Below are 72,089 nucleotides of genomic sequence, written 5' to 3'. Positions count from 1 at the left end.
AAACTCATCAACAATCCTACCTCCCATTTATCTTTTATCTTCACTCTGAAATGGTTAGCACCAGAGGCTTCACACACACAGCCTGTTAATTCAGAGCAATTACTAACCAGAAATAACAGAGTAGCCTGCAATTTTATTTCAACCTAGCAAGCTGGAGATCCTGAAGAAAAGACATCTCTGAAGCAAGCTTTCCAGCAGAATACAAACATTTAGCAGAAAATTCACAAAATCTGGCTTTTTACACAAAAAAAGAATAGCCGCTTACCATGTCAGTTTATCATCGATTTATTAGATCTCCTCTTAAATTCTTTTCTGAAGAATTCCTCTATTTCACTATCTTTGTGAGAGGAACAGTGGGCTTGAGGGAAAAGGAGGAATGCCACCAAAAAGCATATGAACTTCAGTCAGCCATCAGACCACACGGATTCACATATGCCTTTCCACCAGTGCAAGAACTCACCCATGAAAGGAAGCCCTTCCATAGCAGTCGGCAACCAAGGCCTCAGTTGTATCTACATAAAACCAGCACAGTCACTGCTGAATCACACCCTGGAAGAGAGAGGAGGTTTCTGTGGGATCACCAAAAAAGCCAGGTAGCAAAGGAAACACAATAAAAAAGCGCACCTCATGGGAATACTTGATCGTACAGATTGCCTTTATATGTTAAATGCAGAGATTTATTTGTGCAAAAATCTGGGCCAAACCTTTGTTTATACTTAAACTCCTACAAGTTCTCCTGTGACACAACCGCACTATAAAATTGATTTAAATCATCAGCCACTTACTTGGCAGAAGGAAGACTTCAGCTGATTAGAAGACTACATGATCTACTCTAGTCTGCCCCTTCTCAGCTCTCCAGGCTCGGAGTACACTGCAGGGACAGGGTGAAGAATAGCTCAAGTCTGCTCAACTCTTGTGAACCTCACTGCCTGGGTATCAAAGAAGCCATTTTTGCACTCCCGAAGCAGAAATTCACACAAAACAGCAATCCTAAGCCACAAGGCCAAAGCTAACCTGCGCTCCAAGAGACACAGAAAAACCTGTCAGCATTACACTGATGTAACTACAGTGGATATGATATTAGCAGGATCTCAATTTACCTCACAGGAAAATACAAATACATGCTGTGACTAATCTCTGAGACTTTCAGGAAACTATGAAAATGGCTTGGAGACACTTTTATACAGTTCATCTGCCCGAACTGAAAAAATTACTGAACATTCCAAATGCCTCAGTAAGCACACCTCACTTAGCCAATTGAGGAAGAACATTTGAGCAACACACAAGGGTTAGAAATAAATAAATAGACAAAAGTTACCAGAGAGAGACAGAGACTTTCTCCTACCTTGGTTCACTCATTCTGTTATGGTCACACTGGTGTTATTCCATGATTTTTCTAGTACACATGACAGGAGCATCAGGCCTTCATATGCCAGGAATCAAACACAAAGCAGAGCATAAGGATTACGATCTTTCTTGCATTTATGATAGCAACGATAAAGAAGGGGCATCTTTCTAAAGGCAGGTTTATTTTTTCAAGTTGTCAATTCACTTTAGGTGATTTGAGATTAATCCGATCTGGTGATGTGGCCAAGCTAAGTATTCGGAAACTGCCCATAATAAAGCCACCCGGTGGCAAATTTCTTCAGTCCTGGCAACTATGTTTTTTAAAAGCTTATATCAAAGATAAAATTAATGCAATGCATTACAAATATTTTCTCACACATGATTTATTTACAAATGCCACTAAATAATAAAGAATCAAACTAAACTGTGCCCCACACGGCGCTCTGAAAAGTCCTTTTACAAGGGCTCAGAGTAAACAGTACAGGATGAAACAAATTTATCTGAATGTGCCACAACCTGTTTATCCATGACGTAAGAGCATTTCGGGAGGGAGGAAAGAGAACAACCACCCACTGCCTTCAGTGAGCTTTTCCCACTCAAAACACCACCACGGCTGTCACAAACCTTTGAAGATAATGCTTCAAAAAGGTGGCAGCACAGGAGCTGTGCGCGGCTGGGTAGAAGGAGGTTGTGTCCTTCCCAGTGCCTAACCCAAAACTCACCGAGCTCCAGGAGTGTCCTTCTGAGAAATATTGAGAAATACAACAGAGAGAGGACCCCTTCCCCAGGTGGCCTTCAGATACACCATCTTAAACCTACAGGGCTACCACAGGACGTGGAGCACCAGCAGTGGGAAACACCTTGCTCCTGGGTAGCTGGCAGCTGAGCAGCTAAGGTGGCCAGCCTGAGGCATGCCATGCTCCCTAGCTGTCATTGAGGCTGGGTAAAGCCCCCAGGGATGATGTTTGCCTGAATGCGAGGTGTCGCCTGCTTCCCAGAGAAAGTGCAGCCCTTCATGGGGGCTGTTGGGCATAATTTACCTCAGCGCAGCCCCCTGGACAGAGGGGTGACTGGCACCACCCAGGCAGTGCCCTGTACCACACACACAAGGCACCTGCAGCTCCAGGGATGGCAATTCACCATCATCACCACTTCTTCAGGAGAAACACAGCACAGTACATACGTGCAGTGTGGTACTCCTACCTCTTCAGGAAACCTATTCTGAGAGGACTCGGCAATTTTGCTGCATTTCTCCTCCTGGGACAGCAACCAAAACTGTGCTTGAAAGGCCTGGGACTTTTTTTCCCCTTTCCACCCCGAAACAACTTAGTGAGCACAAGCTAATCTGCCTCAGCAAGGTAACCTATTAACTCATACCCAAGATTACATGTAAATAATGTAATTATTTATTACATTATTTATGTAATATGGAATATTACATGGAATATTTATGTAATATGGAAAAGCGTTGGTGGCAAACTGTCTCCAACATCCCCCAGGCCCCTGTAGGGCTGCCTTGGCCTCTGCACACACCATGCAGTATTTATACACAGGTGAACAAAGCAAGCTACCCCACCATTCTCTATAAAGTCCAGTTTCTAACGTCACTGGGATTTGGTACGGTTTTAGCTTCTTTAAAGGTTAAAAGAGAAGAGAGAAAAATGTCTCCAGCTGGGTTTTGAAACTATGTCATTTTTCCAACCTCTTTGTTTTTATCAGCAAGTTTTGCTGGTTGATCCTGGTTGCCTGGCACAGCAAAGTTGCATAGGTACTGCATTTTACAGCCATCAGTGTGCCTTAGCAGATGCTCCCCTGTCTCTGCCTGGTGCACATTTCTGCTCTGTTCACAGGGCCTTCAGGCAAGGCTGAGGATTCTGTTAGTTTAGACAATGGGCTGAATCAGGACAATATAGGAAAGGCTGTGTTAGGCAATCTGCATTGATACATATATATGAACTCTCACGTTAAGAGTACTTTCTGTGGTTAGTGCACAAGGATCGCAAAGGGAAAAGGATCTACAGGGAAAGTGCAGATTTGTTGTCTATTGTTGTTTGCTATTTCAACCACATTTTTTCCTCTTATTTTCTGTAATTCGTCTGGAGCTACTTGTACCATTACTTCTCTGAAGTCTATCCAGCCTTCTCTCTCTCAAATGAAGGTCATAGGTAATATAAGGTCTGTAGGTAGAGATAATGTTTTATTGGCTCAGCTGGCATAATTGGAAAAATTAGGCAAGCTTTTTGGCATAGAAGCCCTCCAGTCAGCTTCAAAAAAAGGTGACTAAATATTTTGCCATCAGAGAGTTATTTCTTAGATAAGTCTACCTAAGGAAGTGGTGAAATCCAGCCAAATCCTACTCTCCTAGCCCATTGAGCTGAAGCCAGGAGGACTGGATTTGCACAGTCAGGACAGAATTTGGCCCACAGTCAGCTTCAGGAAAACAGTTGCATCATTGACACTTGAAGAAAAATCCTAAATTATTTTAGCAATATGTTTAAAGGCTTACTTTCTCCATGTACGTCTATTCCACCACAGACACTCTAAACAATTAGTACTATTACTGTAATATATATATGTTGATAGATGTAAAAGGGACTTGTAGGACTCACTCCCACTAGCTGTACTGGTGCAACATTGTTTTTTTTACTTCAAGTAGAGCATACTGTAATGTTACATTTACATGTCTCTACACTGCATATAAGACACATACATATGCAACAACCATGTAGACAAATTCTAAACAAGTCGTCAATATTTTACCTGTAAACACATCCCAGCAAGGCTCCCGAGTCTTGAGGGATTGATTGTTCCCAGCAGGAAAGATTGGTCCCTCTGGTATTAACATTGGTGTGTTTGGGGCAGTGGTGGTTGCTTGTTTTACTGAATCTGGTTTCCTGGTAGTTTGTTTCAGGGTCCTCCACTTCTATCCATGCATGTGACATCATTAGTTGCTGGTAGTGGACAAAGTCCTCCTTCTAACTGGAAAAACTGCTTTGCCCTTGAGTTCTGCAAAGGTTGAGAGTAGTTGTGATTTTATCCCTGATAATAAATCTCCTATTCATTTTGACAAAGGCTTAGATATTTAACAGGCGTCACACAAACTGAATCCATGCAGAGCAAACAGTCAGACAGAGACTGCCATTGTGGATGAGTTGTATTACCTTCAGCCTTGTGCCTAAAAATGTCCTTGAGGCATGGTCTTGGCTCTTCCCCAACACAATACACATGCTGACAGATCAGAGCCTTGTAAAATAATTGCTGGTAGATAAAGTAAATCCTCATCAAAAACGTACTCTCTGATGAAAAGATCAATATCAGTAATGAAGACACTGTTTGGAAGCCATGTGAAGGCTACAGAAACACAGAAGAAGGACTGGGAGTTTTGGTTGAAATATTTCTGTGAAAATCATGCAACAGCATGAGTAACATTCCTTTATAGGAGGGAATGAGTAGCAAGGAAAGGGCGAACCTACTCTGTCTACTCTCTCTCCCTCTGTTTTTTCTTTTTTTTCCCCTCCATGGTCCGTTGTTTTTTTCTAGTTTTCTGATTGCATTTCATTAAGAAAGTTTCAATTTTGGGGCTGTGGGGTACTGGTTCTTAGCTGTCAACTCAGCAACATTCTTGAGAATTTATGAAAGTCTAAACTCATGAATAGCTGTATTGGAGCAACTGGGATTACTTGTGTCTGTGAAGTCAGATTCCACTTAATACCCAGTTGCATTCCACACACTTATTCAGAAAGGTAGCTTGAGAACATATGTATTTCAGAATAAACTAAATGCTTAGTTTGGCATTAGTATTACCCTAACAGCTAAGAACCCTATTCACATGGACCAGGATTTTCCTGTGCTAGGCACTGTAATATACTATGATCTGAATCAATTCTTTGAAATATGCACATACATGCTTTGCCAAACTAGATTAGAGTTTCATTTTGTTTACGTCTCTCGGTATAGTCCTATTATTATTTACCTAGATTATTTATTAAGCCATGGTGGTGCTTGTAGTAGAATGGCATAGAATTACTCTCTGCCGTGCTGTACAAACATGAAACGTGAGAATTCTTAGAGATAAAAGGTAATATAAAGACACGGAAGAGATGAGAGAGAGAACAGTAATAGGCATCTAAGGTTACCTATGCTATTTATGAAGCTTAAAGGAAACAGACAACTGCTTGAAACTGGGATTTTGCTAGTTATTTCTGTAGTAGTGTGGCCCCTGCTCTGCTAGTTTTAGGACAGTAGTCACAGTGTTCATGGAATGAACAGTAGTTATCAAACAGAGGGGAGGGATCAAAGCTGACTAGGGCAGAAACTTTTCTTAAACTCCAGCAAGCAATGTCATTTAAAGGAGACTGAGATACAAGGATGTCCGCGCACCACCTCCAAGACAAATAGAATTCAGAAGCATGACGTCTTTTCCATGGCTTGCCCAGAACAGTATGGAAAGGAATTCTTTATACCAAGTTGTTTAACTCTTTCAGTCACAAAGGCCAGCCAGTATCTTTAGCTGTGTTTAATTTAGTTTGTCTCCAGGATCTGGAGGTACAAATAGTTGTATTATCCCATTCATTTTTTCACTTGCTACGTCACACACATTCTCAGCTTCCTCACTCATCCATACATACCCACTTCTCCCTGACACCTCTCTGCATTCTGTCTCCTCACTCATTCTTTCTAGCTATTCTCCCTTTATGATCCCCAAGTCCCACTTTCTTCCTCTTCCCTCTCTCCCAGTCAATGCTCCATTTTCCATCTCCCTTTGGCTTCTGTAAGAGGAAGCTATCAATCACACTCGTAGTCCAACAGCAGCAACAGCAAAGGGCAGAAAGAAAAGGGGCAGTGAAGAGGAAGCTCATCTGCTGGCAACAACTGAGCTGCAACAGAAAGTCATGAAGAGAATGAAATTGGTCAGTCTTCAAGGTCTTTTAACTTCTATTTTAAGTTTGCTTCTTCTCCATACTGACTGCAACCATGATCCATATGCCCTTTTAACTTAATAAAAACAACGACAACAACAACAACAACAACGCCATAGAGGTAGTGAACCCAAAAGCATCACATGAGGATCCCCTGAGCCACATATTTGTGGAGAATAGGAGGGTATTCTTTAGAATTATCACTTTGTGCTTGCTCAGCTCTTTCCTTGACATGCTATGTTGGCCACTGCCACAAATAGGGTATTGGGTTGGATGCACATTTCCTCTCATCTACTGTGGTCATTCTTATACTAAATGAACAGAGTGGAGGTAGTTCTCATCTGGGTAAAACCAACACCAACTTACCTACTGTTCTTGTTTTACGTTAGCATTGGGGGGAAAAAAAACCTCCAACATATTAGCAAAGCAAAGCAAACATGTATTTATCAGAAAGGTTTGATTCTGCTTCCCAGTATCTAGTTTACTTTTCTACTGAATTACAGAAAGGTTAAGAGTTTGATTTGGCATCCATTAAATGCTTTACCACACAATAGAAATACCAGGATCTCTCTGAGCTAAACGTAACACCCTAGGATGGCATCAATAGTTGTATGAACAACTTTAATTCCGGTAAATTCTAATGAACAGTGTTTTGCTTTTCAAGTGTAGTTGTCAAGTCATGCTTTTTAAACAGAAGCACAGAAGCAAGGTCCCCTCAAATTCCATTATGCTGCAATACATTGATTTGTTAAATGATATATCAAGCAATTTATTCTCTTGCCACATTCTGAATGGCTGGATAATTCTGACTGAAATATTTCCACCTCCTCCTTCCAAAAATACCTGGCACAAGTAGATCAAGAGTCTGTAAAATGTCAATTAAATGATTAAAAACTTTACCAAGTCATAGCAATTGGAAAGAGGGTCTTAGCATGGAAAATGCTGTATAATCACATCTGGCAGTGCTATAAGGTAAAGATATAAGAAAGATTCAGGAACAAATCAAAACTAGAGTTGGTCATGTTCTAGCTAATGTATAACTGATGGTTCAAGAAAATAGTTCATGTCAGTAGATATGCAGTCATTCAGCTTCCACGATTCTGCATTATACATTGCCTTGGGATAGGAAGCATTTTGCCCGCTTAGTAAGCCAGCATGTGAAAGGATACAATCATTATCAAAGTATACATTATTAAAGGATTAATAAAATTTGTATGAGCTTCCATAGAGGTCTCTTTATTGATTTCAGTGGGAGGTGAATAATGTTCTATGTATATTAAATTCTTATCTAGCTGTGAAGAATAGAGGATATCTAAGGTTAATCACTAAAATATAAGTGCAAATTCTTACTGTATTGCATTTGCGTGGCAAGGTTTTGGTAGCGCAGGGGCTACAGGGTGGCTTCTGTGAGAAGCTGCTAGAAGCTTCCCCTATATGCAATAAAGTCAATGCCAGCCAGCTCCAAGACAGACCTGCTGCTGCCCAAGGCCGAGCCAATCAGCGACAGTGGTAGAGCCTCTGTGATAACATATTTAAGAAAGGGAAAAGAAGTTACAGGGCTGTAGTAACTGCAGCCAGAGAGAGGAGTGAGCATATGTGAGAGAAACAACGCTGCAGACACCAAGGTCAGGGAAGAAGGAAGGGGAGGAGGTGCTCCAGGCGCCCCAGCAGAGATTCCCCTGCAGCCCGTGGTGAAGACCATGGTGAGGCAGGCTGTCGCCCTGCAGCCCATGGAGGTTAACGGTGGAGCAGATATCCACCTGCAGCCCATAGAGGACCCCATGCCAGAGCAGGTGGATGCCCAAAGGAGGCTGTGACCCCATGGGAAGCGCGCACTGGAGCAGGCTCCTGGTGGGACCTGTAGACCCATGGAGAGAGGAGCCCACGCTGAAGCAGGTGTGCTGGCAGCACTTGTGACCCCGTGGGGAACCCACTCTGGAGCAGTCTGTTCCTGAAAGACTTCATCTCATGGAAGGGACCCACACTGGCGCAGTTTGTGAAGAACTGTAGCCCATGGGGAGGACTCACGTTGGAGAATTTCATGGAGGACTGTCTCCTGTGGGAGGGACCCCATGCTGGAGCAGGGGAAGAGTGGGAGGAGCCCTCTCCCTGAGGAGGAAGGAGGGGCAGAAATAACGTGTGATGAACTGACTGCAACCCCCATTCCCTGTGCCACTGAGGAGAGGAGGTAGAAAATTCAGAGTAAATTTAAGCCTGGGAAGAAGGGAGGGGTGGGGGGAAGGTGTTTTTAAAATTTGGTTTTATTTCTCATTATCCTACTCTGATTTGACTAGTAATAAATTAAATTAATTTTTTTCCCCAAGTTGAGTCTGTTTTGCCTGTGACAGTAATTACCGAGTGATCTCCCTGTCCTTATCTCAACCCATGAGCCTTTCATTATATTTTCCCTCCCCTGTCCAGTTGAGGAGGGGAGTGATAGAGCAGCTTTGGTGGGCACCTGGCATCCAGCCAGGGTCAACCCACCACACTTACGTTTTAGCAAATTAACATAATTTAAGAAAAATACAAATTTGCATAGATCTTTGTCAGCACTTTCAGTATCTGGATCTCTGGACCACAGAAAAAAATATCCAAAGACAGTTCTTTTCCCAAGGTCTTCTTCACTAAATCAATTCAGATAATCTTCCTGCCTCTAAGCCCACAGGAACAACTTTCCCACATTAACATTCAAGGGCCACTGAATAAAAAAGGTCTGAGGAAAATGATTTTTTTAAATAAGTTTTGGTGTAGAACTGACTAAATTACATGCATAAATATACTTACATTCCTTTCTTTTTATGAGCAAATATTAGCTAGAACAATGACTAATTAACAGGTACACCCAGAAGAACAACCATGAGAGTTTCCTGACATTCTATTCTATTCTCCTTGGTTTCAAAATATAACATACCAAAGGTTTTGCTCCATTCAGAACTTTTTTATGGTTTTGATCCACAAATATCCTAGCAAATAATTCTAGAGCCAAATGTCTTCTTGGGTACAGCTAATGTCTCTGATGTACAGAATGAGCTCATTCAGTTCTTTCATGAGTGGTCAAACTGGAAATTCTTTCCCGAAGTCCTACTTGTCTTTGATCTTGATATATCCAGGATGTTGCTTCTGTTAGGAGCAAAGTAGCACAAAATGGAAAAAGCCACTGCATTGTCCAGGGTGTATATACAGTGTGCTCTGTGGTTGAGACCACCTTAGCCTTCACAATTAAGGTGTGTCTGATGTTAATCCAACAATACATTTTATTACATACAAGGGTCCCAAAAGGTTCCCTCACAGTTGACATGATTATGTTTAAACTGAATACAATGGAAAAACTCCTTATCAACTTGAAAGGGAGCAGAAAAGAAGTCAATTTATCTCTCAAATGTGTAAAATGTGCCTAGAAGGTCCTTGAGTCGGCCAAGTTTGTAGCTTGAAACTTTAAACATTACTTTGAAATTATCGTTTGAAATGTCACGGAACAACTGTACCAAACTCAGGGCTGCTGTGATACTGACCTGTGAACCACGAAGGATAGACGTAAGGCATTGCATATGCCTCCATGTATGGAAGGACATAGCAGAGCAGATGTTTGGCTTCATCTGGGCATTACTCAATACAGTCAAAGCAGGAGGTGAAACACTGCTTCCACGAGTGGAACAAGAGAGGACTAGTTCCTTTGCTCAGATTAGGATAACCTGAAAGATACTTCAATTTTCTCCTAGTGCCAAGATATAACAAAGTCATTGCAGGTGGAAGAGCTCATTTCTACCCTCTGCACACCAAAATCTGGGAAAAAGGGTTAGCGTTTTTAATTAGCATTTTTCAATAATTAGGGCTTTTTACTGCAGTAGCAGCCAGTATCAGGTTCCTATCATACTAGTATGTAAATGTAGAATTTGTTAGTTCCTTCTTGAGACATTTATAATAAAATTATTTTAGCCAGGCAAAAGATAGACAGGAAATCATACACATAGAAGAATTTTGCACATTGGCATTCTGCAAGGAAATCATAAAGTTGAAAGTAAATCCAAGGACTCCTGACTCTCAGCAGACTGCCATAGCCACTTCTGTAAGAGATCATAGTCCCACCAGATTCCTGTTAACGATCACACCACTACTTTGATTCTGAATTAGAGCCAATTTATTTTGATATCTTTTCTAATAACATTTCTTGCAATATACATCAAGATTCTTACTGTGAATTGTGTCCTATCCATGTTAATACTCAGACATAAGCAGAAATACCCAGCTTTTTTTTCCTAAGTACTTTGAATGAGTTGCAAGTGGTTTGAAACAGTTGAAACCTACCCCATCAACAGATGGGTTGGGAGAGGTTGACAAGTTGTTTAAAATGCTTCATCTTTGTCCTAAGAACTGGGTATATGAATTTAAATATTATGCTCTACATAGAAAATGAGCTACACTATCTCAGGATAGTATGGGTACGGGATACCCTAAGAAACATGTAATGAAAAGATCTGTATCCTCCCTTTTTCATTATGATGGGAAATTTCAAGCATTTCTATATGCAGTGCTATTTAATAAGCTACTTCGACATTTACTCATGACTTAGATGCTATCAAAAGAATAGAGTTAACAGGTTTGAGTAGTTACTTGAGCTACAATAAGCTGCAACTGGGAATTGTTGTTATCAGAGCTGGAAGACATGTCTTTATGGAACACAACTGTACTTCTGCTTCTCTAACTCCTTTCCTGGTATTTCCTCTTCTTTTATACCCATATCATACCCCTCTCCACTTCCCCTTTTCAGAAGGGCAAGACATGCTTCTGCAGCCAGAAACAGTGATTGAGAAGAGAGGCTGCTTCAGGAGTACACGGCAAGCATGTGTCCAAGGATCTTACTTCCATGAAGGGTCAGAAAGCATGAGATGCTCTTGTGTGGAGGGGTTTGCAAAACAATAGACAGGGTGAATACCAGAGTACAAGTAGTGGTGTTGCAGGCAGGACAGGTTGAATTTAAAAGGAAGTTGGAAGGCCATTTGCTAGAACATTTAGGTGAGTACAAACAGCTTGGAGTTGCAGAGGAGGCTGTTTGCTGTCGTGAGTAACAGAAGGATTGAAGAGTTAGGCACAGGAGTGAGGGCTGCTGTAGAGTATGCAGCTGAGGTGCATGGAAACACATCAATGAAGAAAAAAAATAGAGTGGTGGACAAGATTCACAGCATTGTGTAGCCCTTTACATCATTGCCTGCTGTTTCCTGACAGAGAACCAACAAGCTCAGCAACGAGATGGCAGCAAGATTTTTATTCCCAGGGATTGGTTTTCATATTAAAGTCTACCCTTCCTACATAGGATCCAAATAGTTCATATCTTAACCCACAAATTTGAAGAGATCCTATGTGTAGTGACATGAGTTTCATAAAGAGCCTGTGATGGGCAGGTATTTGATGATGACCTTCAGGATCTCAGACCACCTCTTCCGCATTGTATAACCTCCTGTCTTCACTAAGCCACTTTAATACCACATTATCTGCATTTAATCTGAATCTGATTCTGAAGCTTCTTATCTGTAAGCAGGGTACCTGCTATGACATACAAGACTGTAAATGAGATCAGAATCTTGCTTATTCTGTTCAGAAAGCTGCAAGAATAGTTTTTACTGTTCTTTGAAATGTTTCTACAGATCAGTCACCACCATTATTGAATGTGGTCCTAAAATACAGTTGAGTTCGGGTGAAATAAAATTGCTAAGTTGTGGAGACTCCCTTTTTTACAGATGTATGCCACAGAAATGAGAAGAAATGAAGCCTCGTTCATTTCAAATTCTCTTTGGGAATTTGACTAGAAGTGAAGAAACAAACCCCTTTACAGGTATCAGGATCATCTCCTTCAGCAGTTGCAATATATTAATTATGGTAAACTAGCAGAGCAGCACGCATATACGTGCATATACCAAAAGGTTATGATGTGCAAATAATAAATAGAATCAGTGACTTGCAGCCTCTCCCAGAGCAAAGCCTGACTGCATGGGATCCATCAACATTCTGCTTTGACTGGCCCTTAAATACCATATGCAGAATGGCAATTAATTTAAACCAAGTGCGAGTTGCTTTGCATGTTCTTTCTGTTTGTAAGGAACAATACTTAAAATTAAAACTCACCTCAGCAGTAAAAGAGTAACAGTAATTAATACAGCTCTATTACTCTGAAACCTTTTGCTGCAACTAGAAGCAGTCAAATAGGGCAGTTGGAGAAACATCAAGATTCTTACTGTGAATTGTGTCCTATCCACTTTTGTACTCAGACATAAGCAGAAATACCCAGCTTTTGTTTCCTAAGTACTTTGAATGAGTTGCAAGTGGTTTGAAACTCAGTTCAACTGCTTTACCTACCCCAGCAGTGGCAGGCAGCACTTCGCTGTCCCATAATTCTTGCCTGGTCTTAAAGGATGATGCCGGAGTCTGTGGAAAGCAGAAGCTTGCTTATGCCTACTCCCGCCTAGCTTCTTTGTCTGATTAGACTGGGGCAAGAGAAATAACACCAAATTCACATCCATTCTTTAGCTCTCTTATTCTGTTTGCTGGCTGCAGGACATACTCAGAGAGCAGGTGCTGTACTCCCCACCAGGCTGGACTGTGTTTTGAATGTCTAGTCCTTACTAGTGTTTTGACAGATAACATACAGAGAGCATTATAAAAGGGTAATATAGCCACAGCTACATGGCTCACAGCCCCTCTCCTCCACGGATATGGCAGCCCTTGTGATGTCTTATGTACAGGACAATGCCTAGGGATTCAGCAAATCCTACTTTTAGGAAGCATTTGATGAAAGATGACTATATATATAAAAAGGAATTAAACTAGAACACTGATTCCCTGTCCCTGAGCAGACAGAAGCACATTTAACAATCTCATGGTGATTTTTAAACATTAAGGAGGAGCTCTGAAATTGAAATAGGAATGAGTAAGGAAAAGAAAGACTGAAACAGAAGTGGTAGGAAGGGGAAAAGGCTTACAGGTGCTACTGCAGCATCTAGATGTGCTACGAGAAGACAAGGAGGGCTTGTATCATGTCCTAGAAGCTCCCTCCAAAAAATTTCAAGCTGCAAATATGCTATCTATAAAAGGTGTGTTTTCAGTTCATATACCCAAGAATTCGGAGAAACAGTAGATCATAAACCACAAAAAATGATTGATTCCTCTAATTGTCAAAAGTGTAGAAAATAATTAAACTCATGATGGATAATCTTACACAAAAGGGCAATGAAATTTTGGAGCCAGGTCATTCACTGACCTGCTTCACTGTGGGGGTCATAAGAGTGCCAAGGCCGGAGGAAGGGAGGGAGTGGGCATGTGTAGCCTGTGCAGGGGAAAAGGAGATAGCAGCAGCTCTGCTGTAGGTGGGTTTGAACTTCTTGGGAACGGCATCTTAACTAATGGGGTAGAACAGGATGTCACAGAGGAGAGCAGCAGGAGGAACTGCTGTGGGCGTCTGCATTGATCATTAGCATCAGCCATCCCAAAACAGATGGACTCTGCTGCACACTTGGTAGCCCACAACAAAACTATCTATGTTGAGCTTTTATTTGCAAATTGGGCTATTCCAGGAGTTAGCCTGCGTAAGACTTTTCTCAACTTGTTGATTTGTCTTATACTCTCTATTGATGATTGATAGAGAGTGAAAGAGGGAGCAGAAGAGCCATGAACTGAAAACTGAATTGTTGCGTTGTTGTTTGTCTGCACAGGATGAATACCAGGTAACTTCTGTTAATCTGAAGAATAGGGCAGACAAGGAGATAAGAGATGATAAGCTTGACTCCTTAGGCAGAAGTTCAGCTGAGCCTCTAAACTCAGTCAGCACTGCAGACAGGAGTTAGACTTAGAGCCTGGTCCCCGCATACACTCTTCAGACTGAACTTAAAGTTACCTACCAACGTGGGCAAAAACTTAGTCTGTCAAGCGTTGAGGATATGTGCAGCACTAATGAGCATACTCAAATCTGAACAGTTTTTCGTGGAACAGATGCAGAAATGACTCATCAAGTATCACTGAGAAAGCCTCACAATACAAGGAAAAATATACCAAAATGTTTTCAACAGCAGATTCTGAAGTAAGCAAAGAAAAGCAAATGAAAACTTGAGAGTGCTTTGGAAAAAAAGAATCATTAAAATGAGGGGCTACATGCAATTACTGGGGCAGGAGAAATAATTATGCCAAGCTTGTGGGGAAGACAAACAAAGGAAAAAATGAACTATATCTGAGTCTCCCACCAAGGATTAAAAAGGCCAGATTTGGCTTATGTATGTTATTAGTATCCCACAGAATAAGCAATTTATGAAATGAAGAAAAGATGCACAGGCAAGGCAAAAGCACAATAACATATAGGACAGTGAATGCCAAACAGATAACAAAGCATCAGTGGTGATATTAGTCCAGAAAGGCATACTCAGCACTATGCAGAAGAGGAGAACAAAACTGAAATCCAGCCAGACAAAGCAAATGAGAGCTACAAACACCATCCTAACACTGTGAGAACCAAGCAAATAAGGTAAAAAAATCTACCAGCTGAGTTTTCAGATAGCATGTACAATGGAAAAGTTATGCTTTCAGCTGAATTAAGTGCACGATGAACCTAAGGACATTGAACCTGGTAAAAATGATTCACCACATACACATCTTCCCAACTTAAAAAAATAGCACCCAACAATCAAAAATACTGAGATAAGACAAGGCATGGCAGCTTTCTGGCAGCAAAGCTATTAAAAGTTTTTCCAGATATTTTTAAAGGATGGCAATTAGATTTAAAAAGTGATTCAGCCAGTACAGCTGAGTACTCACACAGTTAAAGCCCAGGAGCAAGAATCGCAATGAGAAAGATGTTGAGCTCACTTGGGTTATATACTGATCACATGGAAGTCAAGCAAGCTGTGTGCTTAAGAAGAGCTATTACATTTTAAAACCACAACACAAATGACCACATTTCATTAATTCAATTTGAAATGCGCAGAAGCCATTGTTGCCAAGGTATTAGACATGAGTTTCATTTATTTTTCTTGCCTCTTTCATTCCCCTTAGTTAAGGTGAGCAGAGCAAGAGCTCTGCTCTTCCTTGCCTGCCAACAGTTCAAGATACCAGTTACAAGCTCCTCTTCCAAATCCTTTAAAACAGAATCAAGAAAAGGGAAGACAGCACAACTGTGCACTTAAGGTGTCACACTGTAATTAAGGAACTATGACTAATGCCACTGTCAAATGAGGCAAGTTACTTTATTTCATCTAACCTTCACTACTCTTAGCTCTCACTTGTTTTCCATTTAGACGATCTAATCTCCACAGCCGGAGTTTTCTTCCACATTCCATAGTACCTTGCATAACCAGTTCTAAAGTTACTGTAACAAACTAAAAAGTGATAACAACCATATACAACACAGAGCTCATCTGCCATTCACTGTGAGAGTTCTGCCACTCTTACAAGCAAAGGAGAGCAACTAAACCTCTACAGAGGTAGGTGGAAAGGGTGTGCCAAATCCTCTGCTTAAATTAATGCCAACTTGGTTTACGTTAATTGCAGACTGTCATTACTTTACATTACTTTCCACACCACAATAAATATTCTCTTCTCTGACCAATCCAACTATTCGTTCATTTTCCCAGTTCACATGGCAAGCGAGGACTTCACAGATCTGAGGCACACTGCAGCTTTACCCAGGTCCCAACTATCTCTGGTTTATCACGCTTGTGAGGAGGTAGAAGTTCTCAACACTAGTGGAGTCGTAAGTTGAACACAGAAGGCAGATGAATTTTGGTTTCATTAATAGCCTTAATACTACCACTTCTGAACTTCTGAATGCTTGCCTTTGCCACCTTCATATTATATGATCTACTTTCAGGATGTAATTATAGTATTTATAGTATATATGATATCCGCATTTTATCCGGCATTTGAAATTTTACATTAAATTGGTATAATCAGTGTCTCAAATTTTGTCCCTACTTCTATGCAAGAAACCAAGAAGAAAAGGTAAAATTGGAGAGATTATATCCATTGTAAGAATTACGGGTCAAATAACACATATATTGGATTTATTGTTACAAGAGGTACTTTTAGTGACCAATACATTGGTATAGATTTTTGATACAAGATCAAAATAAGAGTCAGAAGAATATTTGTCAGCCAGATCCTTGGCTGTTGTAATTAATTTCCAATAACCTACTATAAAATGAGCTGGTCTATATCAACTCTACAGATCTATCCTAAATTAATTCCCATGTTATTTGATGCTGAGATGTCAAGGTAAGCTTCTGGGTTTCACACAGCATTAAAACTGAGAAAAACAGACAAAAATGCAGGAAAGAAATAAAAATGCTTTCAACATCTCCCTGAACATTCCCTCCTGCAAACAAAAGTGCTTTGTTTTAGTGCCCAGCAATACCAAAACTCTGGTCCCTTAGTGGATTCCTGGTGCACGTTAACAATAAAGACAGCTGCTTAAGTTTCTGTTATTAAAATACTTCAAAACTTGCTTCCAAGGTTTCTTTCCTCTCATACAACTGAAGAGGAGAGTTTGCTCCTCCCTACCTACGTAGGTAGGCTCTTTTCACTGTGCCATCTGGGAAACTCAAAAGTCCTCCAACTACTGTTTTTTTAATCTACAAGAACCACTTGGAGCAACAACCCATGTGACCAACGAACATGTTTACTTAAACCCTTCTGGCTTTCGTGATACTGTCATCTACAGATATGATTCCCCCAGCAATTAGTAAAATCTCATTGCCTGATAACTTTCAAAATTTCATAGGCCACCTAACAAAGCGACCTGAATTTCTTCTGTACCTGTTTTGTTATTACCAGTTTCACCTGCTCTTTGTGGTGGAGAGGGAGGAAGAGAAAGAGGCTGTATGTTTGGATAAGCTGAACACTGGAACATCATTTGAATGTCACTACTCCCTAGAGATCAAAAATTTCAGTCTGAGCAGTAGCAATAATAACAAGTCCAGAACATGTAAAGTTTTGAGAAAAATATCTGAGCAACATCTTTTGAAGAACACCTTCAAATACAACTGGGACAACCTTCACAACAGCTATATAACACTGTATACTGGTAAATGCTTAGTGAAGTAGCATATTCAAGTTTGACATGCATTGTTCTAGTCACTAAAAGTTATGAGTGAAAACTAAAAACTGTCTTAGAAGAAGAAAGAAGTGTTTGATATTAGCACTCTGCTTAGCAACAGCTCCAGTAAAAGAAACAGGGCAAAGGAAAAAACAGCCTTGACCCCAACACACCTAGTCATCCTAGGTACAGACACCCTCCTCACCTTCACCAGATGAGTATCAAAAGCACTAATTGCCCCCTCAGAAAACTCCTCCCTTTATCAGCAGTCCTTGCTCTAGTATACCCAATGGGAAACAAGAAACTCTCTCCAAATGTTTTAAAGTAACACAAGAAGATCCTGATATTCTGTTCTCCTCATGCAGAGGTGGGTGTAACTGAGAAGGGAAGCAAGCTCTGCTACTTCTGACTATCACATGTAGCTCATTGCTGAAGGTATATGCACATTAGTTGCTGAAAGCCTAGTTTGTTGGTTGGCTTGTTTAATTGCTTAAGTGAGACTAGTGTATATTTACTTAATACAGCTAACTGGTCACGTAAACAAGATATCATTTGCCTTCTCTATGTACAGATGAATTTATATTCATTATGAGTACTGGCACAGAATAAAACAATGTTCTATGGGCAGGAAATCCAGTCTTTTCTCCTGGTCTGCTGAAGCATGAAGATACAGATCTAGGGTGTGTAAACAGCTTACTACTGATTATGAAGATGTAACTTCATTAAACATCCTGGATATTTTGACAGGGAACATATTTTATGCTATAGCAGGTCAATATGTTGCCTTAAGTACCCCAACCTTGCCATAGTAAGCTACCACTGATTTCAGTCCAAAAATCAAATCCAGATAACACTTCACAAAGGAACTCTTTTCTGTTTATTTTATAATACTAGATGAGTGAGGATCTAATATATTTAGTGCTAAACAAAAGTGGAAATAAGGGCTGAACTGAAATAAATTGGAAAAAAAATGACACTATTCAGTTCAGTAACACTTGAATGGAATACTGTATTATACTCTCCTTTTATGGAAATATTTTTAAATTTATAATTGCATGGTAGGATTTTGATAAGAACCCAAGGGAATTAGGCATCCAGATGTGATCACTTTTGACAATTAGGACACCTTCCCGACTTTGTCTCTTTACCCTGCTTCAGCAGAAATTACAAACATCAGTAGAGACTGCTGAACTGAATCTTACCAGACATGCAGAAGATAATACTGTCCCGTTTTACGCAAAGAAAGGCCTTTCTGCATCTCTACACATCCTAGTATACACCTTTTTTTTTTTTTTCTCCTTCTCCTGTGGCTCCCCCACCCCAATTATATCTCCCAGGTGTCTCTTGCTAAATCTGCCAGTGAGCAGCAGCTCTCATTCCATTTCTTATGATGAAGATTTTTGGATCCATCACCTACCTTCATTCTTGTAAACCCGCAGGAGGCTAAAGATGAACTGAGGGCAAAGGTAATGTGTATACCAAGTGCTGGACTGTGCATCGTTTTTGCCAAACCTAGCAGTTTTAAAATAATGGTTTCACTAACTTTGAACATTTTTGTCCATCTTTTACCATATTAAAGTAAGGTCTATTGACCTTGGAAAGAGACAGAAATCTACCCAGATCAACTCATCCTACCTATCTCCGATGCCAAGCTAAAAAAGAAGGATAAAGTGACATGAATTAGCAATACTGTCTGTGTTTATTGAAGTATACATTCATTCCTGCTTTTGAAATGATAATCCAGTACAACTGCAAAAAGCCAATGTTCAGAAAAAAGTACGTGAAACATTTACTGGCAAACCTTATAGGCCTGATTCATTGCCTGTTTCTCTAATTTGTAGTCCTCATAACTCCATGGATGTGAACAGAATGACACACGAATGATACTGAAACAATGTGATCATGGTCGCTGGCCATAATCAATCTAACATTTTTTTTCTCCTACAAAGCTGGTGTAAGGATGTCTGACTGAAATTACTCCTGATATTTTCTACGAGAAGGCAAAATCAGATTATGCAGAGAATTCAGAAGTAGATTTCAAGGTTTAAGCCCATCTCTAATAAATGTAGGATACAGTCGAGGTGAAGCTGGCTTAATGTTCCCCGGATAGGTGCCTAATGCTCGTCAGTGCCACACAGAAGGGTTTCCATGGCATACACTCGGTGTGACTGTGTGATAGTACAGGACCCTTCAAGGTTATTAGTCTGTTCTCTTTACAAGAAGATTAGCTGCCCCAACAGGCATGGAGTGACTTCCTAATGCTGAGTCCCCACATATTAAATACTCCACACCTCCTCAGACTTCAGAAATGAGCTGGGTTTTTTGCCAAGGAGCTGCCTGCCGTCAGTTACAGTATTGAAAAACTCAGAATAGTTACTTGCATGCCATCTGCATAACTGTAAAGCAACACCAAATTAAATTTGTGCCAGGACCTGTTATTTGTGGAGGAGGAGTTGTGTTTTATTTGCAGTCATGTTATGTTTCTTTATTAGACTGAACTTTAACAAAATATACATATGTATATGTATATACTCCTCCCCAAATGCAAATACCATTGGCCAGTTTCTGAGGAAGGAAGAGCATCCTCTGTTTACCTGTTCATTTGCTAAAATCCCCCAAACCCCACCTTTCTGGACTCTCTGAATCAGTCTGGGACTGAAGCCAAAGTCATCTACTATATAAGACTGCCAGAGCACAGGTGAACTACTCCTCCTGACCAGCTCTAGACCCAATATCCTTGTGCCAGACTCCACTCAAGATGGGGTTTGGCAGGGGGATATGGGTACCAGAATGGGCTTTCCTGTTAGCAGTTTGCTGTATCCATCAGATAGGTAAGAAGTTCTCTTTTTTATTGGGAAAAGAAAAAATACTCTGTTTAGATCTAGTAATATATTTTAAACAACTATACTCATTTTATTGTTTCTACTTAACAGATGGTTGCATTTAAACAAGATTTCTTTATATTTTTTTTTAAATTTTCATTAAATACTTAATGTCTGTCTATTAACTGGACTGACATAATTTAATATTGCCTTAAACTACCACATATAACTACATTTGGAAGGTAGCCTTGAAGATCAAATCAAAAAGAACCATTATTCATGTCTTAAAATGTCAGTTTTTCAGTATCGCTTATGCCTTACAAAAGTATTTTTTTCCTGTTGCATTTTGAATTAGGATTGATTATGAATGTTATGTTTCTTATGAAATTTAAAACACTACATTTTCCAGTTGCTAGATCAGACCACTGGTCAATCTTTTCCAGGATCTTGTCACCTACCAGGAGCTAATACCAAATTCCTCAAGATTTCTTGCAACTTCTTTTGCAAAAGAGACTAGAAGGAAATATTCATGTGGCAATGATTTTCAGTAACTAATTGTGCATTGATAATACCCTGTGCAAAATATTTATATAAATCACTGATGTCAAGTGTGAGCAGGACTGGGAGATTTATCTGACACATGCAATTCATCATTTTGTATGGGTTTTTTTCTCCTATCAATATTATATCTATCAGGGCTGGTCTTGGTAGTTTTTATTAATATGAGTAGCCCTATTAAGTCAATGGGTCCACTCAAACTGAAATTACTTGCATGAGTACAAGCTTGTTAAGTCAGTCCCATTCATGTACAGTAATTACTGCCCTGTCAGCTAACGTTTTTAAATCTTCAGATTGCCTACGTAAATTTATCTTGCATATCATTTTCAAAATATTGACAAGTGCAAATATAATTTTAGGCTACTTTATAGTTTGTGAAATAAACACTAAAATACTGGCAAGTTGATTTAAGCACAAAATACAACAGTCACAGAGTATAAGCTTACGTTTAGAGTTACACAATGTCAGTCAAAAGCATCTTCAGCTATTCATTGAACAAGAAAGTTATTTGTACTGTGCAATGCTAATGTGATGAATTGCTTTAAAAAACGAGTAGTGGTTAGACAGTGTCCAGCAAACTCCTCTTTATTCGAGTCACACTCTGTGGAAAATATTTTCAGATGTCCTGAGTGACTAAAGAATATTGGCCCAATCCCATGACATCTTCACAAACATTCTGTGCCTGGCTTTGTATTTTGGGTCAAATACAAACTTTTATAAATTGATTGTAACAATAATTGCATATGTGGATTGGCAGCTGGATATAGACTTAGCAAGGTGCATCCAGAAATATTCTTAATAATTAGGTCAGTTCCCAAATTATCGAATAGTAAATTATCTTGACTATTCTTACAACTGAGAGACACTTACTTTTATAATGGTCAACAAAGTGGCATTGTGCAATTGTTAAATAAACCAATGCAGCTAGAATTTCCTTGGGAATGATGTATTTGCTAAGTAAACAAAAGCCCCTGCTGTTTCCTTGAGAAAAATTAACAGACCAAAATACATGTATATACTATTTTGCTCTGTTACAAGGGTTCTCATGCTAGAATAAGCAAACATTCTATGATTCTATGCCTGCTGAGATTCCTATAGATATGTTGCTTGAGAGCAAATTCTGGCCTATTATTAAGACTTACAGAGGCATTTGTCTCACCTGATCAGTATCAATTTTTCTCACCTGATCAGTATCAATTATAATGATATGAATGCATTTACCTAATGATATTATCTGTGATACTGAAAGACTAACAGGAAATGGAAAACGGTTAAACTCTGTCCTAAGTTACTTCTTTGTACATGACTAGTGGTCACGCATAAAGTTAAATGAGAAAAGAACTAAAACCTTAGGTCTGAAAGAAACTGCAGACACTGCAGCAACTTCTAGATATGGTGAGGCTGCCCAGAACCCTCTCCTACAAAGCCAGCAGTCTCTTGGGGACCTCTTTGGGGGTGGGGGCTTGAATCCCTTCAGACAGGCATCCTTCGGCTCTGGAATCAAGTACTCAGTCTGGGTACTTGGTGGGCACAGCCAGAAGTTACATTAGAAAAATAATAATAATAAAAAAAAAAGGTGCTCCTGATCTGGTTATTTTTAAGGCAAAGGTAGTTGTCCGGCTTTCATAGAGGTATCTGGGCTGAGGTTCTTAAGTGGAGGAAATGCTCAGCAAGGAATGTAAGCACCAAAGGGGACTGGGGTTTATGGCACACTCCTGACTTCAGCATTTCCCACTTTTCTACCAATGTGGCTCCCTGTTCAGTGAGATGGGTGTTATGGATCCAGTTCTGAGTCAGTGAATTCTTCCCACCTATTGTATAAGGAAAAAGGGGGCTTAATTTAAGACTAAATTACGTAGGCTGTTCCTCTTTGACTGAGAAATTCTCTAGACACCTAGAGTGCTCATTCACATAATCCTGATCAGGATTCAGATATTAGTGATTTCATCACCTAAATCCTTTGAGGATTTAGACTTGGCAGGTTATAGGTACATGTTAGTCAACATGTTCCAAGCACGGTTATCACATGCTGACAGGATTCAGTCCTTCACAAAGTAAAGTTGTAGCCATTTTTCTTTTACAGGAAATGCCTGCCATATTTACTTATAAAAGACAAGAGCTTAGAGCACCAACCTAGGAGCTCAGGGACAGTCTTTTTCTAGGCATGAAAGTGTTCTGGTCAGTATTTGTCATCTCTCAAAAGTCTTTGCCAATACCTCCTCTGGTATAGTATTGCTGGGCCATGCATCGAAAGGAATTAAAAACTTATGGAGTCATGATAGAGAGAAGGAGAACTCATCTGGAAGACAGTTCATGTAGTTGATCCAGTAACCATTTAACTGGAGGTACAAAAATAATCCTTGAAGCAAGGCACAAGAATAGGACAGTTTTGATGTAGCTGAGTGCCCTAATCATGTGGTCACATGATCATGGCCTATTTCTTCCACCTTTGTCACTGTCCCACTGTTTTCGGCACCATGTCTCAGCTTCAGGTGGGGTAGCAAGAACCCTTGGTCAAATAGTCTTACAGTATGATGCTTAAGATTTTCTGCAGAGATGTGAGTTTGAACCATCTCAGAGTGAGAAGAGGGGTAGAAGAGGAAACCTGGTTCTTTTGGTTACTTCTCCTGGGTTACTGCTCAGGCTATGGGCCCTTGTATTGTCACTCAGAGGTACCTTCTTGCATCCAGCTGTAAAGCAAATAGAGATCCCTGACTGAGGCTTTAGATTTGCTCCAGAAGAAAAGGCCTTATGCTTAGGCACTAAAGAAACTGGCACATAAACATCTGCAGCTGTTATTGGATCAAGCCCTAAGTCCCTTGTTTCTTTTAACCAGTTCTGTGCCTTTTCTTACTATTACCTAGCTACTACACAGCAATTTTAATAAATGACTCTCTTACATTTTGTAAATTCTTCCTGTAATTTTTTCACATATTAGTGAGATTTAGTGCAGCAGTGAAATAAGGGCTGTAATCCAGTCATTAGAATCCCTTGTAGCGAGCTTTAAGGGAAACAAAGAAAGCAGATATACATGAAATGTTATTTGGATTTCAAGCTCTGTGTATTTGTAATAGCAAGTCTCTTTCTATAATTACAGTTTACCTTTTTTGGGAGCCTGTTTCATTTTTTCTGATGTGATAAAGGACTCTACCCTTTGTCTTACAGAGATGTATCTGGGTCCTTTGATCCTATCTAAAAGCTTTGCTTTAAAAGGTCAGATACAGGACATTGTACTTAATATGCTTTTTACAATTTCTTCACAGGAGCCCAGATTGAAATGCAACAGGAAACAGGAAGCAAATACACTGAGGTTGTTCAGCAGAAACAAAACAGTACGTTCATTTATACTGTGTATTTGCATTTATTTGCTACATCTCTTACTAAATAATAAAAATGCCTAAAAAACCTCCTTAGCATATTGCCGGTAATGTCAAATAAAGATACATGTGTATTAACAAGCCTCTCTCTATATAAGAATAGTAATATCTTTATTAGATACCGATTACTAAACACACACAGTATGGTTATATTTGTATAATAATAGGTAACTAAGAAAACAGATGTGTGTTTGTAGAGGCTGTATGCATATGTGCATGAATATGTGTATATAAAATCAAACTGGAATATACGTGCAGGATGTTTGGTTCCTTATAAACAAGGAAATGAGACCACTTTGGCAAGCTGTAAAGTCAGCGACTGATGTTGGGAAATCAAGATGGCAACCCAACTTCATTGATTTTTACCATGTAATGATTTGTGATCATCCTGTACAATGGATTTGTGGTCATTTCTAAGGGTTTTCAGCCTCTTAACAGAAAAATATTAAACTGAGAGCAAAGGGGGTAATTAAAGTTTTTATTCCCTCCTTAGAAAGAGGAGGTGTAATGAGAAGACAACTATGCTTTTGTACCCGTAACAGGCTAATTTAGTACAGCTTAACCCTTTGTATTGTTCAGTGTGTCTGAAGCACTCCAATATGCAGAGCTGTGAATTTCTACCTCTCCTGAAACAATACAGAGTGTCATAAAAGGGTCAAAATTAAAAGGTAGAAAATGCAGATCATTACAGTTGAAAGCAATTTCTTATGGTTTAACTATCCTGATGTTGAATTTTAGTACGCACTTTTAACCTGAACAATAGCCTGTGTAAAATAAAACAAGCTTAACATTGTTTCATTGGATCTGGCATATTAACTTTCTAGTCCTTTCTAGGTCAATTTTAGGTGCAAATTTTGGTATAGTTATACTAGTTTTTGTTTTCTTTCTTACTTTTTTCCTAGCTTCTGCTACAGTTTCATCTAAGGTGAACATCATCCAGCCAATGCTGACAAATCCAATAATAACACGTAAGTAAAGGAAATTAAAGGTATTCAATAAGTTTTCAATTTTAGGGGATGTAGACAGAGGAATCTAATACAAACAGGGAAAGGCACTGGTAAAGAAAGTCATGGATTATTAAGAGGAGAAAGAGGGTGATTAAGAAACATAATATTGAACTGTTAGCTGAAATGTGGACAACTAACAAAGCTCTAGCTGAACATAACTATAACCATTTATAGGGGTATGTAAGATGAGTAACAGATATAAGATGCGTGAAAAATGAATACACAGTTTTATAATGGATAGATGGGCAGAAAATAACAAATGGAGGTAGGCAGGTGAAAACTATTCATTGACAAAATGAAGCCTTGGACAAGTTGATTTTCACCATGTTAAGGCTGGGAATTTTAAGTCATTTTTTTACAGCTGTTTTTAATTCGCAGCTTCCAATCCTGCTCACAATGGCCACGTGTGCAGCACATGGGGCAACTTCCACTTCAAGACCTTTGATGGAGACATATTTTCCTTCCCTGGGCTCTGTAATTATGTTTTTGCATCCCATTGCAACGCTCCTTATGAGGATTTCAACATCCAGATTAGGCGCATAGTGGTGGAAAATGCTCCAACAATCAACCGTATCACCATGAAACTTGAAGGTGTAGCTGCTGAACTAACAAAGGATGTTGTCATGATCAACAGCAACAGGTAAGTTTATTCATAACACTTGTTTGGTAACCACAGACTTTTTTTTTTTCAAACTTGCCAAGTACTTTGGTGTATTTGGGGGAAAAAAATTATGTGTTCTTCAATAAATCTAACAATTTTACCAACATAAAAAATGAATAAGTTGCTATTAATTCCTTTCACAGTAAATCAATCCTTCCCTTAAAGATTACCTCAAAAATAAAATTTGGATGAAAAATCCTGAGAGGTTGGATACAAATTCAGATCCATATTTGATGATGTTGGACCATCTTATTTTTTAACCACTTTTCTTTCCACACAACAGCATTATTTTAGAATCCCTACAGATGCTGGATACCACAAGCTATTTTTTTTCTCTTTATCAACCATCTGGATAAGAAAATACCTAGCATTCTTTCTGCCTTTTCCCAGTGTTCAACTACCATACAGCCAATCTGGAATTATGATAGAGAAAAGCAGCATTTATGTGAAAGTTGCCAGCAAAATGGGTATTGTGTTGATGTGGAATGAAGATGACAGTATCCTGGTAAGAACTGCTCCTGGACCTGTCTACACCTTCAGAGACCACAGCTAATCTTTGATTAGGCCAGTCCCTATCTGTTTAGGGGATTACTATTGCCTTCTCATCTCATACTGTTGAGCAATTCTTTCTTAGTAAAGATAGATTTGCATCCAGGTAGTCCTAAAGAAAATTACATGGATTTATGTCTAGTGGATAGCAAAGGTCTGCTTAAAATAGGGTGAAAAATCACTTTCATTATATCATTAACATATTGGCATTGTTACAGGGCCTACTTACCCCTTCAAATATCATTTTCTAGCAGAATTTCACTCTCTTAGGACTTCATTTTTGCTGTGGATTTGATTTTCTTTCTGAAGAATGAATAGAGAGAAAGAGGCTGAGAGCAATATAGATATTAGAGTGAAAACTGAAGTCTGCATCAATAGCATCAATAGCTTGGACTCGACATTGTAAATCAAATCCAAGCCAGCTCTTCATTCTATTCCCCAGGTTTGAATTAGATTGCTAAATAAGATTACACGGATCTGACGAAAAATACTTAGAGGCAGCAGGTGCAGGTGCTTTCAGTGGTCTTGAATATATTTTAGAATGTTTATACTAACTTCTATCAACTTACTGTCCATCATTTTAGCTGGAATTGAATGAGAAATATGCCAATCAGACCTGTGGACTTTGTGGGGACTTCAATGGCTTTCCAGCTTACAATGAGTTCTATTCAAACAGTAAGTTTTTTAAATTATAAAAATTGGTTTCTGGAGTCTCCAACATGCTTTTTTTTTTTATTCTTTTAACTCTAACATCATCAGCATTCCTTTTTCCTATCCTGCTAAATGGTTTGCCCAGAAGATATGATTCAAACTCTGTTGAAAAATATGTAGTACAGAGATCAGATAATGTGATTTAATACTTTATGTATAAATATAGTACTGGTGCTAACAACTGATTGCATATTTCTTGTATGCTATGGTTTTATTTAACTAATCAGCTAACCCCATAAAAATGAGCCAGATTTTCACTAATAACATAAATAAATATAGAAATACATTCAATAAAACAAAAGGCAATTGTATTGTCTAGTCAGTACATTTATTGTTTCAGTTCTGTCTTGAAATTGGTATATCCACATTTGCCTGCTGAATTGCATAATCTTTGTAAGATCTTATTTTCATCATTCTATCTATTCCCGGCTTAAGCTTTTTCCTAAGCCTTGTCTCACAGCAGTCTCCATTGTCCAAATACCTTTTTAGATGCTTTTCTCTCTTCCCCGCTTGGGCTCGATATAATCTGAAAACAATTTGTTATTTTTCTGGCAAAAATCTTAGTTTGCATCTAAATGTAATAGGCTGAGAACTGTTTTCTAATGTTTACTTTTTCCAGGGTGCTATGCAAGCTAAATTGAGACAGTGATGTAGCGCTTCCTTTGGAAGGGGTGATGATCAAATCTAAAGACTTAAGGGAACTAGCTGTCTTGGCCAGTCTTGAGCAGAATTCTTGAGAGGAGAAAAAGATAACAGGCAGTTGCATTGAACAAAAACCCCCAACCTTCATCATTAAACTTCTTTTGTACAGATATTAAGATGACAGCCTTGCAGTTTGGGAATATGCAGAAAATGGATGGGCCAACAGAACACTGTGAAGACTCCACTTCTATCCTGCCAGATAATTGCACTGATAATTTTGTAAGGATCTTTTGACTATTCTTTCATTTTTCTTTCAAATTTATCTGTATCCTTCTACAGCTTCAGACGGGTCAACAGGAAAAGCCCTTGAGTGACAGCAACTTAAAGAGGGATATAAGATTCTATTAGAGAATAATTATACAAAGTAACAATAGCAAAAAATTGCTCCTTTCTTTTTTCTGGAAGTTGTTTAATTTTTTTTTCTCCCAAGGATGACATATGCCAGAAAACATTGACCAGCTCTGCATTTGCAGAGTGTAATGACCTAGTTGATGTTAGAGAGTACATTATGGCTTGCCAAGATGACTTGTGCCGCTCTGAAGAGTCTAAAAATGCCTCATGTATCTGTGACACCTTTGCTGAATACTCCCGGCAGTGTGCTCATGCTGGTGGGCATCCTCTGAACTGGAGAAGCTCAAAACTGTGCCGTAAGTATCACTGGAGATAGCCTTACTTTATGCTCAGTAACTAACAAAAAACAAGCTCTCAGATGATGCTGAGGATGCATAAGAAATTACAGGCCATTCAAGATAATTTTCCAGAGGGTTCTGATGTACAAGTTCCAGCACGAAGACTTCAGCAAAAGAGCTAAGTGTTTTAATGCAAACTGGATTAAACACTACCAAACACTTACATGGATACTCTAATTGAGAGTCAAAGTGTTATTTAATTAACTGGGACAGTAAAGGAAGCAAATAAAGGAGAAAGAAGGACAAAGAATGACGTTTACTTGCTTGCTTGTATTCCTATTTCTCTCCTTTTCTCATGGTGGCTACAGCATTTTTTATTCTCAATTATTAACTGATTGGATCTTCACAGGTGTTTGGCTGGTTACGCACTTATTTATGTCCTCTTGCTTGGTAGTGAGGAGTTTGCACCCCTGTAATCTTCATAGAGATTTGCACTGAATTAAACACATACTAGATTATGGGGTGTAGCTGTTGATAGTCACCAGCATTTCCTCCAAAACAAAAGCCCATGAGGTACTATTTGCCCTTCCAGTGGTATCTGAAAAATGCAAATATACTAAAGCTTTAGGAATTTAAGACTTACATTTCACTAGCAATACAGGTGTTCATGAGAAGGGTGCCTTCAGTAGAAACACAGGTATTGCTGACTTTGTGGGGCCATTACTTTGCTGTCCCCAGAAATCCAGTCATTGAGCCAGTTCAGCACCAGTCATGGATAGCACATCTCAACTGTAAAATATGGATCTAGGTGACTAAATTTGCAAATTTTGAGAGCTGGTGGTCGATCTGCAGTTTACTGTGGTTTTATATCTAGCTGATGAAATACTTAAATGAATATAAATATTTTCATATACAGTGAACTAGAAATACTTTCGACTGAAAAAAAAAATCTCTCCTCCGTTAAAATTTCAGCCAAGAAGTGTCCTTACAACATGCAGTACCAGGAGTGCAGCTCCCCCTGTGCTGACACATGCACCAATCCTGAGCGATCTCAGTTTTGTGAAGAACACTGTATGGATGGTTGTTTCTGCCCCCCAGGCAAGTTCTTATGTACTCACATCTCTGATCTCAAAGAACAACAACAGCTTACCTGTAGGATTTGGGCAGGTTCCATGGGGTTTAAGCCTCCTGTATTTGCATTTTTCACAGCTGCAAGTGACAAGCATTTGTCGTGTGTCAGCTGAGAAAAGATATCTGAATTAATTGCCAATACATGTGCAATATTCAGAAAGCAGGAAAGCAGAACAGCAAACAGATCAAGACCAGTCTCTCAACAAGCCACCTGTACTATGATAAGTCCCTCTTTCAAAGCAGGTGGAATTTAAGAATACAAAGATTGAATCCTTCACTATGCAAATTGGCATAGTCTTACTGTCCTCAGCATAGGTATGGCCATTCACGACAGCTGCAGATCTGTCTCTAAGGCGGTATTTAGGATTTGTGACAAACAAAAATGGTGTATAGGAAATGCCTCTTCAATTGGTCAAGGTTTTGTCTTTTTTTTAATCTAGGGACTGTATTTGATGACATCACCAATTCTGGCTGCATTCCCCATCAGCAGTGCTCCTGTGTTTATAATGGCAACACCTACGCTACAGGAACTTCTTTTTCAGAGCAGTGCCATTCCTGGTAATCTTTTTTACTTCTCTAACTTACTATTTCCTCTCATATATTTAATGACTTTAATGGTTTATTATATGCAATTGCATCAGTGGTAATTGATATGTGTATTTAACTGACCGCTACAGTTCCAAAATATCCCTAAAGAACATTCTTTGTTTTATTTAGCAACAGCCTTAACTAGCTTTGCACTCTAACTCAGGGTGATCAAAGCAAGGATTTACAATGTTTAGATTTCTCACCAGTCAATTAAAATGCTTCCTCTTTGTTTATTTTGTTCAAACACTTGGACTTCTCTAAGGGGAATGAAGTTGCAGTCATTTATGTATTTGCAAATATTTATTTTCTCTGGAGAAAGCAAGGGATGACACAATACAACCTCAATTTCACAATTATTAATCCTGTATCTGAGAACTAGCACATCACCTTAGAAAACAGATATGCTCTGCATCAGGAGTAGATGTGGGGTTACATTTCTGTTAGTTTCTGATACATTTGTATAACAAAACAGAAGAGATTTTAATTGTCATTTAATTGCCATTGTGCTTTATGTTAGCTGCAAAAAACAAGCAATTACTCATCCAATACCTGTTGCTGGAGAGTTCACCTGTCCAAAGAAGGAAAACAATTAAATAAGCAAAGTGAATGTATACCAAAGTCATTCCTTTTAATGTGTTGCATCACATGTTCGCAATGTTTTGGAAGGTCTTAAACCTAGATTTACTGTGTGTCAAACCACAGCTTGAAGGGAAAAACAGTACCAGGATAGCTGAACCTAACATCACTGTAATTCCTTTCACTCTGGACCACTGTTACTAATTTCAACTAACTTTATTCTCTCTCTTCCAGTACCTGTAATGGAGGCCAGTGGAGTTGCCAAGACATGTCATGCCCAGGAATATGTTCAGTAGAGGGAGGTTCACACATTTCCACATATGATAAAAAACATTACGATCACCATGGAGACTGCACTTACGTCCTTTCTAAGGTGGGAATCAGATATTACTAGGTCATAAAGCCTTTCTTTTATACAAAGAAAAGGTGACCTCAATCAACACTTTTGAAACTTAACTCTTTTGACATACAGGCGTTAAATTGCCTCTCACTTAGCCAGAAGTTTACTAGAACATATGCTGCTATTCAAATGACAATCATCAGTTAACTATTAGGATGTCATGCAACAGTATGTGGTGTTTACTGGGGAATTTCCAGTTCTGTGATGTAGTAATTGCTGAAGAGCATTGCCTTTTTTAAGAACTTGCTTAGTCTACATTCTTCAGTGTGATTAATCCAGCTTTCTTACTGAGTTGCATAATTTTTGCCATGTTACTATATTATATGGTATTGGGCCAAATGGTACAAGTCTGAAAAATTACACTAACGGTTCTGAAAAAAAAAAAATATTGAATTTATAAAATGAATATTTTTATTTCATTTCTGGGAAGTTCAAATACAGAAAATCAGTTCAAGTCAACTGATACATTTCATTTAGGTTTTGAACATTTTAAAACAGATTTAAAAATAAGTCAAAAGAAATAGAAAAATTAAATGTTAATTATAATCAAAATATTTCATTACAGCAATGTGCAAGTGAAATGTTTTCATCTTTTAGGGTTTTTTTCTGTTTGTTCTTTGCTTTCCTTTTTCCCCTTCTGCACAACTCAGTAAAAAAAAAAAAAAGCTGTATGTTACTGTTCTCCTGAAAAATGTTTTATCTGAAATTTTGGTCTAGCATTGATACCAGCTACAGAAAGATGAGAGATGCAGTAGAATTGAATCAAACATTAGAAGTGGGCATGAATAAAAACTCCAAATATGGATATCATCAATAAAATGCAAAATCAGATTCTAATTCTCTCATTTTTCCTAATCATTACAAAAAGCAAAACTGAATCTTAGGCCAAAGAAGGCCTGGGACTTGGGAAAGTCTGGATCTTCTCCAGAAACAGAAATATTTTTTCAGAGTTGCGAGAAAATTTTACAGGGAAAGCTTCTGTAATTAGCCTTTCATGAAATAACTGTTGGCATTTTTTTTCAGCACTGTAAAGATGAAACATTCACCATCCTGGTAGAACTACGCAAATGTGGCCTAACAGACACTGAGACATGCTTAAAGACAGTGACCCTCAACATGAATAAAGGACAAACTGTAAGAACGCAAAATAAGCATGGGAAACAACTATTAAAAATATGGGGAGCAAAGAAGCTAGACCTTAATCAGTCAGAGAACTTAATTTCTCTCTCAGATGGTCAGCATATGCAATAAGTACATGTTATTTTTAATTAAGTGAAAAGAAATTGATTTTGTTATGAAAATCAAATCAGCCATAAGTTTGGCTTTGTGGAAGTTCATTAAGAAAAACATTGTACTCACAAAGCAGAAAAAAGCTATTTTCTCTGCCAATTAGATGGGAAAAGCTTGTAGGTTAGAAATGACACGTACAACAGTAAGGGATGTAATTCGTCACAAAGATGAGTTCGAAGAAACCAAAATGATGTAATTTCCTAAGGAGATGAGAAAGTGTCTTTAAAAGTAATTCTTTTATGGCAGGGAAAATTAGTAAAGTGTACAAAGTGGAAAGAGGGAAGAGGTGAAACCACAAAAACCTACTCTTTTTATTTAATATCTTTTTAATTAATATCACTGGAGTCATCACCGTTATCACTCTTTGGACTATAGTTAGCCTTCCCACAGCTGCCTCTTGTTCCTCTTCCCTATTAGCTCATCGAGGTCAAACCTGATGGTGGTGTGTTTGTGAACTCGATCTACACCCAGCTGCCCATCTCAGCAGGTATTTTTTTCTCTAACAGTCTGTGAGCAATAATCTCAGAACTTCAACTCCACACCTGCTTATTCTCTTAAACTATGGAAGATAAAAGGACTGTGAGTTGTTCAGAACTTACATGTTCATACCTCAGTTCTCTTTGGGATATTTCCTGAGCCACACAAGTGCTTTTGAAGTAGAAGTGGGAAGGTTGGTGTCATAAAGAAATGGGAGACAGTACAAGCATAGGCAAGAGTTCAAACAGAAGCAAACAGCATTTACACTCTCCTGATTTGTTCACTGTGAGGTTTACTTCCTTCTCACTGCCCAAAATTGAACACAGAAGACATCTGTTTACCTCTTCTACCTCTTCTTTTTTTTTTTTAACTTATCACCCCTGTGCTCACACTTCCTCAGACAGAAATTTGATTTTTGCTCTCTGTCTCAATAACTAATGATTCTATGTGATATCTCTGACCTCCAGATCTGCTTATTTTCCCTCTCCAGCAGAGTGAGGGCTCCAATGTATGCTGTACAAGCTTAGAAACAAAAATAGAAGTATTCTTTTTAACGCTCAGCGCCATACAGTTTTTCCTTCTTATTCTCTTGGAAGGAGTAATCTCCAACTACTTAATGTTGAGACAGCAAATAAACTTAACAACTTGGTAGCTACAAGCAAATTCTGAACTGTAAATTTTTATTTATATTTCTGATTCATTTTCATAAAGATTGGCTTTATTTTACCTCAGAATTTGCAACAATGGCAATAGAAATTCAGGAAGAATAGTATAATGATGCACTGTTTCCAGCATTTGACCTCATTCAGAAAGTGATTGTTCTGTTTTTCATCTGTAGCTAGTGCCACTGTGTTCAGACCTTCATCCTTCTTCATCATCATACATACAAACTTTGGCGTTCACCTTGAAATCCAAATCACACCCATCATGCAAGTGTTTGTGCGACTGGATTCTATTTTCAAAGACCAGACCTGTGGTAAGTGAATGAAATATAAGAACATCTTGCTTAATGTCTTTTGTCTAGTATGAGCAGTATAAACTTTTCACTGCTTTTCAACAGGTCTCTGTGGAAATTTCAATAATATCCAAACTGACGACTTCAAGGTCATAAGTGGAATAACTGAAGGAACAGCAACAGCATTTGCTAATACATGGAAAACTCAGGCCTCATGCCCTAATATCCAGCGCACTTTTGAGAACCCTTGTGCACTCAGCATTGATAATGGTGTGTGCTTCTTAGAATTTTTTCTAGGGTTTTTTTGCTCATCCCTAAGGAAAACACATCTGTTGGAAAGCAAAGATAAGAGAATAAAGACTTATATACTTAGTAAAAACATACATCTGAAATCAGAAACAGATATTCAAAATGAAAGCACTAGGGACAAGTAACAAAGTAAAAGAAGAGTCAGAGAAACAACTGAAGGGAACTGTATGGTCATTGAAAACAGAGAGGGTGTCTAAGCTGACAACTTGGTCTCAGAGGAGTGGATTGCAGGAGTATCTTTGGAAATCTTTTATTCATCCCCTTCAGCAAGTCCTCTTCTTTAGTTTTAGGAACCTTAGCCCGCAAGGTAAGTGAAAAAAAGACAGGAGAAGGAGAGATTTGACGTAATTTCAGAATTGGCTTCATAGACCAGGGCAGTGTGTTTTTCTGACTAATGAAATACAAAGAGTAATGTGTATTTGTATTGTTTGTTCTCTTCACAGAAAAATATGCTCAGCATTGGTGTGGACTACTAACTGACAGCAAAGGACCTTTTGCTGATTGTCACTATGCAGTGAATCCCTCTGTTTACCACATGGTACTTTATTAGACTGTTTTTCCTGTTAGAAACAATAGAAATACGATCATTACAACTAGCTACCAGAAAAGGACTGTTCCAGACATGTCTCTTGTCTTATGCAATGCCTGTATTTTCATTTCTGCACTGCAGCACTTCCTTCTTTCAACATGTGTTTCTGTTTGTATTGTAACATTACCTTATTTCAATTGTCAGTCTTGGCTTCAAGATCCTGACTTGCTTGCAAATGAAAAGGCAGCTATTTACTCCTGGATGGATATACACATATAGTAGGAAGTGTATGTAAAGGCATGTCAAATGCTTGTTTGACTAGCAGTGAATTATTGTCTCATCAGCCTCATATCTCATTAATAACTATTTGGCACAGAAAGCCCATTAGCTAATTATCATCATTCTGCTATCAATGTGTTGCCAATCTTTCTTCTCACTATGAATCATCCAGGTATGGACGCTGGTGAAATGATGTGTCTAGAGTGCATACTGTGAATAGAGCTTTGTATGCTATTGTGCAGCGTATTCGTAAATATGGTTCAGAGGAACATGAAGCTGTTAAATGTATAACAGACTTTAAGACCACTGTTTCCCAATAATAACTACAGATATCAACTGAATTTCCATTACCTTCATTATACTCTGACAGGAAACTTAGACAAACACTGGGAAGTGATAAAGCTATGCCAGTGTTGTTTATGAGTGAGCATATCTGAAGAAGGATTAGTGCATAAGACCAGAAAGAGAACATTCATTTTTTTTTAGATTGACAATATTACCAGTGCTGAGACTTTATTCTTCTCCGCATTCTTAGAACTGCATGTTTGACACATGTAACTGTGAAAATAGTGAGGACTGTCTGTGTGCAGCCCTGTCTTCCTATGTGAGAGCTTGTGCTGCAAAAGGAATCCAGCTGCATGGATGGAGGACTGATGTCTGCTGTAAGTACTCTTAACTATCCCCTTTCCTAAGACCACACATTAATAAAAACTGCTAATCAGAGATTATTTTATACTGATTTCTAGACAAATATAGTAAGTGTTGAGGAAGGGATTTTGTTAAGTGCCCTCCTGGAAGTAATTCTCTGCTGTTTCCTTAGAATCAATCCATTGCTAGCAAGAGTGAATAAGAATAGACGGGAGACATAGCTTACTTAGGAAAGAGACTGCTGTTACGGAAGTGCCTCCACCTGTTTCTGTGCAACTTTGAATTTCACTGCAGCTTTATGTATCACAAGTTATTGTAGAGAAAATGTGACACATTAGAATAACAGTACTAGTAATACTAACCAGAACACTTGCAAATGAAAGGTCTCTGAAGCTGCATGCTGGGTTCCACTGATCCAGTAGGTCTGTTTTCAGCATACCAGGAGACATTCAGGGAGACATCTTGTCTCTTGCTTCAAAAGGTTTAGAAGTCTTGGCAATGAATGGCAGCGCCAAATGGAGGTTTCTTTCTGAAATTTCATTTGAAAAAATATTTTCTTCTTTGCACACATCAGTTATTCCACATGTACAGTAGCTTTTCAGGTCTAACTCCGGAAGTATTCAGAAATACATCTACATTAAATATGCAACATAGGCAGAGGTGTACAGTATTGTTTACATGTTGTTTCTACTGCCTATGATTTCTTTTTTCCCACCGTAAATTACGATCTGGAATTAACAAACCTATTCTATTTTCCTGTCTAAAGCAAAATACACCACCTCATGTCCCAAATCCCTAAGCTACAGCTATATCATCTCTTCCTGTCAACCCACTTGTCGGTCTCTGAGTGACCCTGATGTCACATGCAACATTAAGTTTGTCCCAGTTGATGGCTGCACCTGCGTAAATGGAACCTACATGGATGACAGTGGCAAATGTGTGCCTGCTAATGAATGCCCCTGCTACTACAGAGGATCTCCCATACCATTTGGAGAAGTTGTCCATGAAAATGGGCTTGTATGGTAAGTGAATCTTTTGCAAAACACTCAAGCAATAGTACATGTATGTTCTTATCAAAATCTGCTACATTTAAACTGGTCTCACCCTGCCTTATCTGAATTTCAATACAATGCTCTGTCATTTTTTTCAACTTTATTTTCAACTTTTAAGAATGGTACATATTCCCCTGAGCTGGAAGACAGGGACGGGGAGCAGAATGAAGCCCCTATAAGCCAAGGGGAAACGGTTAGTGACCTGCTACACCACTTAGACACACACAAGTCTATGGGGCCGGATGGGATCCATCCAAGGGTACTGAGGGAGCTGGCAGAAGCTCCTCCACCAAGCCACTTCCAATCATTTATCAGCAGTCCTGGCTAACTGGCGAGGTCCCAGTTGACTGGAGGTTAGCAAATCTGACGCCCATCTACAAGAAGGGCCAGGAGGATGATCCAGGGAACTACAGGCCTGTCAGTCTGACCTCGGTGCCGGGGAAAGTTATGGAGCTGATCATCTTGAGTGCCATCACATGGCACGTACAGGACAACCAGGTGATCAGGCCCAGTCAGCATAGGTTATGAAAGGCAGGTCCTGCTTGACTAACCTGATCTCCTTCTATGACAAGGTGACCCACTTAGTGGATGAGGGAAAAGCTGTGGATGTTGTTTACCTGGACTTTAGTAAAGCCTTTGACACTGTTTCCCACAGCATTCTCCTGGAGACGCTGGCTGCTTGTGGCTTGGACAGGTGTACTCTTCACTGGGTAAAAAACTGGCTGGATGGCTGGGCCCAAAGAGTTGTGGTGAATAGAGTTAAATCCAGTTGGCGGCCTGTCATAAGTGGTGTTCCCCAGGGCTCAGTATTGGGGCCAGTTCTGTTTAATATCTTTATCAATGATCTGGATGAGGGGATCAAGTGCACCCTCAGTAAGTTTGCAGACGACACCAAGTTGGGCGGGAGTGTTGATCTGCTGGAGCGTAGGAAGGCTCTACAGAGGGATCTGGACAGGCTGGATCGATGGGCCGAGGCCAATTGTATGAGATTCAACAAGGCTAAGTGCCAGGTCCTGCACTTGGGTCACAACAACCGCGTGCAACGCTATAGGGTTGGGGAAGAGTGGCTGGAAAGCTGCCCAGCGGAAAAGGACCTGGGGGTGTTGGTCGACAGCCGCCTGAATATGAGCCGGCAGCGTGCCCAGGTGGCCAAGAAGGCCAATAGCATCCTGGCTTGTATCAGAAATGGTGCGGCCAGCAAGGATGAGGGAACGGATCATCCCCCTGTACTCGGCGCTGGTGAGGCCACACCTCAAATACTGTGTGCAGTTTTGGGTCCCTCACTACAAGAAAGACATTGAGGTGCTGGAGTGTCTCCAAAGAAAAGCAACAAAGCTGGTGAAGGGTCCAGAGAACAAGTCTTATGAGGAGCAGCTGAGGGAACTGGGGTTGTTTAGTCTGGAGGAAAGGAGGCTGAGGGGAGACCTTATTGCTGTCTACAACTACTTGAAAGGAGGTTGTAGCGAGGTGGGTGTCAGTCTCTTCTCCCAAGTAGCAAGTGATAGGACGAGAGGAAACGGCCTCAAGTTGCACCAGGGAAGGTTTAGATTGCATATGAGGAAAAATTTTTTCACTGAAAGGGTTATCAAGCACTGAAACAGGCTGCCCAGGGAAGTGGTGAAGTCACCATCCCTGGAGGTATTTAAAAAACATGTAGATGTGGCATTAGGGACATGGTTTACTGGTGGACTTGGCAGTGTTAGGCTTACGGTTGGACTCGATGATCTTAAGGGTCTTTTCCAACCTACATGATTCTATGATTCTATGATATTTCCAGATTGATAGAGCAATTGTATTTAGGTGCATTTTCTATTTAATTCCATGATTTTTGAAGCATAAAATTATGACAACACCAGCAAGGAAAGGTCTTATGAGAAAGTAAGTAACAAGCAGAGACATATACTCATTTCAACCTATGATTTTTTCCTGTTAAGCCATAATGGATATCATGAAAGCAGCACTGGTAGTGGTATTGAGGGAAATTCTTTCCTGAGACTGCAAAACAGCATTCTGGAATTCCTTCAAAAATTCTGAAACTTGACAAAAAAGAAGTAGCTCTCAGTCTCAATACATGGTTTGAGAGGGAAAAAAAAATGTTTTTCCCTCTCCTACAGCACTTGCATCCAGGGAAGACTGAATTGCATTGGAGCACCAAATCCAACTCCAGGTAAAAAAAAAAATCTTCCACTTATCTTTTTCTCTGTGCCAGGTTTTGGACAGAAATAGTTAATAGAATTGATTTTTCTTAACGGATTTTTAAATAATAGAAGTATTTCTCATTTAGTTATAGTGCAGCAGTTACGATAAAAGGCAGGAGTGAACCTAGATTAATGATGAGACCTCTTTTTCATAAAGATTTTTTTCTGAAATACTGTGGGGGTTTTTCCAGGAATTCAGTGCTCTGGAGTGAATCTATTTAGCAGATTGAGTAGGGACAGCAATCCCTACTAACTGAAATACGCAATTTCTAAAGAATTTCTAGATGGTTTTAATGGCTACAGCTGTGCCATTTCTTACTGCTCTCACTTCTTTCCTTCTTTTAGCCTGTGAATCTCCCATGGTCTACTTTGACTGTAAAAACATCACTGCAGGAACAACTGGAGCAGAATGTCAAAAAAGTTGCCACACTCTGGATATGCAGTGTGTAAGTATGTCATGGCTGGATGAAATGGTGCTTCCAGGTTTTGCCTGTGCTCTTGGTGCTAAAGTAATTGATCTATCATCTGATCTACTCCAAATCTACAACACAGATACTTTGTTCTTGTAGCAAAAGCCCAAAACCATGTTATGAAGCATTAACGATGGGACCCTTAGACCAAAACATAATAAAGTAACATCCAAGTTAATTCATAAAATTGGTGTCTGCCTTTCTTCAGCTACTGCAGGTAACAGTAATTAGTAGTGAAAATATCTAGGGCTCTGCCACACATTTTAATTCTTTAGGAGAAAATTACTGGCTATAAGCTGGCTATGAGAAATCTTTCTTTCTCATACCATGATGTAATTGTGAACTTCTTGCACATCTGTCATGGTTTAACCCCAGTCAGCAACTAAGCACCATGCAGCCGCTTCCCCCTCCCCCCTCCCAGTGGGGTGAGGAGGAGGAAAGGGAAAAAAAGTAAAACTCGTGGGTTGAGATAAGAACAGTTTAATAACTGAAGTAAAATATAATACTAACAATAGTAATAATGAAATATAATAATAATAATAATAATAGTAATGAAAAGGAATATAACAAAAAAAGGAGGGGGGGGGGAAGGAAAGAAAAAGCACAATGCAATTGCTCACCACCTGCTGACTGATGCCAGAGCCGTGATCCGCGCCTCCCGGCAAACTCCCCCCTGTTTATGTACTGGGCATGATGTTCCATGGTACGGAATACCCCTTTGGCTAGTTCAGGTCAGCTGCCCTGGCTATGCTCCCTCCCAGCTTCTTGCACACCTGCTTGCTGGCAGAGCATGGGAAACTGAAAAGTCCTTGGCTTAAGATAAGCGCTACTTAGCAACAACTAAAACATCAGCGTGTTATCAACATCATTCTCACGCTAAATCCAAAACACAGCACTGTACCAGCTACTAAGAAGAGAGTTAACTCTGTCCCAGCCAAAACCAGGACAACATCTAATTATATTAGTCCACCTAGGTGCATGGTAGCCACATGCCATTTCGTGAATAAGTACCATATGAGATAAACAGATTTCAATGTAACTCAACCAAACTGAAAAAAATATTACTTATTTTCTTTTTAAAGCTCCATTCAATCACAAATCACCCACTACAAAGTGCAATGCTTCTTCAGCTAACACAGAGCAAGACTTAGGATTCAATGTATTTAAAATTTCACAGGCTCCAGCAGAGCAATCAGGATTCGCATACATAAAACATTTATCTTTAACAGATTTATATTCTATTAAATCAATGGCTAATAACTTTCTTTTTGTTCCATTGTCCTATAAGTACTTCATAGTCCTCTCCCATTTAAACTGGGCAGCAATAAGACCATATAAAGACATTTTATGAGAATTTAATCTTCCTTTTTCTATTGTGATTATTTCATTCTGAAATTATATCTTCCTCTTGACTTTTCTAGTATAGCATGCAATGTATATCTGGCTGCGTGTGCCCAGCTGGGCTTGTGTTAGATGGGAATGGTGGTTGTATTCCTGAAGAGGAATGTCCCTGTATTCACAATGAAGCCATGTATCAGCCTGGGGAAAAGATCAACGTTGACTGTAACACCTGGTAAATATTTCCTCAGAAGTAGCATTCCTGGTTCCATCATTTGCCTTTCCAAAGATCTTAAATAGTATAGCAGTGAGGAAAGATTTGGACTGCACATTTCATCAATTGATGGATCTTTTAGTTTTGGATTAAACAGTATGTGCAGGTTTCCTTCTGATGTAGGCAGATGGCCAAAACACAGAATGGGAGGAAATCTTTGGGACTACAGCGTTCATTAAGTATTATCCTGTTTTGCAGTTAACGCATTCAGAGAAGCAGAACAGAACTTTGCTTTAATTCTTTACATGAAAAATGTAAAAGACTATTTTAACTCCAGAATCAATATAACATTTACCAGGGATGAGTTGCCAAACAAATATTGAGCTGTTGGGATATGTCTACCCAAAACAGTGAGTTGTTTTACTATTAAAATGTTTTATTCTCATTCCTAGTGTATGCAAGAACAGGAAGTGGGAATGCACTGAAGATCAATGTCTGGGTACTTGTGCTGTTTATGGAGATGGTCATTATAATACCTTTGATGACAAAAGGTTCAGCTTCAATGGAAACTGTGAATACACACTCGTCCAGGTACTGATAATTAGCAACAGTAAATGAGATGTAACCTTGATTGCGTCTACAAGAATAATACATTTTTAAATGTTATTCTCTACCCAGGACCACTGTGGGAAGAGTGGCACAGCCAATGGGACCTTCAGGGTTATCACTGAAAATATTCCCTGTGGCAACACTGGGACAACTTGCTCAAAATCTATCAAAGTTTTCTTAGAGGTAAGAAGGTTTTGAATATAGACCAGTTTTGTTCTGTATCTGTTTAGGGCTTAGGAGAAGCCTAGATATCCATTGCTTGAAGGAAGTTGGAAAAATATTTTAAAAAGCAAATCAACTTGTAAATTAAGCTGAAATCAGATTAAAGTGAAATACTTGGTAGAGCTTCCCAGCTTTCCATCTTTTCCATTTCCCACTCTATCTTATATAACTCTTGGGCAAACTACAGATCTACAGGAAAATTGTCTTTAGCAGAAATTTCGCCTGTCGTGTCAGAAGATTATTTTATTCTGTGCAATGTAGTTCCTCCATGACTGCCAAAACACCCTTTTTTGACCTACACCATTTAAAATACCTTTTTACCACAGTTCCAGGAACCTGAGATTTGAACTATATAGTTTTGATTTATCACATTTAGATTATTTGTTTTCATTATATAAACTATTCGTAGTACCCTTAAAAGCAGAAAAACATGTTTAAGAGCACAGCTGCAGCTATTGAGTTCATTTCTAATCACCTTTTCCTCCTGTTTCAGAGCTATGAACTGATACTTGGTGAGGAGCATATCAGTGTCATAAAGCGAGGACAGGATGAGGAGGTGCCATATACAGTCCGCTATATGGGTATGTACTTGGTAATTGAGACCACAAGCGGACTGATCCTCATGTGGGACAAGAAAACCAGCATCTTCATCAAGCTCAGCCCTGATTTTAAGGTGCGGAACTAGCAGTTAAATGGCAATTTATAGTCCAGATTTGGACTGGGTGTGAATTTTGTTGAGACCCTGCCAAGACCCCAAACAGGTGATGTCTCTAGCATTCCTGCAGGACATCCCATGTTGTTTTTCTTTCTTCTGGTGCCTCAGGAAGCCATGTCATCATCCTGCTGCTGTTCTGAGCTCTGAAGGCAGCTTTCAGTGCCTATTTGGCCTGACAGAACTTGAGCTGGCAATCCGCTTTTTCGGACTTGACTTTGTTAAAATTACCCACTGAACCTTGGTAAAGGTTATTAGACCTTGTTGAAATTACATAGCTACATGTGTAGAAATCAACTGAGTAGTCTTGATCTTGAAAGTAATCCATTGTTTCCAGTTCTCATTGACACACAAATCAAATTATCATACTTCAAGAACAAGGAAGTGAAGTATTATGAGTGAAAGCCTCTTGTAAAATGCTACCATGTATTTTTCAAGCATATATCTACACAGGCAATAAGGAAAATGTATTCCTGTTGTCATATTCCTTCTCCTAGCTTATGATACATAAGTACTAAAAACTGTAGTAAATGAGGAATTTGCTATCTTATTGTATACCACAGTGATATTTCAATTAGGTATATAAATTAAGTATAATTTAGAACTAGATACACAAATTTATTTCGGTATCATAGGTTCTTTTGCTGCCTCACCCACTGGCACTTTATAAAAATAGTAGTAATTTGGGAAGTATGCACCTTAGATTCATAGAGAAAGCATGGCATCTACGGTAGCCTATCACAGTTTTACAGATCCATAAATTTAGAATGAGGGATATTTCTGGATGTGCAAGGAAAATGTCATTTCTTTTTATACCTGTGAGCAGTCATAACAGTAAAGACTCAATAAGTAGACTATGTGGCTGGATGGGTAGTATTTATGACAGTTTTGTAAGACTGTCAAGCCTTATGTACTTCTATTGTATAAAACAAGGCTTAAATGAAAAGCTTAGTCAGCTAACTGTGAGTCCTCATTTCCTTGTTAAAGACATACCTCAAAGACAGAAGGTTACAATGACAAAGATGGTTTTATTGTTCAGATTTAAAAGAAGAAAAGTCAACAGCAGTATCCTTCTAGCATTAGTGGTCATGTTCTGTTGCTGAGGAAACAAAGGCTGAAGATGTTCAGGAATGTTAGAATGGAATGGCACCATTGTAAGAGCTGAATTTCAAGTATTCTTTCAGTCTCAGATGTTGTTCAAGTTTTCTCACATCCATTATTATTTTATTTACTTCCTTTTGCAGGGCCAGATCTGTGGCCTCTGTGGAAATTACGATGGCAATGGCATCAATGACTTTACTACAAGGAGTCAGTCTGTGGTAGAGAATGTCCTAGAGTTTGGAAACAGCTGGAAAGTATCCTCTACGTGTCCTGATGCTTACAGCATAAAGGACCCATGTTCTACCAACCCTTATCGAAAGTCCTGGTCAGAGAAGCAGTGTAGCATCATCAACAGCAACGTCTTTGCTGCCTGTCACTCTCAGGTATTACAAGGGCAGAAGTTCACTGTGTGAAGACTAGGTCTGCGTATTATTGAAGCTGTTATTCTCATACATTTTAACATGCATGCCTAATTCATTAGCATGTTTCACTTTGAATTGTGTCAGGAACACTTCAATCTGAATCCGCTCAATGGGGACATTTAGTTCATACGAAATATTGACCTGTTACGAAATAATAATAATTTCATAATTACTATGTATTTTCTTGTAGTGTGACTTGAATAAAAATTCTGTTATACCATGTACAGAACACAAGCTCAATGAAATAATTACATAGTAATGAAGCATCAGCATAGACATTATTGACACTAAGTACACACCAAACAATGCAGGGTAACTCTGTGCTCTTCCTATTACCTTAGTTCTTTCCACTGGCAGAGACCTTCATTTTCAAGTGCAGTTGCCTAATATTGCTTGGGAACATGAATCTGATCTTCCACTAGGATACAAGTCTCGGTGTCTAAAAATCTGTCAATAGGTGATTTGGATGTATCATCTGGCATCACCTCTGGTGTTTAACAGTGTATATAAACAAAAGAAAAAGAAATTACTGACGTAGGCCTTTTTTCTGAGACATTACAATTTTAAGAAAATTACCCTAGCAAAGCTAAAAAAGGATTTAGAGGCAGGATGTATAGTATTACATTTCTTTTTAATAACAGGTTGAACCAGCAAAATATTACCAAGCATGTGTGACAGATGCTTGTGCATGTGACACTGGAGGAGATTGTGACTGCTTTTGTACAGCAGTAGCTGCCTATGCTCAAGCATGTAGTGAAGTTGGTGTCTGCATAGCCTGGAGAACCCCATCAATCTGTCGTGAGTTTTATGTCATAAACACTTCTCTGAGAGTGTAGTTAAATGTACAGTGCCTTGCTGATGTCCTTGAACACACACTCCGGGTATCTTATGTATGTGCATTATAATCTCACCGTGTAGACTTTTCACACTAAGCTGTTTTGATGGTCACACAATTTCATCTATTCATTCATGGTTTTCAAGACTGATCAAGCAGCATTGCAGGGATGTGATGTATGGACATGAGTCAAAAAAAGCTCTTTTTTTTTTTTTTCTGAACATGTCCAAATTTCTGTTTCTCCTTAGCACTGTTCTGTGATTACTACAATCAACAAGGGGAATGTGAATGGCACTATAAGCCTTGTGGAGCCTCCTGTATGAAGACCTGTAGGAACCCAAGTGGAAAATGCCTCCATAACTTGTCAGGTTTAGAAGGTAAAAAGCGCTGCAGGTACCTTTAAGTGGGTACATTTTATTATATTTTTAATGGTCTTTAATGGAGTGTATTTCCCCCATCAGCTGCATTTGCACCATTCAATTCTGTTCAACATCATTGCATCCACATGAATGGAGGCAAAGTATGGAAATTGGAATTAAAAACATCTCTAGGACTAAGTCCTTGTGGGTGGGCTCTGCTGATGCTAGTACTCTGCATTACTTCCTAGAATTATTGGAAAAAATCAAATAGTAAAAATTATGACTATTAAAAACAAGACCTGCAAACACATTCTGCACAAATAAAACTTTTGCTGACTGTATCTCATTCTCACCTTTTCTACCTTCTGTATGCCCTTCTGCTTCCTTCAGGCTGCTACCCTAACTGCCCACCAGACAAGCCATATTTTCATGAGGATCAGATGAAGTGCGTTAGTCTCTGTGACTGTTATGATAATGAAGATGGAAAGATATATAGACGGGATCAATGTCATTTATGGTAAGACTTAACATACCAGCCTAATCGTGTACAAGGAAAAATGATCAAAATGGCGGTGGGAAATGTTACATGTTCCTGTTACAGGACAGGACTAGTTTATGCTGCCTGTGTAAATATAATGCCTTACTATCTAATGCCAGTTTTCTTACAACATTAGTAGTAAGAAGTTCTTACGTGATTTTATGTTCTGTTGAATTTGTTCCTGATTATGTTGTAAATCCTCAGCATAAAGATACAACAAGAATAGTAAGTCCTTTATGACCAGGCTTTCTCTATTTCCCATTCCTATGGCAGGAAATATATTGTTCCAGGAGTACAGATATCTAATAGGGGTCTACTTCCAAGGATTTTATTACATTCTTATACTGCTTGTAGTATTTAGACTCCTTCCCTTTTTAGCCTGCTTTTTAGTACAAAAACATTGCAAATGCAAGGAAAGTGATAAGGAGGAAAGAAGGAAAGTCTTTCTTAAGACTTCTACCTGTAGCTTTGCATAATATTTAGCTTCACTTCTATTTATAAGTTTGGGTTTAATATAAAGAAAGGTTTTGGAAAAAAATGGCAAAAAAGAAGCCGAAGTGAACTGGACACTCAAGGAATACACACAAATAAAGCGTCCTGTCTTTTGATGCTAGTATCTGGCAGAAAGGTGACTAATACAATTACTTCATAATCAAAAAAATATGTGGTTTTTTATGGTTTTTATTTCAGTGAATGCACATCTGAAGGTTTACAGTGCAAGTTTGATGATAAAGGTAAGACAGCTAAGAAGAATTATTAAGAAAATTAAATACTGGATATTATCTTTTCATAGAGGCCTGACAATAAACTTCTTCTGAATTTCAGCATGCCACTGCATTTATGAAGGGAACAGCTATAAATATGGTGAACTCATCTACAACACCACAGATGGAACTGGATGGTGTTTCAGTGCAACATGCGATGTCAATGGAACAATAAACAGAAATATCTTTAAATGTGGCATCTTTACAATAACCCCATTTACATTTTCTACAAGTCAGCCTACAACTACTGCTTCAGGTATGCACGAATACTCTTTTAAATAACTGAAAAATCTGTGGAAGGGACTGAAAATTGCCTGAAAGGGAGGGCCTTTGCATCACTTAATGGCATATACTTTTACTTGAAACTGTTGACTTCTGCTGGAGCCACTAATTCATCTGGCAGCTTCAGTTGCTAAAGAAGACCATAATCAAGGACGTAGAAATGAATACAGCATTTCTTACAAACTTAGTCTCCACTGTTTCACCATGGTTTTTCCAGGGGAAAAAAATAATAGAGCTTATTAATCATTGCACCCTGGAGAATCTCCTCATTTCCTTGCAAACAATAACCAGCAGTTCTAGACCAACTTCTGAAAACACAAGAGACAATTACTGCCATTTTATAAATTACTGACCACATTAGCGCAAACTGAAGATAAGAAATCTAGTTTGAGAGAATGCTCAAATTATTTAAAACCATTCTTTGGAAACTTTCCTAATTGTATTTAATAACCAAATCAACAGATTCCTTCTACTTCTACAGTACACTTCTACATTATTCTTGCAGTTAACTCATTATATGACCATGTAATTCTGAGAAATTGTGAGAAATATTTCCACAAAATTATACAATACTACAGCAAGAAATAAATATTCAACTTTAAGTCTTCTATTAAGTAATATTCCTATGAAGAACGTGGTATATATTCCACATGGTTGTCTTCATAATACTAAGAATATGAACAGAAATCTCATTAAAATAAGTAGAAAATACTTATTAGATTATATATTTCATATATATTGTATATGTGTATTCTATATTATAATGTATTATATATAAAATAGACATGTTAAATGTATGTTTTATATTTTATATTTATAAATATATTACATGTTATAATATTAAAATAAGTAGAAGAGTCATTAACCTGCAAAAATATTTTAAAGCCTGTGTGGTTATGCAGTTAAGTGTAAATAAGTACAGAGATAATACCAAGGAGAATAAAACCTCCTCTTACTTATACCATAGCAATCATGAGATCCCATTATCCTATGTACTGACATTGTGCACAAAGGATAATTTTTTCCTGCAGCTTTCTTTAATAAGAACAGACAAGACTTATATTTCCTCCTTTTAATTACAGAAATTACAACCGCAACACCAGTGACAACTGTATGTGTGAAGAATGTATGTGCATGGTCAGAATGGTATGATTGCACACAGCCTGGAAACGAAGAGGACAGTGGAGATTATGAAACATTTGAAAAACTCAGAGATAAAGGATACAGCGTGTGTAAAAACCCAAATGGTGTTCAATGCAGAGCCAAAGAATACCCAGATACAGAAATAAACAACCTTAACCAAACGGTACAATGTAGTAAAAGCACAGGATTAATATGCAATAACAAAGACCAAAAATCTAAGCATTGCTATAATTATGAAATCAGAATATCATGCTGCAGCTATATACCATGTTCAGAAATACAAACTACAACACCAAGAACCACAGAAGACTTCACAACTACTGCTGTAAAATCAACACCATTTACAGTACAGACAAAGATAAAATCAACAGTGCAAAACCAGAAAACTGAAGCGCAAAAAACCAAAGTATCTACAACATCACCACCAGACAGAGAAAGCACGACTCATCTGACTGAAATTTTAGCTAGAGCAAAAACATCACAAGTGTCAACAAAGGGTTACCAGACCACGTCACCTCCAGCAGAAATCACCACTGTGGCAACCCAGATGCCAACATCACCCACTACCACCTCCACACGCCCCCAGTCAGCAATGACAACCACTGCTGGCACCACAGTTATCCCCAGGACCACTGCCCCACCAACACAAGGCACAACCATCATCACTACCACCAGCAGGACTGCCACTACCGCGACCTCTCCGCCTCCAACACAAGGCACAACCATCAACACACCCACTCCAACAGTGCCCACCTCAGCCACTAGCACTGCCAGCACCTCAAGGTACTCTGAAGGAAGCACCACAACGTCCACAGCCACGTCTCCTCTAGCAGAAACCTCCACTGTGGCAACCCAGGCTCCAACATCACCTGCTACTGCCTCCACACTCCCCCGGTCAGCAATGACAACCACCGCTGGCACCACAGTTGTCCCCAGTACCACTGCCCCACCAACACAAGGCACAACCATCATCACACCCACTCCCACAGTGCCCACCTCAGCCATTAGCACTGCCAGCACCTCCAGGACCTCTGAAGGAAGCACCACAACTTCCACATCCCAATCTACTCCAGCAGAAACCTCCACTGTGGCAACCCAGGCTCCAACGTCACCCACTACTGCCTCCACCCTCCCCTGGTCAGCAATGACAACCACCGCTGCCACCATGGTTGTCCCCAGTACCACTGCCCTGCCAACACAAGGCACAACCATCATCACACTCACACCAACAGTGCCCACCTCAGCCACTAGCACTGCCAGCACCTCCAGGACCTCTGCAGGGAGCACCACAATGTCCACAGCCATGTCTGCTCTAGTAGAAACCTCCACTGTGGCAACTCAGGCTCCAATGTCACCTGCTACTGCCTCCACCCTCCCGCAGTCAGAAATGACAACCACCGCTGGCACCACACTTGTCCCCAGGACCACTGCCCCGCCAACACAAGGCACAACCACCATCACTACCACCAGCAGGACTACCACCAGCAGAGCCAGCACCACCAAGACCTCTCCACCTCCAACACAAGGCACGATCATCATCACACCCACTCCAACAGTGCCCACCTCAGCCATTAGCACTGCCAGCACCTACAGGACCTCTGCAGAAAGCACCACAACATCCACAGCCCCATCTACTCCAGCAGAAACCTCCACTGTGGCAACGCAGATGCCAACATCACCCTCTACTGCCTCCACCCTGCCCTGGTCAGCAATGACAACCACTGCTGGCACCACGGTTGTCCCCAGGACCATTGCCCTGCCAACACAAGGCACGACCATCATCACTACCACCAGCAGCACGACCAACAGCAGGGCCACCACCACCAAGACCTCTCCGCCTCCAACACAAGGCACAAAAACCATCACACTCACTCCAACAGTGCCCACCTCAGCCACTAGCATTGCCAGCACCTCCAGGACTACTGCAGGAAGCACCACAACATCCACAGCCATATCTGCTCCAGCAGAAACCTCCACTGTGGCAATCCAGGCTCCAACATCACCCGCTACTGCCTCCACACTCCCCCAGTCAGAAGTGACAACCACTGCTGGCACCACGGTTGTCCCCAGTACTACTGCCCCGCCAACACAAGGCACAACCATCATCACTACCACCAGCAGGGCCAGCACCACCAAGACCTCTCCGCCTCCAACACAAGGCACAACCATCATCACACCCACTCCAACAGTGCCCACCTCAGCCACTAGCACTGCCAGCACCTCCAGGAACTCTGCAGGAAGCACCACAACATCCACAGCCATATCTGCTGCAGCAGAAACGTCCACTGTGGCAACCCAGGCTCCAACATCACCTGCTACTGCCTCCACACTCCCCCAGTCAGAAATGACAACCACTGCTGGCACCACGGTTGTCCCCAGTACTACTGCCCTGCCAACACAAGGCACAACCATCATCACTACCACCAGCCGGACTGCCACTACCATGACCTCTCCACCTTCAACACAAGGCACAACCATCATCACACCCACTCCAACAGTGCCCACCTCAGCCATTAGCACTGCCAGCACCTCCAGGACCTCTGCAGGAAGCACCACAACTTCCACATCCCAATCTACTCCAGCAGAAACCTCCACTGTGGCAACCCAGGCTCCAACATCACTCACTACTGCCTCCACCCTCCCCTGGTCAGCAATGACATCCACCGCTGCCACCATGGTTGTCCCCAGTACCACTGCCCCACCAACACAAGGCACAACCATCATCACACTCACAATAACAGTGCCCACCTCAGCCACTAGCACTGCCAGCACCTCCAGGACCTCTGCAGGAAGTACCACAACGTCCACAGCCACATCTGCTCCAGCAGAAACCTCCACTGTGGCAACCCAGGCTCCAACGTCACCTGCTACTGCCTCCACACTCCCCCAGTCAGAAGTGACAACCACTGCTGGCACCACAGTTGTCCCCAGGACCACTGCCCTGCCAACACAAGGCACAACCATCATCACTACCACCAGCAGGGCCAGCACCACCAAGACCTCTCCGCCTCCAACACAAGGCACAACCATCATCACACCCACTCCAACAGTGCCCACCTCAGCCACTAGCACTGCCAGCACCTCGAGGAACTCTGCAGGAAGTACCACAACATCCACAGCCATATCTGCTGCAGCAGAAACCTCCACTGTAGCAACCCAGGCTCCAACATCACCTGCTACTGCCTCCACACTCCCCCAGTCAGCAATGACAACCACTGCTGGCACCACAGTTGTCCCCAGTACTACTGCCCTGCCAACACAAGGCACAACCATCATCACTACCACCAGCAGGTCTGCCACTACCACGACCTCTCCACCTTCAACACAAGGCACAACCATCATCACACCCACTCCCACAGTGCCCACCTCAGCCATTAGCACTGCCAGCACCTCCAGGACCTCTGAAGGAAGCACCACAACTTCCACATCCCAATCTACTCCAGCAGAAACCTCCACTGTGGCAACCCAGGCTCCAACATCACCCACTACTGCCTCCACCCTCCCCTGGTCAGCAATGACAACAACCGCTGCCACCATGGTTGTCCGCAGTACCACTGCCATGCCAACACAAGGCACAACCATCATCACACTCACACCAACAGTGCCCACCTCAGCCACTAGCACTGCCAGCACATCCAGGACCTCTGCAGGAAGTACCACAACGTCCACAGCCACATCTGCTCCAGCAGAAACCTCCACTGTAGCAACCCAGATGCCAACATCACCTGCTACTGCCTCCACACTCCCCCAGTCAGAAATGACAACCACTGCTGGCACCACAGTTGTCCCCAGGACCACTGCCCTGCCAACACAAGGCACAACCATCATCACTGCCACCAGCAGGACTACCACCAGCAAGACCTCTCTCCCTCCAACACAAGGCACAACCATCATCACACCCACTCCAACAGTGCCCACCTCAGCCATTAGCACTGCCAGCACCTACAGGACCTCTGCAGAAAGCACCACAACGTCCACAGCCACGTCTCCTCCAGCAGAAACCTCCAATGCGGAAACGCAGATGCCAACATCACCCTCTGCTGCCTCCACCCTGCCCTGGTCAGCAATGACAACCACTGCTGGCACCACGGTTGTCCCCAGGACCACTGCCATGCCAACACAAGGCACAACCATCATCACACTCACACCAACAGTGCCCACCTCAGCCACTAGCACTGCCAGCACCTCCAGGACCTCTGCAGAAAGCACCACAACGTCCACAGCCACATCTGCTCCAGCAGAAACGTCCACTGTGGCAACCCAGGCTCCAACATCACCCGCTACTGCCTCCACACTCCCCCGGTCACCAATGACAACCACTGCTGGCACCACAGTTGTCCCCAGGACCATTACCCCGCCAACACAAGGCACAACCATCATCACTACCACCAGCAGGACCAGCACCACCAAGACCTCTCCCCCTCTGACAGAAGGCACAACCATCATCACACTCACTCCAACAGTGCCCACCTCAGCCACTAGCACTGCCAGCACCTCCAGGACCTCTGCAGGAAGCACCACAACATCCACAGCCATATCTGCTGCAGCAGAAACGTCCACTGTGGCAACCCAGGCTCCAACATCACCTGCTACTGCCTCCACACTCCCCCAGTCAGAAGTGACAGCCACTGCTGGCACCACGGTTCTCCCCAGTACTACTGCCCTGCCAACACAAGGCACAACCATCATTACTACCACCAGCCGGACTGCCACTACCAAGACCTCTCCCCCTCCAACACAAGGCACAACCATCATCACACCCACTCCAACAGTGCCCACCTCAGCCACTAGCACTGCCAGCACCTCCAGGACCTCTGCAGGAAGTACCACAACATCCACAGCCACGTCTCCTCCAGCAGAAACCTCCACTGTGGCAACGCAGGTGCCAACATCACCCTCTACTGCCTCCACCCTGCCCTGGTCAGCAATGACAACCACTGCTGGCACCACAGTTGTCCCCAGTACTACTGCCCTGCCAACACAAGGCACAACCATCATCACTACCACCAGCAGGACTACCACCAGCAAGACCTCTCCGCCTCCAACACAAGGCACAACCATCATCACACCCACTCCAACAGTGCCCACCTCAGCCACTAGCACTGCCAGCACCTCCAAGACCACTACAGGAAGCACAACGACGTCCACAGCCACATCTGCTGCACCTGAAACCTCCACTGTGGCAACCCAGGCTCCAATGTCACCTGCTACTGCCTCCACACTCCCCCAATCAGAAGTGACAACCACTGCTGGCACCACAGTTGTCCCCAGGACCACTGCCCCGCCAACACAAGGCACAACCATCATCACTACCACCAGCAGGGCCAGCACCACCAAGACCTCTCCCCCTCCAACACAAGGCACAACCATCATCACACCCACTCCAACAGTGCCCACCTCAGCCACTAGCACTGCCAGCACCTCAAGGTACTCTGCAGGAAGCACCACAACATCCACAGGCACATCCGCTGCACCTGAAACCTCCACTGTGGCAACCCACACTCCAATGTCACCTGCTACTGCCTCCACACGCCCCCAGCCAGAAATTACAACCACCGCTGCCACCATGGTTGTCCCCAGGACCACTGCCCTGCCAACACAAGGCACGACCATCATCACTACCACTAGCAGGGCTATCACCAGCAAGACCTTTCCCCCTCTGACAGAAGGCACAACAACCATCACACTCACACCAACAGTGCCCACCTCAGCCACTAGCACTGCCAGCACCTCCAGCACCATAAACAGCTGCCAGCAGCACTGTGCCTGGACGCAGTGGTTTGACTTGGATTCCCCTAGCCCTGGTAGCGAAAATGGAGACATAGAGACGTTTGCAAAAATCCGAGCCGCCGGGTATGCACTGTGTGACAAGCCACAAGACATCAAGTGCCGTGCTAAAGATTACCCTTATAGGAGTCTGGACAAACTGGGACAGAAGTTTGAGTGCAGTCTTGACACTGGCCTTGTGTGCAGAAATAAGGATCAGATCAGAAAGTACCCGATGTGCTTCGACTACGAGGTCAAGGTGCTGTGCTGTGACCGTGAACACTGCCAGACAACATCAGCAACCACAGGACCCACTGCAGGCTCCTCCACCAAAGCCTCTCCTGTAGAAACCTCCACTGTGGCAACCCAGGCTCCAACGTCACCTGCTACTGCCTCCACACGCCCCCAGTCAGAAATGACAACCACTGCTGGCACCACAGTTGTCCCCAGGACCACTGCCCCGCCAACACAAGGCACAACCATCATCACTACCACCAGCAGGGCCAGCACCACCAAGACCTCTCCCCCTCCAACACAAGGCACAACCATCATCACACCCACTCCAACAGTGCCCACCTCAGCCATTAGCACTGCCAGCACCTCCAGGACCTCTGCAGGAAGCACCACAACGTCCACAGCCACATCTCCTCCAGCAGAAACCTCCACTGTGGCAACCCAGGCTCCAACATCACCCACTACTGCCTCCACCCTCCCCTGGTCAGCAATGACAACAACCGCTGCCACCATGGTTGTCCGCAGTACCACTGCCATGCCAACACAAGGCACAACCATCATCACACTCACACCAACAGTGCCCGCCTCAGCCACTAGCACTGCCAGCACCTCCAGGACCTCTGCAGGAAGTACCACAACGTCCACAGCCACATCTGCTCCAGCAGAAACCTCCACTGTAGCAACCCAGATGCCAACATCACCTGCTACTGCCTCCACACTCCCCCAGTCAGAAATGACAACCACTGCTGGCACCACAGTTGTCCCCAGGACCACTGCCCTGCCAACACAAGGCACAACCATCATCACTACCACCAGCCGGACTGCCACTACCATGACCTCTCCACCTTCAACACAAGGCACAACCATCATCACACCCACTCCCACAGTGCCCACCTCAGCCATTAGCACTGCCAGCACCTCCAGGACCTCTGCAGGAAGTACCACAACGTCCACAGCCACATCTGCTCCAGCAGAAACCTCCACTGTAGCAACCCAGATGCCAACATCACCTGCTACTGCCTCCACACTCCCCCAGTCAGAAGTGACAACCACTGCTGGCACCACAGTTGTCCCCAGGACCACTGCCCCGCCAACACAAGGCACAACCATCATCACTACCACCAGCAGGGCCAGCACCACCAAGACCTCTCCCCCTCCAACACAAGGCACAACCATCATCACACCCACTCCAACAGTGCCCACCTCAGCCACTAGCACTGCCAGCACCTCAAGGTACTCTGCAGGAAGTACCACAACATCCACAGCCCTATCTGCTGCAGCAGTAACCTCCACTGTGGCATCCCAGGCTCCAACGTCACCTGCTACTGCCTCCACACGCCCCCAGTCAGAAGTGACAACCACTGCTGGCACCACAGTTGTCCCCAGTACTACTGCCCTGCCAACACAAGGCACAACCATCATCACTACCACCAGCAGGTCTGTCACTACCACGACCTCTCCACCTTCAACACAAGGCACAACCATCATCACACCCACTCCCACAGTGCCCACCTCAGCCATTAGCACTGCCAGCACCTCCAGGACCTCTGCAGGAAGCACCACAACTTCCACATCCCAATCTACTCCAGCAGAAACCTCCACTGTGGCAACCCAGGCTCCAACATCACCCACTACTGCCTCCACCCTCCCCTGGTCAGCAATGACAACCACCGCTGCCACCATGGTTGTCCCCAGTACCACTGCCCCACCAACACAAGGCACAACCATCATCACACTCACACCAACAGTGCCCACCTCAGCCACTAGCACTGCCAGCACCTCCAGGACCTCTGCAGGAAGTACCACAATGTCCACAGCCACATCTGCTCCAGCAGAAACCTCCACTGTGGCAACCCAGGCTCCAACGTCACCTGCTACTGCCTCCACACGCCCCCAGTCAGAAATGACAACCACTGCTGGCACCACAGTTGTCCCCAGGACCACTGCCCTGCCAACACAAGGCACAACCATCATCACTGCCACCAGCAGGACTACCACCAGCAAGACCTCTCCGCCTCCAACACAAGGCACAACCATCATCACACCCACTCCAACAGTGCCCACCTCAGCCATTAGCACTGCCAGCACCTACAGGACCTCTGAAGGAAGCACCACAACGTCCACAGCCACGTCTCCTCCAGCAGAAACCTCCAATGCGGAAACGCAGATGCCAACATCACCCTCTGCTGCCTCCACCCTGCCCTGGTCAGCAATGACAACCACTGCTGGCACCATGGTTGTCCCCAGGACCACTGCCATGCCAACACAAGGCACAACCATCATCACACTCACTCCAACAGTGCCCACCTCAGCCATTAGCACTGCCAGCACCTCCAGGACCTCTGCAGAAAGCACCACAACGTCCACAGCCACATCTCCTCCAGCAGAAACCTCCACTGTGGCAACCCAGGCTCCAACATCACCAGCTACTGCCTCCACACTCCCCCAGTCAGAAGTGACAACCACTGCTGGCACCACGGTTGTCCCCAGTACTACTGCCCCGCCAACACAAGGCACAACCATCATTACTACCACCAGCCGGACTGCCACTACCAAGACCTCTCCACGTCCAACACAAGGCACAACCATCATCACACCCACTCCAACAGTGCCCACCTCAGCCACTAGCACTGCCAGCACCTCCAGGACCTCTGCAGGAAGTACCACAACATCCACAGCCACGTCTCCTCCAGCAGAAACCTCCACTGTGGCAACGCAGGTGCCAACATCACCCTCTACTGCCTCCACCCTGCCCTGGTCAGCAATGACAACCACTGCTGGCACCACAGTTGTCCCCAGGACCACTGCCCCGCCAACACAAGGCACAACCATCATCACTACCACCAGCAGGGCCAGCACCACCAAGACCTCTCCCCCTCCAACACAAGGCACAACCATCATCACACCCACTCCAACAGTGCCCACCTCAGCCACTAGCACTGCCAGCACCTCCAAGACCACTACAGGAAGCACAACGACGTCCACAGCCACATCTGCTGCACCTGAAACCTCCACTGTGGCAACCCAGGCTCCAATGTCACCTGCTACTGCCTCCACACTCCCCCAATCAGAAGTGACAACCACTGCTGGCACCACAGTTGTCCCCAGGACCACTGCCCCGCCAACACAAGGCACAACCATCATCACTACCACCAGCAGGGCCAGCACCACCAAGACCTCTCCCCCTCCAACACAAGGCACAACCATCATCACACCCACTCCAACAGTGCCCACCTCAGCCACTAGCACTGCCAGCACCTCAAGGTACTCTGCAGGAAGCACCACAACATCCACAGGCACATCCGCTGCACCTGAAACCTCCACTGTGGCAACCCACACTCCAATGTCACCTGCTACTGCCTCCACACGCCCCCAGCCAGAAATTACAACCACCGCTGGCACCACAGTTGTCCCCAGGACCACTGCCCTGCCAACACAAGGCACGACCATCATTACTACTACTAGCAGGGCTATCACCAGCAAGACCTTTCCCCCTCTGACAGAAGGCACAACAACCATCACACTCACACCAACAGTGCCCACCTCAGCCACTAGCACTGCCAGCACCTCCAGCACCATAAACAGCTGCCAGCAGCACTGTGCCTGGACGCAGTGGTTTGACTTGGATTCCCCTAGCCCTGGTAGCGAAAATGGAGACATAGAGACGTTTGCAAAAATCCGAGCCGCCGGGTATGCACTGTGTGACAAGCCACAAGACATCAAGTGCCGTGCTAAAGATTACCCTTATAGGAGTCTGGACAAACTGGGACAGAAGTTTGAGTGCAGTCTTGACACTGGCCTTGTGTGCAGAAATAAGGATCAGATCAGAAAGTACCCGATGTGCTTCGACTACGAGGTCAAGGTGCTGTGCTGTGACCGTGAACACTGCCAGACAACATCAGCAACCACAGGACCCACTGCAGGCTCCTCCACCAAAGCCTCTCCTGTAGAAACCTCCACTGTGGCAACCCAGGCTCCAACGTCACCCGCTACTGCCTCCACACGCCCCCAGTCAGAAATGACAACCACTGCTGGCACCACAGTTGTCCCCAGGACCACTGCCCCGCCAACACAAGGCACAACCATCATCACTACCACCAGCAGGGCCAGCACCACCAAGACCTCTCCCCCTCCAACACAAGGCACAACCATCATCACACCCACTCCAACAGTGCCCACCTCAGCCATTAGCACTGCCAGCACCTCCAGGACCTCTGCAGGAAGCACCACAACGTCCACAGCCACATCTCCTCCAGCAGAAACCTCCACTGTGGCAACCCAGGCTCCAACATCACCCACTACTGCCTCCACCCTCCCCTGGTCAGCAATGACAACAACCGCTGCCACCATGGTTGTCCGCAGTACCACTGCCATGCCAACACAAGGCACAACCATCATCACACTCACACCAACAGTGCCCGCCTCAGCCACTAGCACTGCCAGCACCTCCAGGACCTCTGCAGGAAGTACCACAACGTCCACAGCCACATCTGCTCCAGCAGAAACCTCCACTGTAGCAACCCAGATGCCAACATCACCTGCTACTGCCTCCACACTCCCCCAGTCAGAAGTGACAACCACTGCTGGCACCACAGTTGTCCCCAGGACCACTGCCCTGCCAACACAAGGCACAACCATCATCACTACCACCAGCCGGACTGCCACTACCATGACCTCTCCACCTTCAACACAAGGCACAACCATCATCACACCCACTCCCACAGTGCCCACCTCAGCCATTAGCACTGCCAGCACCTCCAGGACCTCTGCAGGAAGTACCACAACGTCCACAGCCACATCTGCTCCAGCAGAAACCTCCACTGTAGCAACCCAGATGCCAACATCACCTGCTACTGCCTCCACACTCCCCCAGTCAGAAGTGACAACCACTGCTGGCACCACAGTTGTCCCCAGGACCACTGCCCCGCCAACACAAGGCACAACCATCATCACTACCACCAGCAGGGCCAGCACCACCAAGACCTCTCCCCCTCCAACACAAGGCACAACCATCATCACACCCACTCCAACAGTGCCCACCTCAGCCACTAGCACTGCCAGCACCTCAAGGTACTCTGCAGGAAGTACCACAACATCCACAGCCCTATCTGCTGCAGCAGTAACCTCCACTGTGGCATCCCAGGCTCCAACGTCACCTGCTACTGCCTCCACACTCCCCCAGTCAGAAGTGACAACCACTGCTGGCACCACAGTTGTCCCCAGTACTACTGCCCTGCCAACACAAGGCACAACCATCATCACTACCACCAGCAGGTCTGCCACTACCACGACCTCTCCACCTTCAACACAAGGCACAACCATCATCACACCCACTCCCACAGTGCCCACCTCAGCCATTAGCACTGCCAGCACCTCCAGGACCTCTGCAGGAAGCACCACAACTTCCACATCCCAATCTACTCCAGCAGAAACCTCCACTGTGGCAACCCAGGCTCCAACATCACCCACTACTGCCTCCACCCTGCCCTGGTCAGCAATGACAACAACCGCTGCCACCATGGTTGTCCGCAGTACCACTGCCCTGCCAACACAAGGCACAACCATCATCACACTCACACCAACAGTGCCCACCTCAGCCACTAGCACTGCCAGCACATCCAGGACCTCTGCAGGAAGTACCACAACGTCCACAGCCACATCTGCTCCAGCAGAAACCTCCACTGTGGCAACCCAGGCTCCAACATCACCTGCTACTGCCTCCACACTCCCCCAGTCAGAAATGACAACCACTGCTGGCACCACAGTTGTCCCCAGGACCACTGCCCTGCCAACACAAGGCACAACCATCATCACTGCCACCAGCAGGACTACCACCAGCAAGACCTCTCCGCCTCCAACACAAGGCACAACCATCATCACACCCACTCCAACAGTGCCCACCTCAGCCATTAGCACTGCCAGCACCTACAGGACCTCTGAAGGAAGCACCACAACGTCCACAGCCACGTCTCCTCCAGCAGAAACCTCCACTGCGGAAACGCAGATGCCAACATCACCCTCTGCTGCCTCCACCCTGCCCTGGTCAGCAATGACAACCACTGCTGGCACCATGGTTGTCCCCAGGACCACTGCCATGCCAACACAAGGCACAACCATCATCACACTCACTCCAACAGTGCCCACCTCAGCCATTAGCACTGCCAGCACCTCCAGGACCTCTGCAGAAAGCACCACAACGTCCACAGCCACATCTCCTCCAGCAGAAACCTCCACTGTGGCAACCCAGGCTCCAACATCACCCGCTACTGCCTCCACACTCCCCCAGTCAGAAGTGACAACCACTGCTGGCACCACAGTTGTCCCCAGGACCACTGCCCCGCCAACACAAGGCACAACCATCATCACTACCACCAGCAGGGCCAGCACCACCAAGACCTCTCCCCCTCCAACACAAGGCACAACCATCATCACACCCACTCCAACAGTGCCCACCTCAGCCACTAGCACTGCCAGCACCTCCAAGACCACTACAGGAAGCACAACGACGTCCACAGCCACATCTGCTGCACCTGAAACCTCCACTGTGGCAACCCAGGCTCCAATGTCACCTGCTACTGCCTCCACACTCCCCCAATCAGAAGTGACAACCACTGCTGGCACCACAGTTGTCCCCAGGACCACTGCCCCGCCAACACAAGGCACAACCATCATCACTACCACCAGCAGGGCCAGCACCACCAAGACCTCTCCCCCTCCAACACAAGGCACAACCATCATCACACCCACTCCAACAGTGCCCACCTCAGCCACTAGCACTGCCAGCACCTCAAGGTACTCTGCAGGAAGCACCACAACATCCACAGGCACATCCGCTGCACCTGAAACCTCCACTGTGGCAACCCACACTCCAATGTCACCTGCTACTGCCTCCACACGCCCCCAGCCAGAAATTACAACCACCGCTGGCACCACAGTTGTCCCCAGGACCACTGCCCTGCCAACACAAGGCACGACCATCATTACTACTACTAGCAGGGCTATCACCAGCAAGACCTTTCCCCCTCTGACAGAAGGCACAACAACCATCACACTCACACCAACAGTGCCCACCTCAGCCACTAGCACTGCCAGCACCTCCAGCACCATAAACAGCTGCCAGCAGCACTGTGCCTGGACGCAGTGGTTTGACTTGGATTCCCCTAGCCCTGGTAGCGAAAATGGAGACATAGAGACGTTTGCAAAAATCCGAGCCGCCGGGTATGCACTGTGTGACAAGCCACAAGACATCAAGTGCCGTGCTAAAGATTACCCTTATAGGAGTCTGGACAAACTGGGACAGAAGTTTGAGTGCAGTCTTGACACTGGCCTTGTGTGCAGAAATAAGGATCAGATCAGAAAGTACCCGATGTGCTTCGACTACGAGGTCAAGGTGCTGTGCTGTGACCGTGAACACTGCCAGACAACATCAGCAACCACAGGACCCACTGCAGGCTCCTCCACCAAAGCCTCTCCTGTAGAAACCTCCACTGTGGCAACCCAGGCTCCAACGTCACCCGCTACTGCCTCCACACGCCCCCAGCCAGAAATGACAACCACTGCTGGCACCACAGTTGTCCCCAGGACCACTGCCCCGCCAACACAAGGCACAACCATCATCACTACCACCAGCAGGGCCAGCACCACCAAGACCTCTCCCCCTCTGACAGAAGGCACAACCATCATCACACCCACTCCCACAGTGCCCACCTCAGCCATTAGCACTGCCAGCACCTCCAGGACCTCTGCAGAAAGCACCACAACGTCCACAGCCACATCTCCTCCAGCAGAAACGTCCACTGTGGCAACCCAAGCTCCAACGTCACCCACTACTGCCTTCACCCTCCCCCAGTCAGGAATTACGAGCACCATAGGTGTTACAGATATTCTTCCAACTTCTGTTTCTTCTACTGGACAAAGTACTGCCACTACTGTTTTTCCTACAAGTTTCTCTACCACAAGCAGCCCAGGTATGTCATTGTTTACCTCTGGAAAGGTTAAAAACAGCTATTTGAGCAGAACAACATTGGCATCATTGTCTTCTGTGACTTCTTCTATCATCCCTATTTCTTCCAACACATAAACCAATTTTTCATGTATCTGTCCCTCTGCTACCAGTATCTGTCTTAGACAAGTGAGTGGACCCCGTAGCTTGATTATTACTTATCCTAGCTTGAGGGAGACAGTGGTGACTTTGAAACTTTTGAAAGTATTAGAGCTAAATGTCATAATATTTGCCAAATCCCAGATGATATTCAGCATAGAGCTAAAAGATTTCCAGAATCTCCACTTAGCAGTAGGTCAAGTAGTTGAATGCAACAAAGATGTTGGCTTGATTTGCCGGAATGTTGAACAGTCCTCTCCAATATGTTAAAATTACGAGATCAAAATGCTGTGCTACAAACTAAAGTATGTCTTGTGCTCAACAGTAGCTACAACTGGTACATCACAATCAAGTCATGTTACAAGAAGAATTTCTGCAATCTTCAGATCTTCCCCCAGCACACCTGTCACAACAGAAGCAAGTACATATGTTACATTAAGCAGAACAACTCCATGTTTTTGTCATGTGTTTGCTAAATATTTTTCTCCTGGTAAGTGCCTTATTTTATGGTTATAAAAATTTTCCTAAGCAATATAAACCCTTAATACTCTATTCAATTAAAGATAACCACTCAAAATCGTCTAAACATAGAAGTTTTTATACATGACTACATTTTATATTTTCACTGTATTTTCTTGTTTTTTTCCCTAAGTATTTTCATTGGTCTTTTAATTTCTCCTTCAATTTTCCTCTACAGGGGAAGTGGTATACAACAGAACAGATCGGGCTGGCTGTAATTTTTATGCACTTTGCAGCAAGGAATGCGAAATTGACCGATTCCAGGGGCCATGTCCTTCGACAACTTTCACTTCAGTCACCTCAGAAACTACAACACAAGCCGCCTCATCCACAGAACGTGTATTTCCTTCTGTCTCACCAACCACAGCAACATCCCTCACAACTTCAGTAGAAAGAAACTGTACTGATGTCAATCCTCCACGAAAGGTGGTTCCCCTTGTTATTTTCTAATATATCACCATTGCAAAACCAGCCCAATTTCTGTCCTCTAATAGGCAATTCAAATCAACTTGTAGGTATTTCAATAACAAAGTTAGTCATGTTACAAATGACCTGATAGTGCACAATTCTTCAACCTGGCATTACCAGGCTTTTAAGTAGTCTGGAGATGGAAAAGCTCGCTAATACCATGGCAGAGACTTTTTTTTTTAAAAAAGACATTTAAATGTCATAGAAATAAGTAGACCAGCTATGAAAGCATTAAAATCTCATTCTTTCTACACAGAAGAAAATTCTGTGATTGTTGTCAGCTTGCCTGCTCTGAAGGCCTGAAATCATATGCTAAGAAAACTCTGATCTGAACTCCCTACCAATTCTGAGAGCCTATCTCAAGTTGAAACAGAACAACTATGGTGAGAGAGCACTTAAGAATAAATCGTTTACATATTTTCAGCCTGGAGAGAACTGGATAAGTGAATGCCAGAAGTGTGTCTGTGACCCCCTCACTGCTACCATACAATGCCAGCCGCTCCTGTGCCAAACAGTTCAGACACCAATTTGTGACCCAGGATTTGCTCCCGTGTCTGTATCACCCCCAAAAGACTCATGTTGTCCTCAATTTCAATGCCGTAAGTATTAAAAATACATATATAAATACCAGGCTACACACTCCGGTAAATTACATTTGCACTTCTGTTAATATCTAAGCAAGTTCTTCATGTATCACAACAAAAGCAAAACCTTCCTTAAATTGTTCTGGCTCAGTGAACGTGCATCATTTTTTGGCTAAATATGCATTAGAAGTTTATTTAAAAACAAAATGTTATTTTCAATGAAGTTTGCTGAGAGAATTGGAATGGGTCCGAGAGCATGATAATACTTTGAACCTTCAAGTGGTCTATGTAGCTCAACTATCCCTGTATCTGTAATCATAACAGTTATTAATGCATTTTATTTAATGTTATTAATGTAACATTGGAGCACATTAACATTAGCCTAACTGTAGCTAAACTAAGATGCATAAACATAAGAATAAGCCAGCAGAAAGCTTAACAGTTAACTACAAAAGCAAGTAACACAAAGCAATAATACAAAGTGAATTGTATTCATTAACTGAATTGTCAATGTATGAAAAATAATAATTATACTTACACTGTTGTTGATACTCATGAAAATTTAAAAATCCAACAGCTATATATGTTTATTTATATACATATATTTTTATTCACATATATTTATACAAAAGAATAAAAAGAAAGTGGTAGCCACAAATTAAGCCCAAAACAAGAAGGTCAAAACAAAGGAACAGCCAAGTTTGAAGTAGTTCTGTGAAAGACATGAATGGGCTCTACCAGGTTGTCAAATTATTTATATTATCACAGTAAGAATACCTTTTTTCCACTCAGAGACAATCTTCCATCCAAGCCACGTTCTGAGAGGTCATAAAGAATCAATAACAACGGCATCTTTGAATGTTATTGGACTTCTAGGGTTCAAAGAGGAAACAACTAATTTAATTTGAAGTGAACCTGATATCAAAATGGCAAAAAAGGGATTTTTCATGCATAGCTTGAGATTGAAGCCATTTCTCCTCAACTCTTCTAGCTGATTTCAGAAAAGAAACTTTACTTAAACATCCAGCTACACTAAATATGAGGTCTAAGCATGTAGGGGGGATTGAATTCAAGTTTTCCATAATCTCTGTGTTAGTAACAAAACTTGATAACATCTTGACTTCTGAGGAAGTCTCACAATTTGAGTTTACTCCAGAATTTTGTTTTGTTTTGGTTTTTTTTTTTCAGAACCAACATCTGACATCTGTGTGATTAACGGTACAACGTACATGGTGAGAATGTTATACTTACAACGGTATATTGGTAGAAGTGAAATGTACAACCTTTCTACCAAAATAAGCCTTTGAGAAAGTTCTTTTTCCCAGTACATGTTTTTTTATCTCTAGCCCTTAACTGGAAGTTATTTTTTTTCTAATGTCAAAACCAAAATTGTCACAGAAGAGTTCCTCAACATGTAGCATAAAACAAGAGTGTATCATTTTTAGTGATGTGCTTTCTTTTTAAGCTCTCTCCCACTTCTGGAATTAATGAATTTTCCAAACGAGCTGATGAATAGCCCAAACTCAACCACTCTTTGAAATAAGCCCAGAAACCCTTCAAAAATAAAGCTAGGATTTTTGCTTTAATTAATACCTAAATCTTTTGCTAAAATTGGTACTTAGGACATTTAGTCAAAATTTAAACCTTAGCACTGGAGCCTTTTGGGGATACCTTTCAGAAAGACTAAAATCCATGTGTAAATTTGTATCTCTGCTTATGTATCTGCATATGTATCCAATTATTTTAATCTCCATTTTTAAAATATAATTGTTTTATAACCACTGGACATAACAGGGAAAAAAAATTCTTAAATTCAGCATTGAAAAGCTGGTAAAATAATGAGGCAGTACAAACCAGTCTTACCTGCATTTTATTAATTTACTTTTCTCTTTTATATTGCTTCATTTAGTTTCCTCCTAATGCGTGCTTTCTTGCAAGGCATAAAGCCAAACAACTTTATGTTTGAAGACAGCTGAACAACACTTGCATTTCAGCAACCTTAATGGTTCTCAGCAATGCTTTGAACTCCGCCTATAAATTATATAGAAACTGTTGCCATTTGAATTTTTTCTTCTGTCTTCCAGGTTGGAATGTCAATAGTAAACAATTCATGTCAGAACTGTACCTGCAGTTCTGAGAAAGATCCAGTGACTCACAAAAACATTGTGCATTGTGAAAGAGTTCGATGTGAAACATCTTGCCCACTGGTGAGTACAGATTCTCTAGGCTGCCCAGTCAGCCCCGAATTACAGGAAGACTAGAATTCTCCATCACCAACTCAACATATTTCTCTTTCATCTCCTTGTGAGTAGGGTTATCAACATATGACTCAGGATGGAGAGTGCTGCGGGAAGTGTATTGACGTAGCTTGCAAAATCAAACTAAGTAACAACACTGTTCTCGTGCTCAGTGTAAGTATTCCTTCCATTTTCAGATCTCTCTATTAGCCAATACAGGTTAGAACAGCTAAGAGTCAACCCATGTCTCTTACTAGTAAAAACCTAATTAATACTGAAATTACTCGGAAAACAACACACCAGTTTTCTGAATTGATGTATTGGGTTTGTGTGGCAAGGTTTTCGTAGCGGGACGAGCTACAGGGGTGACTTCTGTGAGAAGCTGCTAGGAACTTCCCCTATGTCCGACAGAGCCAATGCCAGCTGGCTTGAAGTCGGACCCGCCGCTGGCCAAGGCCAAGCCCATCAGCAATGGTGGTAGCACCTCTGGGATAGCATATTTAAGAAGGGGGGGAAAAAACTGCGCATTTTGCAGCTGGAGAGAGGAGTGAGAATATGTGAGAGAAACAATGCTGCAGACACCAAGGTCAGGGAAGAAAGAAGGGGAGGAGGTGCTCCAGGCGCCCCAGCAGAGATTCCCCTGCAGCCCGTGGTGAAGACCATGGTGAGGTAGGCTGTCCCCCTGCAGCCCACGGAGGTCCACGGTGGAGCAGATATCCACCTGCAGCCTGTGGAGGACCCCACAGCAGAGCAGGTGGATGCCCAAAGGAGGTTGTGACCCCATGGGAAGCCCGCACTGGAGCAGGCTCCTGGCAGGACCTGTGGACCCATGGAGAGAGGAGCCCACGCTGAAGCAGGTGTGCTGGCAGGACTTGTGACCCCGTGGGGAACCCACGCTGGAGCAGTCTGTTCCTGAAGGACTGCACCCCGTGGATGGGACCCACGCTGAAGGACTTTGTGAAGAACTGTAGCCCATGGGAAGGACTCACGTTGGAGAAGTTTGTGGAGAACTGTCTCCCGTGGGAGGGACCCCATGCTGGAGCAGGGGAAGAGTGTGAGGAGTCCTCCCCCTGAGGAGGAAGGAGCGGCAGAAACAACGTGTGATGAACTGACCACAACCCCCATTCCCTGTCCCCCTGCGCCGCTCAAGGGGAGGAGGTAGAGAAAATTGCGAGTAAAGTTAAGCCCGGGAAGAAGCAGGAGGGGAGGTGTTTTTAAGATTTGGTTTTATTTCTCATTATCCTACTCTGATTTGACTAGTAATAAATTAAACTAATTTCCCCAAGTTGAGTCTGTTTTGCCTGTGACAGTAATTGGTGAGTGATCTCTACCTGTCCTTATCTCGACCCATGAGCCTTTCATTTTCCCTCCCCTGTCCAGCTGAGGAGGGGGAGTGATAGAGTGGCTTTAGTGGGCACCTGGCATCCAGCCAGGGTCAACCCACCACAATTGAACACTTACTTGAAATAACAAATTCTTGATATGTGTGGTTAACTAGGCAATGGTTTCTAATTTGTGGTCTGAGCGTTCCGATCCAGGATTTAAACTTTCAAGCTAGCCACAGTTTGCAAAATTTCACTTTTGCCACTTGAAAGAAGTTCAGAAGCATCTGAGAATCTTTGAGGTGCAAAAACTTAATTAGCTCAGACATTTTTGAAGTAATCATACTACACTTGATCACAATGAAAAAAAATAATTGTTTGCTTTTCTTATAAAATCTTAGGTTGATGAGATCCTGCCACTCGATCATTGCAGCCATTACAAATGTGAAAAAATTGAAGATCAATTTGTTGCAGTCCAAACTAAAAAAATATGCCCCGAGTACAACCCAGGAGAGTGTGATCTTGTAAGTTTTAATCAATTCATCATCGATTGAATGCAGTTTAAAAGAACAAGGGGGGGCAAGGAAGAATACAACAAATCACTTTCACTAAAGTTGCAGAAATGTCTTAAGAACGAAATTAATCTTGCTGTAACATTAGTAATAAGAAAAGCTTGGTATTTTTACATGAGGCTACAAGGATTCAAGATTTCTGTGGTGTGGAAAGCAAGTCATCCATCGTTTCATTCAGTGTTCATCACAGAGGAGCCTTCTGCCCAGTATCAGTAATGCTAACTCATATTCTTACTCATGATTGTCATCTGTGCATTAATACAAATCCTCCTTCTTTACTTTTGCAAAGGACGAAGCAGAGACTACTCCCGATGGCTGCTGCAAAATATGTAAACGTAAGTAATGCTGTGTTCATGTTTCCTGCTTGAAAAGCGCTGTATTCAACTTCTGTCTTTGAGTGGATGGAAGGACTCTTCACTCCTCCAGTTTTCACTTATTCTATTTATCAAGACCCTGTGTTTCACTATTTATTCAAAACGAAAAAGCAAATTTGTTTTCCTGATACTGAATACAACTCAAACCACCAATGCTCAAGCCTCTGCATTATCTTCCAAAGACACTGTACAGCTGACATCAAAGAACAACCTGAAAACTCCAGATACATTACACAGTATCCCCGCCCCACTATCACATACTGCAGTTTCTCAATAATCAGACATAATGCACTTTGAAATTGTTTTAGCATTCATTTAGTTCTGAGCTAGAGAATTGAAGTTTATGTTTTTTCCCCCCTCTTTCTCTTTCTCTGAAGCTGCAAACTGCAAACCTTACAGCAAAAAAACTGTGATCCGCCATGGTGACTGTGAATCTTCTCAACCTGTTGAGCTGGCATATTGTGAAGGAACTTGTCCTGGCTCCTCAGTGTAAGTTCCAGAAACTTAATTTAGCATCTCTATGGCTTCATTTATACTTCATTTATACTGGTCTCTCAAGTTAATCAATCACCAAGGGTACTGAGGGAGCTGGCAGAAGTGCTCACCAAGCCACTTTCAATCATTTATCAGCAGTCCTGGCTAACCGGCGAGGTCCCAGTTGACTGGAGGTTAGCAAATCTGACGCCCATCTACAAGAAGGGCCAGAAGGAGGATCCAGGGAACTACAGGCCTGTCAGTCTGACCTCGGTGCCGGGGAAAGTTATGGAGCTGATCATCTTGAGTGCCATCACACGGCACGTACAGGACAACCAGGTGATCAGGCCCAGTCAGCATAGGTTATGAAAGGCAGGTCCTGCTTGACTAACCTGATCTCCTTCTATGACAAGGTGACCCGCTTAGTGGATGAGGGAAAGGCTGTGGATGTTGTTTACCTGGACTTTAGTAAAGCCTTTGACACTGTTTCCCACAGCATTCTCCTGGAGACGCTGGCTGCTTGTGGCTTGGACAGGTGTACTCTTCACTGGGTAAAAAACTGGCTGGATGGCTGGGCCCAAAGAGTTGTGGTGAATAGAGTTAAATCCAGTTGGCGGCCTGTCATAAGTGGTGTTCCCCAGGGCTCAGTATTGGGGCCAGTTCTGTTTAATATCTTTATCAATGATCTGGATGAGGGGATTGAGTGCACCCTCAGTAAGTTTGCAGACGACACCAAGTTGGGTGGGAGTGTTGATCTGCTGGAGCGTAGGAAGGCTCTACAGAGGGATCTGGACAGGCTGGATCGATGGGCCGAGGCCAATTGTATGAGATTCAACAAGGCTAAGTGCCAGGTCCTGCACTTGGGTCACAACAACCGCGTGCAACGCTATAGGGTTGGGGAAGAGTGGCTGGAAAGCTGCCCAGCGGAAAAGGACCTGGGGGTGTTGGTCGACAGCCGCCTGAATATGAGCCGGCAGCGTGCCCAGGTGGCCAAGAAGGCCAATAGCATCCTGGCTTGTATCAGAAATGGTGCGGCCAGCAAGGATGAGGGAACGGATCATCCCCCTGTACTCGGCGCTGGTGAGGCCACACCTCAAATACTGTGTGCAGTTTTGGGTCCCTCACTACAAGAAAGACATTGAGGTGCTGGAGTGTCTCCAAAGAAAAGCAACAAAGCTGGTGAAGGGTCCAGAGAACAAGTCTTATGAGGAGCAGCTGAGGGAACTGGGGTTGTTTAGTCTGGAGGAAAGGAGGCTGAGGGGAGACCTTATTGCTGTCTACAACTACTTGAAAGGAGGTTGTAGCGAGGTGGGTGTCAGTCTCTTCTCCCAAGTAGCAAGTGATAGGACGAGAGGAAACGGCCTCAAGTTGCACCAGGGAAGGTTTAGATTGCATATGAGGAAAAATTTTTTCACTGAAAGGGTTATCAAGCACTGAAACAGGCTGCCCAGGGAAGCGGTGGAGTCACTGTCCCTGGAGGTATTTAGAAGACGTGTAGATGTGGCACTTAGGAACATGGTTTAGCGGTGGATTTGGCAGTGTTAGGTTTATGGTTGGACTCCATCTTAAGGGTCTTTTCCAACCTACAAGATTTTATGATCACAGAATAGCAACAAAGTTAATGTGTTTATATGATTCCATTTAGTGGAATTAGACTGAATGGAAGCAAGAACAGTTTCACTATTGAAAAGACAGGTAATTAAAATCACATTCATAAGTGTGTGTGGGAGGGAAGAAGAGAGGATGTAAAAAAACCCACACCCCAAACCCCCAGCAAACCCCAAAACAAAAGTCACTGGGGGGTTTCTGTGTCAGTTTTTAATGAGAAGATATATTTTCTTTTCCTGATGGAACACAGGTATTCTCTTGAAGCAAACCAGATGCAATACGAGTGTAGTTGCTGCCAGGAGTCCAGCAGCCAAACAAGAGAGGTGACCCTGACTTGCCAAAATGGAACAAGCATAAATTATAACTATGTCTATGTGGAACAATGCCAGTGTATGAATGCATGCACTTCAAAAACCTCTGCACCATATGGCTCCCAACTGAAAAAATTGGCAGCATACAGTTCCCAATGGAAAATCAGCAAAAGAAAGATGCGCATTGGAAACAGAGAGCAGAGACCCTAGGGAAGCTGGAATCACGTTTGCCCCAGAATAACTTGTGCTCCTTCTTTAACAGATCTTATGTCAGTTTCTCTTATCACCTTTTCTCATTTCTTACTTGTAAAAAAAAAAAAAAAAGTCAATAATTAAATCGTGGTGGTTTTTTAAGTGATACAATATTCAAGGGCAAAAATAGATGACTGTAAAATACCTTTAGTAAATTATAGAAATATGCAAATATGTTTCCATTTGATCACAAAATGGACATTTTTGAAAAAAAGGTTTAAGGGGTCTCCAAAAAAAAACCCCCAAAAACATTGTAGCTACATTGCACTTAACTCTTGTGCCTAGAGAAAGCTTTATTGCATATCATTTTTATGGATGTAATGGTCCTAACAGACATCATAGTGACAGGGAGAAGACTGTTTTCTTGTTCGTTTTGTCTCTTATTTGATCAATAAAACTTTCAGCATTTTTCAATTTCGGTGACTGGTGACTGTTCGATACCCATCTTCATTAATTAAATGACGGAGAGTCCAATGGCATCAGGGAGTTTTCTAACTCAGATGTGTATATTCTCTAGCAGGCTTTGGAAACAAAGACACTCTCAAAACCCTTTTCCTGCGTGAGGTTAAATTCCCTCACCCAGATCTAAATAGCTCTGCGCACTGGCTAAAAGGTACAGATAAAAAAATGCCTCTCATTTGCTCACTGTATTCTAGCTGCCAAGATGGTGGGATAACAGTCAGGCTGTAGTTTGTTTTCCCTGTAATCAGTGGAGAGGTCCAGAAGACAAGTATAAAAAAAAAAGAAGGGAAAACTTAATTCATCACTTCTGGATCAAACGGTATCTGGCTGTAGAAATCAGCACTTGCTTCTTCAGTTGAAGAAACAAATATATGAATGAAAGCTCTAATTAGTTGAAGAATACTTAAGGTGAAGTCAATGAAAATTCTCCTGCCCATAATTTTGACAATATTCGCAAATAAGTTCAGGATATGTTTTTAAACTGTGCATTTGTTTCCTGTGTTATCTAAAAGATTTTGAATGGATTCACACTAGTGAGAAAATTGGCTGCCTTTTCCCACAGTAGTTCATCATGTTTACCTGAACTGTTTGGAGCATTTACTTTATCAGTAGTTGTTACAATACAAAGCCTGAAGTCTGCCCTGAAGGCTTGGCTGAAAAATAAAGGAAGAACTGTTTGATCCAATAGTTGCACATTTTATACATGCTTATTCAGAAGTGAAATTCAATCCCTGAATGAAATCAGTAGAGCCCTATCTATTGGCCTTCACAGGCATGACCTGATATCATACTAGGATTAACCAGTGGGGAGAAGTAGGCAGGTTTGTAAGCTTCATATTTTACTGCTGAACTCCATTCATCTCTCAACTACCCACGGTTTGCCTGTTCCACAGCAGGTATGCAGGCTCCAGGCAGGGTTACTAGCTATGACAGTGGAGCAGACAGCTGTACCACTCCCTGCACCTTCTCTGACCCAGTAATAAGCCACTTTTCATTGGGAACCTGGGCTGA

At 42.5% G+C, this 72,089-nt stretch overlaps 1 protein-coding gene across 1 annotated transcript; it reads left to right on the top strand.

Annotated features, from left to right (window-relative positions):
- The first annotated feature begins 20,095 nt into the window (after positions 1-20,095).
- Positions 20,096-70,574, top strand: LOC127016503 (mucin-5AC-like). Its single transcript, XM_050897028.1, has 41 exons — positions 20,096-20,168; positions 23,981-24,049; positions 24,997-25,062; positions 25,480-25,741; positions 26,153-26,267; positions 26,896-26,986; positions 27,834-27,943; positions 28,155-28,371; positions 29,326-29,451; positions 29,925-30,042; positions 30,883-31,021; positions 32,072-32,182; positions 32,756-32,825; positions 33,654-33,791; positions 33,876-34,040; positions 34,523-34,617; positions 35,423-35,549; positions 36,302-36,557; positions 38,702-38,754; positions 39,131-39,231; positions 40,677-40,828; positions 41,260-41,398; positions 41,486-41,599; positions 42,132-42,311; positions 43,595-43,834; positions 44,515-44,671; positions 44,957-45,085; positions 45,458-45,584; positions 46,296-46,339; positions 47,734-53,221; positions 53,543-57,058; positions 57,380-60,586; positions 60,959-61,761; positions 61,927-62,087; positions 63,307-63,481; positions 64,655-64,698; positions 65,551-65,673; positions 67,427-67,549; positions 67,887-67,932; positions 68,349-68,460; positions 70,304-70,574. The coding sequence occupies exons 1-41, from the start codon at positions 20,096-20,098 to the stop codon at positions 70,572-70,574; spliced, it is 17,853 nt and encodes a 5,950-aa protein (XP_050752985.1).
- Positions 70,575-72,089: the final 1,515 nt, after the last annotated feature.

The sequence above is a fragment of the Gymnogyps californianus genome, chromosome 5, assembly GCF_018139145.2.
Source record: "Gymnogyps californianus isolate 813 chromosome 5, ASM1813914v2, whole genome shotgun sequence".
NCBI classification, from domain to species: domain Eukaryota; kingdom Metazoa; phylum Chordata; class Aves; order Accipitriformes; family Cathartidae; genus Gymnogyps; species Gymnogyps californianus.
Note: the sequence above shows the minus strand (reverse complement) of the source record. Positions and strands in the feature narration are given on the sequence as shown.

Excerpts from the sequence above, each read along its gene's own strand:
- LOC127016503 (XM_050897028.1), top strand. The coding sequence starts at position 20,096 with ATGGGGTTTGGCAGGGGGATATGGGTACCAGAATGGGCTTTCCTGTTA. Across the intron at positions 34,041-34,522 it reads TGCACTCAGCATTGATAATG|AAAAATATGCTCAGCATTGG; the intron begins GTGTGTGCTTCT and ends TTCTCTTCACAG. Across the intron at positions 67,550-67,886 it reads ACCCAGGAGAGTGTGATCTT|GACGAAGCAGAGACTACTCC; the intron begins GTAAGTTTTAAT and ends ACTTTTGCAAAG.